The sequence below is a fragment of the Apium graveolens genome, chromosome 2 (assembly GCF_009905375.1).
Source record: "Apium graveolens cultivar Ventura chromosome 2, ASM990537v1, whole genome shotgun sequence".
NCBI classification, from domain to species: domain Eukaryota; kingdom Viridiplantae; phylum Streptophyta; class Magnoliopsida; order Apiales; family Apiaceae; genus Apium; species Apium graveolens.
The window spans coordinates 112,899,878-112,971,966 of record NC_133648.1 but is presented as its reverse complement, the minus strand read 5'-3'; the positions used below and the strand labels follow the sequence as shown (position 1 = coordinate 112,971,966).

The 72,089-nt window shown below is 35.0% G+C and overlaps 5 protein-coding genes, 1 long non-coding RNA gene and 1 other non-coding gene across 9 annotated transcripts; 4 read left to right on the top strand and 3 right to left on the bottom strand.

Annotated features, from left to right (window-relative positions):
* The first annotated feature begins 32,586 nt into the window (after positions 1-32,586).
* LOC141707758 (putative protein phosphatase 2C 25) lies at positions 32,587-36,380 on the top strand. Its single transcript, XM_074511101.1, has 4 exons — positions 32,587-33,325; positions 33,908-34,272; positions 35,285-35,521; positions 35,613-36,380. The coding sequence occupies exons 1-4, from the start codon at positions 32,977-32,979 to the stop codon at positions 35,877-35,879; spliced, it is 1,218 nt and encodes a 405-aa protein (XP_074367202.1). The 5' UTR covers positions 32,587-32,976; the 3' UTR covers positions 35,880-36,380.
* Positions 36,381-38,501: 2,121 nt separating this feature from the next.
* On the bottom strand, positions 38,502-39,044 carry LOC141692268 (protein VACUOLELESS GAMETOPHYTES-like). The gene has a single exon (XM_074497013.1). The coding sequence runs from the start codon at positions 39,042-39,044 to the stop codon at positions 38,502-38,504; it is 543 nt and encodes a 180-aa protein (XP_074353114.1).
* Positions 39,045-39,940: 896 nt separating this feature from the next.
* LOC141692258 (protein VACUOLELESS GAMETOPHYTES-like) lies at positions 39,941-40,651 on the bottom strand. Its single transcript, XM_074497002.1, has one exon. The coding sequence runs from the start codon at positions 40,649-40,651 to the stop codon at positions 39,941-39,943; it is 711 nt and encodes a 236-aa protein (XP_074353103.1).
* A 1,073-nt stretch (positions 40,652-41,724) lies between these two features.
* Positions 41,725-42,426, bottom strand: LOC141692250 (protein VACUOLELESS GAMETOPHYTES-like). The gene has a single exon (XM_074496992.1). The coding sequence runs from the start codon at positions 42,424-42,426 to the stop codon at positions 41,725-41,727; it is 702 nt and encodes a 233-aa protein (XP_074353093.1).
* Positions 42,427-49,131: 6,705 nt separating this feature from the next.
* LOC141706055 (uncharacterized) lies at positions 49,132-50,573 on the top strand. Its single transcript, XM_074508889.1, has 2 exons — positions 49,132-49,475; positions 49,798-50,573. Exons 1-2 carry the CDS (start codon positions 49,136-49,138, stop codon positions 50,310-50,312), a joined length of 855 nt encoding a protein of 284 aa, XP_074364990.1. The 5' UTR covers positions 49,132-49,135; the 3' UTR covers positions 50,313-50,573.
* Positions 50,574-52,552: 1,979 nt separating this feature from the next.
* On the top strand, positions 52,553-55,244 carry LOC141707757 (uncharacterized). 3 transcript variants are annotated; one of them, XR_012569150.1, is made up of 5 exons: positions 52,664-52,948; positions 53,048-53,103; positions 53,194-53,289; positions 53,689-53,788; positions 53,898-55,244. It is a non-coding gene; the product is annotated as an uncharacterized LOC141707757 (long non-coding RNA). The 3 variants fall into 3 exon arrangements; XR_012569148.1 differs by lacking the exons at positions 52,664-52,948; positions 53,048-53,103 and adding an exon at positions 52,553-52,651; XR_012569149.1 differs by lacking the exon at positions 53,048-53,103 and having other exon boundaries at positions 52,670-52,948.
* Positions 55,245-61,059: 5,815 nt separating this feature from the next.
* Positions 61,060-61,166, top strand: LOC141709598 (small nucleolar RNA R71). The gene has a single exon (XR_012570164.1). It is a non-coding gene; the product is annotated as a small nucleolar RNA R71 (small nucleolar RNA).
* The last annotated feature ends 10,923 nt before the right edge of the window (positions 61,167-72,089 follow it).

Sequence of the window (72,089 nt, the reverse complement as noted above, 5' to 3'; positions counted from 1 at the left end):
GATACTCAAGGTAATGGTGATGGAAACTTTGGCAACAATGGAGATACCACTGCTACTGACGGAGAATCTTCAAGTCAACATGGCAACAACTCAGGGGGAGATGCTGAAGGATCAACTAGTAGGATACAACATCCCAATGAATTTCAAGGTGAATCATCAAGATCAAATCTTCCAAGACACACTGTCTGGAATAAAGCTCATCCTTTTGAGTTGATTATTGGTGATCCAGATGTTGGAGTCAGAACTAGACGTGCTACTCAAAATGAGTGTCTGTTCTCAGGATTTCTTTCTGAGATGGAACCTAAGAAGATTGAGGAAGCACTGACTGATCCAGATTGGGTGATTGCTATGCAAGATGAACTCAATCAGTTTGAACATCAACAAGTCTGGAAACTGGTACCTAAACCTACACACAAGAAAGCTGTTGGTACTCGGTGGGTATTCAGGAATAAACTAGATGAAGATGGCATGGTTACAAGAAACAAAGCAAGACTGGTAGCTAAAGGGTATTCTCAAGCTGAATGCATTGATTATGATGAAACCTATGCTCCAGTGGCTAGACTAGAGGCCATCGGGATATTTCTGGCATTTGCAGCATTCTCTAACTTTAAAGTTTATCAAATGGATGTCAAGAGTGCCTTTCTGAATGGAAAGCTGGATGAAGAGGTATATGTAGAGCAACCTCCTGGTTTTGAAGATCCAGATCATTTGGATTTTGTCTACTTTCTTTTCAAGGCTATCTATGGACTCAAACAGTCTCCGAGAAAATGGTATGACACTCTCTCTGAATTTCTTATTGAAAATAGCTTTATTAGAGGTGTCATAGACAAAACTCTCTTTTCTAAAAAGCATAAGAATGATACTATATTAGTCCAAGTCTATGTGGAGGATATAATATTTGGGTCTACTAATGATAATCTCTGTAAGAGATTTGCTAAGTTAATGCACAGCAAAATTTAAATGAGCATGATGGGAGAGCTGAAGTTCTTTCTTGGATTACAAGTAAATCAAAGGTTAGATGGAACTTTTATTTTTCAATCCAAGTATCTCAAGGAACTCCTCAAAAAGTACAATCTAGAGGATTCTGCATCAGCAAGGACTCCGTCAACTACAGCTGTCAAGCTTGGACCATGTGAAAACTCCATTAAGGTAGATGTCACAAGCTACAGAGGTATGATTGGCTTGTTACTCTATCTTACTGCAAGTAGACCAGATATTATGTATGCTACATGCTTATGTGCAAGGTTCCAAGCGGATCCTAGAGATATTCATCTCGTTGTTGTTAAACGAATCTTAAGATATCTTAAGAGAACACCAAATCTAGGTATTTGGTACCATAAATAATCTGGTTTTAACCTTGTTGGATATACAGATTCAGATTACGCAGGAAGTGTTGTTGATAGGAAAAGCACCTCAGGGAGTTGTCAATTCCTAGGTAGCAGACTAGTCTCATGGTACAGCAAGAAGCAGCAAACAGTTTCAAATTCAACAGCCGAGGCTGAATATATTGCTGCTGGAAGTTGTTGTGCTCAGATCTTGTGGATTAGGAATCAGCTACGGGACTATGGCTCTGTATTGAACAAAATACCTATTCTATGTGACAATACAAGTGCAATAGCCATCACCAACAACCCTGTGCAGCATACAAGGACCAAGCACATTGACATCAGGTATCATTTTATTAGAGAGCACGTCATGAATGGTACTGTTGAACTATTTTTTGTTCCAACAGAAGAACAAATAGCAGATATTTTCACTAAACCTCTTGATGAATCCACATTTACCAAATTAGTTGGTAAATTGGGTATGTTTAATAGCTTTAGTGATTAAACTTGTGAATATCTGAAATCTGTTCTTGAGTGAATTTACAAATGAATTTTTCATAAATGAAAAATTCATTTGCAAATTTATTTTATCATTTTCCATAATTTCTTGCTTATTTCTATGTAAGTTTTTATTATCTTATCTTATTTATTTATTCAACTTGTTAATTTTAATGTCTCAGAATATTTTATTTTCTCTAAAAATATTTTTCTATGAATTTTATTTGCTAAAATTCAAAAGAAAACTATTTTTGGACTGAAAATATAATTATCTCTGAAATATTTTAATTGTGTAAATATTGTCTGCCATATCTATATTAGTATTTATTCTAGTTTTCTGTAAAAAAAATTTAATATGTTATGTTTTTGTTAAAAACTGTTTATATTTGGTTTATATAATATATATATATATATATATATATATTTGTTTGTGTTAATTTGATACTTGAATGACAATCGGCAAGACAATTGAAATTGTCTTGCTGAAAGTCATTTCAGTATATTTATATAAATATTTAATTTATTTTATACTAGAATGACAATCGGCAAGACAATTGAAATTGTCTTGCTGAAAGTCATTCCAGTACATATAAGTGTTTATTTTTAATTCAGTTTAATTTTATAACTGGCAAGACAATCTGTATGGCTATTGATTGTCATGCCAGTATTAAAATTAATATCAGATATTTTTTGTTTTATTTTGTACTGGTATGATAATCGGTATGACTATCAGATTGTCATACCAGTTATATTATTACTATTTTTTTTTGTTTGTTTTGTTTTCTCAATTTGCCTGGTATGACAATCGGGAAGACAATCGGTATGACTTTCCTCGATTGTCATACCAGTTGTCTACTTAACGTCTTTTTGTTTTGTAAAATCAAACAGTTCTTTTGTTTTTCAAAATTCCAACAGTTTCTTTTTTTCTCTCTTATTTCACTCTCTCTCTCTCTCTATTCGATCATAATCAACCTACATCGCAGCAACTGTCTTCCTTGCTCGAGTTTTTACTCAGCAAACAAAAACTTCAGTCCTGTTATATACATACACGTATATACATACAGAAGTGCTATCGATTTTGTGTTAAAACTATTTTACTTCGTTTTTTCTTTCTTTTTCTCTCTTCAAAATCAGTTTGTGTTTGTTTGATTTTGGGTATTTCTATTTAATTTTGTTTGGTGTCTTGTGCGTTTTTCAGATCTTGTGTTGAGAGTTAAGAACTTTAACGAGATACATTACCTTCTAAATTTTTCGGATATAATTGATTTAATTCGAATTATTAAATTAATTTAATTAATTCGAATTTTCTTAATATTACTCTTAAAATTCTGAAAGTGTGTGTCTTATTATTTTTTTTAAAAATGGCTCTCAATTTCCAAATTGTTTCGCATAATCTTGTTGGTTATTTTAATCCAGATAAATGTGATGTGGAAAAATTTAAGCAGTGGATTAGATTTTTAAATGACCATTCGATTGTTAGCTCTGCTATTAAATCAAATGTGATTTTATATGTTATTCTGCTCAGACTGATTTGCACAACCTCTACTGTGACCGATGATTTTAAATCTTTTTCATTCACCGTGGCAAACACACAGTATGTGGTTGATGAAACAGTCGTCAATCGAGCGTTAAATTTTCCATTGGACAATTTCTGTAATTTTCCATCTGAAAATGATATTTCAAACTTTTTCCATGCTATTCACTATCAAGGGGTGATTAATTTAACCAAATTGTCTAAATCCAATTTGGTTTCTGAATGGGACATTTTCTTCGATACACTTTCTAAAGTGTTTGCCAACTGCACTAAATCCAACTTTCACAACATCACTTCCACTCTGCAGTATATTGGTCTTGCGGTTGTTTTCAATCAAAGGATCAATTTTGGTAAACTACTTTTACCCATTCTTCTGAGACGTCTCACTACTGCTTTACGTGATCATTCTACAAATCGTAGGGTTCTTGCTACTACGCTCATTTTCTCATGCTCATAGCAGAACATCTTCTCTCACCTGAGCATAAAGCTCTTTTTGCTAACTCTTCAGTAACCGAACCCCCTCCAGTGAGCAAAACAATTTACACTCGCCAAGACACAACCTTCAAATTCATGCAAGTTCCAGTACTTGTATCTGCTTTCATGGCTACTTACATTCCTTTACCTATCTTCAATCTTCCCAGTCATGAACAGCAAGCTCAACCTCCATTGGTTCAAACCACCCAGGCTCAAACATCAGATGTTCTTCCTCTGCAGGTAATAATTCCTCAAACTCAAACTATTCCTACTTCTGTTGAAAGACCCCCAGTGGTTGATAGGATTGACCATGAAGTTGTAGAACCACGGCTTCAATCCCAGGTCATAGAGCCAAACACAGAGTCACAACCTATCTCAACCTCTCCCCCACTGTCTAAAATGTTTCCTAAAAGGTTAGTAGGAAGTAGTATGTTGTTGGATGTGAATGAACCCTCAGCTCTGCCTCCTCCCAAGAAAAGAAGAACATTTACTGAGGCATCTGAAAGCCCATCCTTGTCCTCCCAACAGGACATGGACTTTGATATGGCCAGTGAACAGTTACTAGAGACATTCTATCAACAGGATGAATCTATTGAAATTCGCCATAGGGCCATGGCATCCTGTACTGAGTCAAGCACAATTCCATTACTCACAATGGAAGCATACAGACCAGTAGATGATACTCAGGACACGGAGCGAGGAGTGCACATTGAGTCGGTTACAGTGCCTGCCATAGTTACGGCAGAAGAGCAGTCACATGCTTCTGAGGGAAAATCTGACTCTCAGCCACCTTTAATAGAGTCATTTTCTCCCCTCCCAGATCCAACACCTCTGGCTCCCTCACGGGATTCTCCACTCGCAGATTTATCTGGAGAAAATGGAGGGCAACTCGGTCAATCTATCCCTGAAGTAATTCAGACATCTATTTCACATGAAAAGATAGGTTTGACTGAGGATCGGGTATCGCGAATTCCCATTGCACCACCACTGACCTCTCTTGAAGAGGCTAGGGTGATTTTAAATGCAGGTACAGAAGATCAGCATCAGGAAGACTCCTCACGAGCAATTATATTGAGAGATACACAAGCACGTGAGTTGAGTGAATTAAACAGGAGAGATATTCAGGTGAGCGCACACACAGACACAAACACTGAAAATCTGTTAGCTCAAATTGCTGATCTCAAGGAACAACTTGCAAAAAGTCAGGCTGAAGCTAAATCATTCAAAGCACAAGTGGTTGAACGATCTTCTTCTTCCACCTCTGTCAATAATCAGCTGGCTCTCATCAGGACTGAAATATCATATTTGAAGACATATGTTGTATGAAAGCTTAACTCAATCCAGGCATCTCCAACGTTATCAGCTGAAGACATTTCAAACTTCTGCTCTCTCCATACAAGAATGACTTCTCTTGAAGACTTGGTTGAAATGAATCATTCACTGGATTCCTCCAGATTTCTGAAGATAGAGACGGGTATGGAACATCTAAATGAAGGGATGAAGCACTTGTACTTCATGATCAAAAATTCTCACTGCCCCAATGAAGAACAAAGGACTTTCTTTGAAGGGCCGTCTGGTGGAGGCTCAGGCTCTGGAGGTGATGGAGGTCATGGAGGATCTAAGGGAAAGTCTGTAGAGGATTCCTCAACTAAGGGGGAGAAGTAAAAAGGGAAAAGAAAAAGATTCGTTTGCGGGAGGCACAGGGAAGCCTGATGATATCTACTATAGTGGAGAACAGGATGACTTTGATATTTGTGACGTTCCTACTGAATCAGTCTTGGGAGATAAAGATGGTTTCTTTGAAGCTGAGGAAAGTGATTTTGGAGAATGGGAAGAGGAAGCTCCAGTGGATCCTCTGTTTGAGAAAGAGTTTCAGCAGCAGCAGTCAGAGTTGAAAAGAAAAGAAGCTGAACTCAAAAAGGTATCCCAGATCATTGACATGAGGAAAGACATCCAAAGAACAGAAACTCTTCAAAAGCAACGTCTTCATGACATTAAAGCTCAAGAAAGGAGAAGAGATGTCAGACTGAAGATTGGTGAAAAATGGGATGAAGCTAGGAGAGTACTTGATATGCCTCAGCTAAGCACAAACAATGATAGGCAGTTTCTACATCTTCTGGACAAGCTGGAGATCTCTAATCCAAACAATGACATGTACATGAATGCTATAAAGACTAAAGTCTCAAGGATCACAGCTGCTTTTGACAGATCTCTAAATGAAATGAGCATATTTGTATATTGTCAGAGCGAAGGATCTTTCAAGGTATCACTTCATCTGTTTGAGAATCGTTCTTTGTCAGAGATTTGGGTTCTTCTCAACAAAGTCAAAAGAAGCTCAGAATTGAATGAAGTTCTTCGAGAAAGGCTCAAAGAGTTTGCCAGCAGGGCTAGTCCTCAAGTGGTCAACAATCCTCATCAGGTAAGATTCTTTAAGTCTGACTGTCTTCAAATCTGCCAGCTCGATTCACAATCTCTTAAAGACTACTCAGCTAAGCATCTTGTCTGGATGGAACATCACTTAAGAACTGTTGGATATTCATCCATGTTGAAAACTCAAGCAGCTGATCTGATTCAAGCTTATTGTGAAAAGAATATTAAAAGGTACAATCAACTCAAGAATAAGCTAAAGACAGTTGGAGTTCAACCAGTCAAGCCAGACAGCTTCACTTCAGAAAAGGATCGTGTTTTTGACAAGGAGTTGCTTCAAGATTTGGAAGAAGGTGAAGATTTGGAAGAAGGTGAATTCGGAAAGAAAGACAACTGAATTCAATTAGCTCAAAACTCAATGTAATATGATTAGAGCTTCATGAATCAAGATAGACTAATGTAGTTATATGTTCAGACTAGAGGAACATCTATCTTGTATTCACTTGTAAATTTCTTTTGGAATCTGGAAAATGTTAAATATAATCCAGAACTTTTCTGCTATTTACTTTGCATTACTGTTTATATCTTTTTCTTATTTGTTAGCTGAGTTATCCTCTAGGTATTTGTTGTTATTGTCTAACAAACAAATAGGGGGAGATTGAAAGGCATATGTCATAGCCTATTTGTTTATTCAAGGATTTAACTCAACTCAAATAAGGATGTAACAAGTAAATAGTGGTCCTATCGTCCGAGAGATCTCTCATAGTAACATATGTCAAAGGATTAAGTTACATTGTTCTTCTACAGACTTGATGACTTAATTCACTGGAAGAAGCTCAAGAAATTGATTAAGCCTCAGTGATATAAATCAAGATTGTAGATTTAATCAAGTGACAGAGATCTCGTCAGGGTATCAATTAATTACAAGGATTTAGTCTGAAGAAAATCAAGAGTATCAAGGTCAAGGCATGAAGAAACGTCACGGAAGTTAGTCACTCATGAACCAGACAGTACATCGAGTGTCAGCATTGAAGTGGTGGAATTGATTCATAATTGACAGTGACTTTTAGAAGATTTTCAGAAGAAGAGTTGTTGTTCTAGAGTAGTATTAATTCTCTATTAATTAATTAAGTCGTATAATTTAATTAAAAAATAAATTAAATCTGCAAAGATTAATTTATTGATTAATTGAATTAATTGATTAATTAATTCTGAATTAATATTATGTATTTTCAGAATTGATTTTGAATTAACATTCTATATTAATTCAGCAAGACTATCTTTTGTATTAGCAAGACAATCGGTATGACAATCAATAGTCATACCGAAAGTCATGCCAGTTCATTTGATTGTCTTGCCAGTTCAGATGGATTGTCATGCCAAAAGTCTTTCTAGTTCAAATGAATTGTCTTGCCGAAAGTCTTTCTGGATCAAGTGGATTGTTTTGTTTACTTAACAACAGCAGCTGATTTTTCAACAGAGAGCAAGCATTGAATATCAAATTCAGAAGAACACAGAACAAAAGAAACCTGCAGAGAACTTATTGCAAATTCACAGATCATTTATTTCTAGTATTTATTGTTAAATCTAATCCACTAGAAATCATTTTCTTATTCTTGTGTAACTATCTAGCAGATCAAAATCCCTAGAACTTAATCTCAAATTGCAGTTAGCATTTGATCCTTTTATTACAAAAATAGAAAAAGTTCATGTCGAATTTATTCTAGATTTGGAATAATTTATTTGAGATTAATCCCTTGTAAACGATACCGTTGTTGTAACACCTTACAAGTTTAATAATAGTTTTATTTAACTTGAATTTTGTTTCACTTTTTTATTCCGCATTTTATTCGATTAAACGGTATTGTTTGTATTCAACCCCCCCTTCTACAAACATATTGAGACCTAACACACTATGATAAACTCTGATGTTGAAGGAGAAGTAGCACAAAAACTCAAAGAGCCAATTGCTGATGATGAGGCTTCTATTTATTCTGGTGATGAGGATGATATTGATCCCTCCAAGATCAAAGTTTCTCTGCAATCTGATGTAGATTTAAATGAAATCATCTTTTCAGATGATATGCCGTCAAGAGAGAGGAAAATTAAGATGGATGAAAGAGTTGCTACAATGTATAGGGAGTATATGGAAGGAGAGTGGAACTCCAAATGGAAAGATGCAAAATATCTCATTTCTACTCACAATGTTGCTCAACATTCGCAGACAGCTGAAAGATAAATTACTGATCCTAATATCATCAATCATCTCAAAGCTTCTTCATTAATGGTTAAATCCATTCATTCTACTTACTTCAAGACTCAAGATCAACTTGATGCTCTCAAAGATTCCATTCATGATGTTAGACCAGAAATAAATATGAACTTCAGAAGCAGATAAAGCCTCTTGCTTCCATACATGATAAACTGGAAGCAAATTAAGATAAGCTGGAAGCCAATATAGCTAGAATGTCTGATCAATTTGACGAGGTTCAGGAGTCCATAGAGTTGATAGTCTATCTACTTCTTGGTGATGATGCCAAAAAGGGGGAGATTATGTCTAAGTCTAAATGTAAGCAATTCAAGTCAAATATTGATGATAAGGATGATGCTCCTGATGGAGGGAATAAGGGAGGAAAAGCACTTGGAAGGTACAAGGGTGGAGAAATCGGTACTAGTGGTGCATCAACAAAAACCACCAACCCAGAAAAAGGAAGAGGAGGTGGAAGAAGTGGTGGAAGTGGAAAATAACAAATCATAAAAACTGTGCACTCAAGGGAATTGACTACTACAACTGTGACAACTTCTAAAAATCAAATAATGATAGTCACAGATGTTGATGATGAATAAGTTGAAATGATAGTGGAAGCTAGTGCTGAAGCAAGTCAATTTATGCAAACTCTAACGTTGAAAGGAAGAAAAATAACTCTATACTACAAGGATCCTAAAATTCAAGCTTTTGATTCTGAGGTATGTAAAAGGATGTTTGAGAGAGATAATCCTGGAGTTGACCTTGAGCAATTCAGACAGATGGAAGAAGAATTTACATTGTTAAAGTCTCAACCATCAAATACTGATGTTGTACCTTTAATTAAGAATGTTCCAAGAAGACATATGACTTAGAGGCCCAAGGAATAGTCCTTGAAGATCAAAGATATTAGTACTATTACATATGCCAAAAGGCCTAACACTAGGTCTCAAGCTATCTTATATGCTTATAGGAGGTATAAGGGGAAGGAGAAAGTTGGAGAAAAATTAGCAGTTATAAAATCTCAAATACTGATAGATCTGGTCTATACAGTAGATCAAGCTCATGATGAAGCTGATGAAGATATAATTCTCGAAGAAGAAGCTATTCATGACCACAAAAGAAGGAGAGTCGTTCCTATATCTGACTGGGCTGAAACGCTGAAAATCACTTCTGAAAGGAATATGTCCTAAGTCCAATCATGTATTAAGATTTATGAATAACTTCCTGTGTAATCTGTTTTGATTTCATTGATATTAATAAAAGACTTGTTTTGTTTTTATTATGGGCTCTATCTATTTAAGTGTTTAAATAAGATATACCATAGTTTAGAGTAAAGCTTTTTATGGATTATGATGAGATCATAATAGTGAGACCTAAAAAGATGATAACTCTAAACTTAAATAGTTCCTGGTCGTAGGATTACTAACTGGTAATTAATAATCCGCAGAGATTGGTACATACTATGCTTGCTTCATTATGAAGGATGTCTGTTCTCATAGATATTTGTGTGGTGACACTATAGCTAGTATGTAGGTGCTTATTATAGAATAAGTTCACGGAACATGACTCGCACAACTGAACAACTGATGGAGTTCACTCACGTGTCAGCAGTTGTTCACATAGTGATAGTTGTACAAGTATCCTTAGACTTGAGGTCATCATAGTCATCTTGTGTACACTGAACTATGCTTTGGTTTAGTTCTTAGTCTCCAGGGACAATTATTAAGGCTCTACTGGGTATAGGAATTTGTACACGAAGATAGTGTATGATCAATATAGGATCTACCCCTTCCAGTGAAGGAAGCGAATGTTCAAGGCTGATCCACTTATGCTAGTTCAGGAATCTCTGGCCAGAGTGAATGAAATTAGAAAGGAGTTTCTAATTTACATAGAACTACGCATAGTAAATGGTAAGCAAGTGATTAAATTAGATAGGCTTGACACGAGATCCATACCTTGTATTTAATCGGGATATTGTAGGGTAGAAGGAGTTTATTGTACGGTAACTATTCACTGAATAGGTTCTTGGTATTCTAAGCAGTGAATTCATATTATCCGGATAGTCGCGATATGCTGAGAAGTATCCCTCACGATGTAGAATAAATATGATTAATTAATCATATTTAATAAATTAGAGAATTTATATAAATAATGATAAAATAGTTTTATTATTATTTATTTCTACTACCGGCTTAATATTGAACCTACAGGGTCACACCATAAAAAGAGAATGATTTAAAGGTGGAGGAATTAATTAATAATGGCTAATAATTATTTATTTGTGAAATAAATAATTAATTGGAAAATTTAATAATTGATTAAATAAGATTTAATTGATTATAAATTAATTAAGAAAAGTTCTTAATATTATTAATTAAGGATTTAATTTTTGGAAATTAAATCAAGAGAGAGAATTATTTCTAAAGTGTTTAGAAAAAGGATTAATAATTAAAAGGTGTTTTAATTATTAATGAGAATAATAAATGGGATAATAATAATAATATTTATGGGAAAATTTCAGCTGAAAATTTTGCCTATAAATATACTATTATAGTCCCTATTTTTATTTGAACCCAAGAACCCCAAAAACCCAAAAAGTTTGGAAAACCCAATTCTCTCCACCTCCTTCCTCCTCCTTAACATCGTTTTCTTGGTGGATACCGGTGGAGTGCTTCACACTTGAGGAGCAACTGTTAAGCATCTCTGATCATTGTCTCCGAATTATTTTAAAGGTTAGATTCGATCCCTCGAATTTTTATTCATGATCTGTATGCTTTTATTTGGATTTTATGTGTGTAAAAGTGTTTTACCATGCCCCCGCTGCGATTAAAATCCAACATTGGTATCAGAGCATAGGTTGTATGCATACAGATCTGTGGTAAAAATTTCAGAATTTTATGTGCTTGTATGAATTAATTATGATTTTTACAAGTTATATCGTGGATTAATTTTGTCTAATGAGAAATCGTTTCTCAGAATAATTTTGAATGTTGATCTGGGTTCTACAAGTGTTGTAGATCGTCTAGGTATTTTTTTCATAATTTTAGGATGTATAGATTTTTTATTATGAATTCTTGAAGTTCTTACAATTAAATTCGTAATTAAATAAATCATATATATATATAAATTGATTGTTTGTAAGTATACATCTGTATATGTGCTGCTGTGCTGTTGTCTGTTAAAAGTCTACTGCACGGAAGACAGAGAAGACAGGTGAGTACAGCGCACGTTTTCCGAGTAAAGCAGGCGGCGGCTGCTGCGAGAATAAATAAATAAATAAAAAATAGGGTGTCACGCATTCCATGAATGCGTTACACACCTGTGGCGCATTCACGGAATGTGTTACAGGGCTTGTAACGCGTTCCTGTAATGCGTTATAGCCCGTTTGTTGATTTTAAAATTGATTTTCTGGGAGTTTCGTAACTCCGTTTTGGGCGTGCAATATACCGTTGGATTCGTTTTTCCGAGACGGATCTAATGGAGTGATCAATTTTAGTTTATATAAAAGTTTTTAACTGTTTATATTCCATGAAGTGTTTTAAAGCTGTTTTTTGATCGTTTGAATTGATTTTAAATGCTTCATGTGATACATAGGGATGTATAATGCTTAGACTAATGTGTTAGATGATATAACATGCCTACCTTGATGTTTATTCATGTTGATATATGTGATATATGCTTAGTTTATCATGCGATGATAGATTTAGGTGAACTTAAATGAACATAAGGCGTTTGTTAGAAAACCTAGTATAGTGAAATTGTTTCATAACCTTAAGAATAATATTATGAATACAATCATGAGATTCTTGTGTTTATGAAACACGTAATTGAATATGAATTTTCGATATGAGAGAAAGGATGATTCTGTCAACAACATATTTCTATCTGTAAAGGGTTATTAAGTGACGCCTCTTGACAATGCTCCACCCGATCTGGGAATCATCTGATTATTGATTATTGATTTGAAATATTTAATTTAAAAGGAAGAATTTCTTTATAATATGATTATGATTGTAACGTAATATAATCCCTCTAAAATTAAGTAATATCAAGTAGTAATTGGCCAATGATACAACGGGCTTGTGTCGGTCATAGCCTTCCAACATGATAGAAAGTAGTTCTTATTTTTAAATCATTGTCGTTTCGTGCCACAGCCATGACTCAATTATTCAAGAGGCTAAAGTTTGATTAGGGAATAACATTAGATGTAATTGACAAGAGTTGTCTGCCTATTGAACATTACATGGCGTTTCGTGCCACAGCCGGGGTTGTGTAATGGAATGTAGGATCCCTATTCCCGCTAGCATTATAAATGCTTATTTTTCACGTAGGGGGTTGAATAAATTAGATAAACTAGTGGGAGCCACTTATGAATAAAGACCCGATTCATATAGTGTTTTGAAATGAAATCGAATATTTGCTAAGTGTTGTTATGTGTTTATCATTTACAGATTTACTTTGTACGTTATGTCTTCTGCACTATCACTCAGGAGCATACTAGATGCTCACAAATTGACTGGTCCTAATTATGTTGACTGGCTTCGAAACTTGAGAATTGTTCTCAGGATTGAGAAGCTGGAATACGTGATTGACTCACCTAAGCCTACTGAACCTACTAGTGATGCACATAATGATGAACATGTTGTGTATCGTAAGTGGATAGATGATGCAAATGTTGCTCAATGCATCATGCTAGCTTCCATGAACATTGAGCTACAGAAGCAACATGAGCATATGGATGCTCACACTATCCTAATGCATCTACAAGAGTTGTATGATGTGGCGGGGAGGACAGCTCGATATGAGATATCGAAGGAGTTGTTCGGTTGTAGGATGTCTGAGGGATCATCTATGAATGACCATGTACTTAAGATGATCAATTTGATTGAACGTCTTGGACAACTTGTTTTGCCATGGATGGGAGCTAAGCCAAGACTTGGTCTTGCAATTGCTTCCGAGTTCGTTCTCGCAGTTTGTTGTGAACTTTCACATGAATAAGTTGGATGTCAGCCTGCCTGAACTCCACAACATGTTGAAGACTGCGGAATTAAATTTTCCCCCTAAGAAGAGTTCTGTTCTTCTAATTGGTGAAGGTTCCAATCCTAAGAAAAGGAAGAGGAACTCTTCCAAGAAGAAGAAAGTAGGTGAAGAAAAGCCGGTTCCACCAAAAGCTGAAGACCCCAAGAGCAAAGTTGTTTGCTTTCACTGTAACAAGGTGGGGCACTGGAAGAGGAACTGCAAGGTTTACCTTGCAGAATTGAAGAAGAAGAAGGATAGTGAGACTACCGCTTCTGATTCAGGTATGTTCATGATAGAAGTGAATATGTCATTAAATCAAATTTCTACTAAGGTATTAGATACCGCCTGTGGTTCTCATATCTGCAATTTGTTGCAGGGACCAAGGAGAAGTAGGACTCTTGAGGAAGAGGAGGTGATTCTACTGATGGGAAATGGAGCAAGAGTTGCTGCTGAAGATGTAGAATCATTTCATTTACATATACCTATGGGCAAGACTATTGTTTTAAATAATTGTTATTTTGTTCCCTCGATTGTGAGGAATATTATTCCCATGTTAGACTTGGCTGGATTTTCATTTATTATTGAGAATAATGAATGTTCTATTCATAGAGATAATATTCTTTATGGACGTGGTACTTTAAATAATGGTCTGTATAAATGTGACATAATTTACTTCAGATTGAACAAACTAATAAAAGAAAAGGGATGATGAAAATCTCACTTTATTGTGGCACTGCAGTCTCCATTTAGTAGACATGGAGAGAGGACTACAAATTTGCTAGGAATGGTACACACAGATGTATGTGGACCAATGTCTACGCAAGCCATGGGTGGATTTTCATACTTCATTACTTTCATAGATGATAGATCTGGATTCGGATATGTGTTTGATGAAACACAAGTCTGAGGCCTTTGAAAAGTTCAAAGAATATAAGTATGAAGTGGAGAAACAACCAAACATAGTATTATAACTCTTCGATCAGATCGAGGTGGTGAATACTTTAATGGAGTGTTTCTAGATTATCTCAAAGTAAATGGTATAGTCTCTCAGTGGACACCTCCAGATTGGTATCTGAAAGGGGAAATCGAACTTTGTTAGACATAGTTCGGTCCATGATGAGCTATGCAAATCTTCCAGTATTCCTATGGGGTTATGCATTGGAAACCTCAGCATATATACTGAATATGGTGCCTTCCAAAATCTGTTCCGCAAACTTCGTATGAGATATGGAAAGAAAGTAAACCGAGTCTTAAACACGTTAAGATTTGGGGATGTCCAGCTTATGTCAAGTAAGTTGACCCAGATAAGCTGGAATATCAATCCGTAAAATGTAGTTTTGTGGGATATGCTAAAGAGACTTTAGGGTATTACTTTTACACCGATCATCGGGTGTTTGTCTCCAGACATGCTACCTTCTTGGAAAAGGAGTTTATCCTTGAAGGAAACAGTGGGAGCAAAATTGAACTTGATGAAGTTCAAGAAGCACAAACTACTACGGATCAAGTGGAAACACCTGTTCTGACTGAACAACCTTTTGTGGAACAGCCCATTCATAGATCAGGGAGAGTGTCTCGCTAACCTGAGAGGTAATATGGCCTTGTCATTGAGAATGACAATGAGTTGTCGATCATTGATGATGACGACCCTGTAACCTATAATGAGGCTATGAGTAGTGTTGACTCAGAGAAATGGCATAGTGCCATGAAATCCAGAATGGAATCTATGTATACGGTATACAAAAGATAGATTATAGCAGATGGCCAGGTGGAGACCTATAAGGCCAGGCTTGTGGCAAAAGGATTCAAACAAAGGCAATGAATTGACTTTGATGAAACCTTTTACCTGTAGCCCTGTTAAAATCAGTTCGGATTTTGCTTGCGATTGCTGCTTACTACGACTATGAGATATGGCATATAGCCAGATGGTTTTCTTTCCAAGGGAAATGAAATCCTAGTATATAAGCTACTGCGAACCATATGTGGTTTAAAGCAAGCTTCTCGTAGATGGAATATTCGTTTTGATGAGACAATCAAAGAGTTTGATTTTATCAAAAACGTAGATGAACCATGCGTCTACAAAAGGGTTAGTGGGAGCGCGGTAACATTTCTTATATTATATTGAATTAGAGTTGACACACATAACAATGTAGCAGATCCACTCACAAAGCTACTTTATGAAAGTCACTTTGATCATCATAAAGACAAGATGGGTATTAGATACCAGAGTGATTGGCTTTAGTACAAGTGGGAGATTGAAAGAAATATGTCCTAAGTCCAATCATGTATTAGGATTTAGGAATAACTTCCTGTGTAATCTGTTTTAATTTCATTGATATTAATAAAAGACTTGTTTTGTTTTCATTACGGGCTCTATCTATTTAAGTGTTTAAATAAGATATACCATAGTTTAGAGTAAAGCTTTTTATGGATTATGATGAGATCATAATAGTGAGACCTAAAAAGATGATAACTCTAAACTTAAATAGTTCCTGGTCATAGGATTACTAACTGGTAATTAATAATCTGCAGAGATCGGTACATACTATGCTTGCTTCATTATGAAGGATGTCTGTTCTCATAGACATTTGTGTGGTGACACTGTAGCTAGTATGTAGGTGCTTATTATAGAATAAGTTCACTGAACATAACTCGCACAGCTGAACAACTGATGGAGTTCACTCACGTGTCAGCAGTTGTTCACATAGTGATAGTTGTACAAGTATCCTTAGACTTGAGGTTATCATAGTCATCTTGTGTACACTGAACTATGCTTTGGTTTAGTTCTTAGTCTCCAGGGACAATTATTAGGGCTCTACTGGGTATAGGAATTTGTACACGAAGATAGTGTATGATCAATATAGGATCTACCCCTTCCAGTGAAGGAAGCGAATGTTCAAGGCTGATCCACTTATGCTAGTTCAGGAATCTCTTGCCAGAGTGAATGAAATTAGAAAGGAGTTTCTAATTTGCATAGAACTACGCATAGTAAATGGTAAGCAAGTGATTAAATTAGATAGGCTTGACACGAGATCCATGCCTTGTATTTAATCGGGACATTGTAGGGTAGAAGGAGTTTATTGTACGGTAACTATTCACTGAATAGGTTCTTGGTATTCTAAGCAGTGAATTCATATTATCCGGATAGTCGCGATATGCTGAGAAGTATCCCTCACGATGTAGAATAAATATAATTAATTAATCATATTTAATAAATTAGAGAATTTATATAAATAATGATAAAATAGTTTTATTATTATTTATTTCTACTACCGGCTTAATATTGAACCTACAGGGTCACACCATAAAAAGAGAATGATTTAAAGGTGGAGGAATTAATTAATAATGGCTAATAATTATTTATTTGTGAAATAAATAATTAATTGGCAAATTTAATAATTGATTAAATGAGATTTAATTGATTATAAATTAATTAAGAAAAGTTCTTAATATTATTAATTAAGGATTTAATTTGTGGAAATTAAATCAAAAGAGAGAATTATTTCTAAAGTGTTTAGAAAAAGGATTAATAATTAAAAGGTGTTTTAATTATTAATGAGAATAATAAATGGGATAATAATAATAATATTTATGGGAAAATTTCAGCTGAAAATTTTGCCTATAAATATACTATTATAGACCCTATTTTTATTTGAACCCAAGAACCCCAAAAACCCAAAAAGTTTGAAAAACCCAATTATCTCCACCTCCTTCCTCCTCCTTAACATCGTTTTCTTGGTGGATACCGGTGGAGTGCTTCACACTTGAGGAGCAACTGCTAAGGATCTCTGATCGTTGTCTCCGAATTATTTTAAAGGTTAGATTCGATCCCTCGATTTTTTATTCATGATCTGTATGCTTTTATTTGGATTTTATGTGTGTAAAAGTGTTTTACCATGCCCCCGCTGTGATTAAAATCCAACAACTTCAACCACTAACTCTGCTCATTTTGAAGAAATAAATGTTGATACTCAACCAGTCTCAACCACTGATACTACTCATATTGAAGACAATACTATTCAAGGATTAAAAGTTGATCACTTAATTCCTGATGAAGATCTAAATTCTAATGAAGATGAACCTGTTTCTAAAACTTCTAAAAATCCTGATAACTCTCATATTTCACTGGCTGATAAGAAGAAGTTATTGTGAGTAGCAAAACACCAGCACTTAAGAGAGATTCTTCTGAAACTATCAATAAAATCTACAGTGGTACATCTCAAGCAAGGATAGCTGGTAGAACAGGTGATATGGGTCTACCTAATGTTGGTACATATCAAGGTGATGCCCTTATTCTTAGAGATCACAATAATTTAACATGAAATGGAGAGAATTTGAAACTTGAAGATCTACACAAGATAATATATGTCTAAATTATGCTTGATATGTTTTATACTAACAAACCAAAGGAGAAGATAATCTATTTCCTTGAGACATGCAAAAGATTGAGAATTTCTCAAGAATAGATGTAGGAGAAACCATGATAAGAGTTAGAGTATGTTGTATGTTTGCTTAAAATCATTAACTATACTACTGCTAGATGGTCTGAATTCTTGAAGAACTTGGTATATAGAAAATAAAGATGGATGCCAAACAAATCTAAGTACTTTCTAAAGTACATTACTGAAGATGGCTCAACTGTTGATATGCCTAAACGAGGAGCACAAATAGTTGAATCTCTTGGAATGGAAGTTCTTACTTTTAATCTTAATGGTAAGAAGATTGGATTTTTTGAGCTGGATGACTTATCACTGAGCTTATTCAAGCTTCAAGACCTTAGAGCAACTATCTTTTGAAATGATGAATCTACTCAAGAACTGAAGGATATCAAGCAGAGGATGACAATGTACTTGAGTGTAGTTGAAGAAAATTCTCAGAAAATTCTTTGATGAAGCTATAGGATATACCAAGGTTCAAGAATAAGTTGGTAAGGTCTGGTGCACTGGCTGAAAATTGTAAATAACTATATTTCTGTATTTAGATAGTTTTTGAAATCATCAATTATAAACTTATATATATTTCCATAATGCACAACTTGGGGAGATTATTAGATGAAATTGATGATATCAGAAGTTAACTTGTTAGGTCACACACACACTGTAGAGGGGGTGAATACAGTGTATAGTACACTCAAATCGAACTTTAAGAACTTAAGTAACAGAAAACAAACTTTATTGAAACAATAAACTCTGTTACAGTATGGAACTGTTATCTCTCAGTGATGAACAAATATCACGAGAGCTGCTAGGGTTACAATGAATAATCTTCTCTAATAATGATAACACTTATAGTGTAAACCCTATATCTGTGTTTATATACTACACAGTTACAAGATAATCGCTAATTGATAAGGAATATAATTCTACTTCCTAAAATATATCAATCAGATATCTTTTCTTCCAAGTATTCCATTCTTTACAGAATTCCTTCTTCATGCATATCTCTTCTTATGTTTATCTTGATCTTCTTTCCTTTAATCAGCTACTGTCCTTATCTGATTGTCCTTCAGCACTTAAGTTCTGATATCTATCTTCTGACGATTATCTCCTGATAACATATGTACTGATATCCTTAAGTCCTGACTTCCAGTATAAGTACTGATCAACAGTTAAGTACTGATTTATCCTGTTCAAGTAAGATCTGAAAGCTAAACATAAAACATATTAGCCATGACATTATCAAATATATCTAACAATCTCCCCCAACTTGTAAATTAACATAATATACAAGTTTAACAGATATTTGATGATGTCAAAAACATTAAGTACAAATGCATGAGAATTAGACTAGATAACTACAACTTACAGTCCTTAAAGCTTTTACCAATTTCAACTTCTGATAACAACTTCAGTCTGTATAAATATCAGAATTTAAGCAGTTGTAGATCTTCGACTTGGCTTCATCATTTTCTGATCTCTCTGATGTCAGGAGTTGTTCTGAGATAGTTCTTCAACAAACATTTCTCAGCATATCTGAGTTCATCAATCATTCTCCTTTTGACATTTTTAAGCTCTGCAGTATCTTCACCAGTTTGAAAGATTTCAGCTCTGAGATCATTGATCTTTGCTTTTCTCAACTCCTGATCTAGTCTTATGACATAAGTTTTGTCAGACTCTAGATTGAATTCAAGTCCCTTAATACCAAGATATGTTCTGATCTGTGCAGTATTAGGCTTCATATCAACAATATCACCATTGTGATCTCTGTACTTTAGAACATATATGCTGTCAGAATTAACAGAATAAAGCCTTTTCTGTCTCTGAATCTGTTCTTTTAAGTAGTTTGCAGCAGTCTCTGTTATTCTGTCATCCACTTGAAGTAAGAAAAGTACATGCTCCAATTCTTCAAAATACTTCAATGGAATGGCATTTTGTCTTATATGATAAACCCTACCATCTGTCATGAAATACAACATGATGTATTCTTTCAAGTAGGTATGGTAAACCATCTGTACAGATTCCAGTTGATTCAATCTCTCAGGAGTTGCTCCAATACCTGGTTCACTCAAGGAAGTAGGATCATTGGTAGTGTTGTGTACTCTTCTTTCATCAGCACTTCCCAATCCAGTTTTATCTCTAGCTTCCTTTCTAGTAACTACTCTTGCTTCAAAACCACTTGCAGTAGTCTTCAAAGATTGAGTCTGTTTTGCTTTAGTGAATCCTGGTAGGAGTGTCTTTGATCTATTTTCTGATATCAAGTTAACTTGAGCTCTGTCAGAGGTTACTTGCTTCTTCTGAATATCAGAACTTACAATTTCTTGACTCTGAACAACTTGAGCCATGTCAGAGGTTGTTTTAAGAACTTTTCTTGAAGTCAGAGCAAGATCATCTTTTTCATCAGTAATTTCTTCTTCCTCAGGAGGTACATAAACCTTGATAGGTTCACCAACCTTTTCTTTACCCTTGGATCTTGGATCTATCTGTGGTTGTGATCTAGCCAACGTTGCTTCAGTATGTGTCCTTTCTTTGATCACAAAGCCTTTGAGTTTTGGAAGTGACTTTTTACCAGAAGCTTCAGATTTAGATGTGACTTTCTCTGATTTAAGTCTGGCTTCTTCTTCCTTTAAACTTTCCAAGTCCATTCCTGGATTTTCTTGAAGAAATAACTGTCTTGACATTTCCTCATCAAGATCTAGAAGTTCATCAGAACTTATCCTTTTACCAGCAGCAGAACTTATTCTTTTCCCAGTATCAGAACTTGTCCTGTGACTAGCTTGTCTTGATGTAAACCTTCTACCTTGACTATGACCGCTACCCATTCCAGAGTATCCTTGATCATCATTTCCATCATCCTTTCCTTGCAGTGTCTTGTTAGTGTCGCATTTGGACTTAATTACCTTCTCCCCCTTTTTGGCATCAGCAGGTAGTAAAAGAGAGATAAGTAATTCCACTGAGGATTGGATTTCAGTAAGTTGCGATTGCTGAGAAGCTTGATTTGTCAGAATATCATCAATCTGAGCTTGTTGTTTCTCTTGAGTTTTCTCAATATAAGTAATCCTGTCAATGGTAGGTTGAAAGAACTTTTTCTTATCAATTTTCCAAACTTGTTCTTGTTAAATCATCAAAATTTAACATTTCATCAGCTTTAGTCAAGTGCTCAGCAAGATGTATTGCAGTTGGAACACATGAAACTGAGTTCCATTCCTTAGTCCACTCCTGACCTGCAGGAGTTTCACACCAAGGTACTGGTGCATCCCCGATAACAAACTCCTTTACCAGTTCAGACTTAGGAAGAGTCTGTTGAGGAGTATGTCCTGAAGGACCTGCTTCATCAGCATCTACAGTTGGAGCAGCATCACCAGTATCTCCAGCATTTGTAGCATCAGAACTTAAAGAATTAGTATCTTCTGATAAGACAACAGTGTGAGTAGCAATGGAGGCTTCAGAATCCTCTAATTGCTGATCTGATACTAAGTTCTGATCAACAGCCATAACCTGATGCTCACCTAAAGTCTGATCATCAGCATCTTGATGCAGAGAAGGTGTTGTTGATAACTCTGGAGTTTGAACAGCATCAGTAACAGGTGTTGTGGAAGGATTATTTGATGTTGGAGCTTCTAAGAGAAATACTTCAGACACAACCAAGTGTTGAACATCAATATCAGCACTTGTGCCTGGATCAACAAGAGACACAGATGGTGAGTTAGCCTTGTCAGATACAGCTTCCTGAGATGGAGTTGATGGAGAAGAATTGACTAGAGCAAATTCCTTGTCTTGTGAGATCAGAGATTCCTGATCCCCTTCCTTAGCTGCTTCCTCTTCATCATCTGAAACTGGCCTTTGTGCCCTCTGTTTCTTGTACTTCCTTGTTGATTTGGATTCCTTGGGAGTTTCAGGAACTATCATTCGTCTAAGCCTCTTGAGAAGCCTAGAACCCCCAATTTCAGAATCCTTCTGAGAAATCTCTTTCTCAGCTTCAGCAACAACAGGTTCTCTAGAAGAAACCTGTTCCTCAGAATCAGATTCATCTCTCAATACAATCCTCCTTCTCTTTTGAGATGTTTGAGGAACATTCTTTGTCCTCTTTGGCTTGGAAGATGAAGGCTTCACAGTAGGTGCTGAAGATGAAGGTTGAGCAGTCTGTGAAGTGGAGAGATAGGATTTGAGATATGTTCTGAGGGTAGGTTGAGTAGAATGAGAGGTAGGCACTGAGGTTGATGGATTTTGGGTGTTTGGAGTTGGTTGGACATCAGAGTAAACAGATCTATAAGTATCCGGATCAGCATTTACCAGGATCTGTTTTACAGACCAGAACTTAACAGTCATCAGAACATAATTTCTTAACTCGAAAAAGGAATGCCCATCTCAGTAAATCCTCATACAAGTTCTGAGTTATAGACTTCAGAACTTAATCATCAGAACGTGTAACTAGAACTTGTCCTCAGAATTTGTGCAATAATGACATAATGACTGTTTATCTAAAATAACATAGACCACCACATAAATTTTCATCATTCAGATGGAGTGATTAGTGTGTGCATTAAGCTAAATAACAGACAAAGAGTAAAGTCTGATTCACTTCAGTACATCTTAGAAATAAGGCATAACTAAAATTTTGCTAAAGAGCTGTCACTGTCCTAAAACCTACTGATGAATGAGTTCATGCTTAAGTTCACCTCAACTGTTTTGTACTAATTTTATGCATCTTTTGAAATTCTATTTTACAGTGGCTTCTCAGTGTAAGTGAGTCACGACTGTGTATCAGAATTTATGCTATTATCAGAGTATTTCTCCAGTAATCATAGACTGTGAAAAGTCACCAAGAAAATATTTTGCTTTTCTAATGCATATCTACTTAATACCAGCAATGCACTTGGGTCGTCCCTTCCATATTTTTACTCTAGATCTCAAAGGAGTACCTGATTTTATTCTTTGATCTTTTTGCTTTTTCTTTTGATAAGTGAGGTTTATCAGCACTTAGTACATTCAGCAGTTTTACAAGTATCAGAACTTAACAGATGAGTAGCATTATTCTAATTTGTGACTTAGTAATAAGATATACAAAGTAAACTTAACTAAGCTCAATTATCAGAATTTGCTAGTGTCATAGGATTTCCACTGAAATAATTACTTCTTACATGGAATCATTTGTTTATTGAAGACTACTAGGTCAGTATCTAGCACAGTTATCCTCATAGGATTGAATAGGTACTTGAACAGACATATCACTTATCAGAGTTTAGAAACATATATCAGACAACAGTCAGTACTTAAAGACATTTATCAATTAAGCACAGAATGCACAATGAGATTAATTATGTAAATACTGAGCATAAAGTCTGATAACACAGAACAAGACTAAGCAGATTTAAAGAAAGAACCTGAAACCATTCCAAGTTCATTTACCAATCTTGTAAAAGTAGCTTCACACAGTGGTTTTGTGAAGATATCTGCTAGTTGTTGATCTGTGGGAACAAAATGCAATTCCACTGTACCTTCATCCATATGTTCCCTGATGAAGTGGTACCTGATGCTGATGTGCTTTGTCATTGAGTGTTGAACTGGATTACCTGTCATAGCAATAGCACTTTGATTATCACAGTAAATAGGGATTTTGAAATATGTTAACCCATAATCCAGTAACTGATTCTTCATCCAAAGAATCTGTGCACAACAGCTTCCTGCAGCAATATACTCTGCTTCTGCAGTTGATGTGGAAATTGACTTTTGTTTCTTTCTGTACCAAGAAACCAATCTGCCTCCAAGAAATTGACAGCTTCCACTTGTGCTTTTTCTGTCAATTTTGCAACCTGCAAAATCTGCATCTGAGTAACCTATTAGTTTAAAATCTGATTCTCTAGGATACCATAATCCCAGAGCAGCTGTTCCTTTAAGATACTTAAAGATTCTTTTTACAGCTGTTAAGTGAGGTTCTCTTGGATCTGCTTGAAATCTTGCACAAAGACAGGTAGCATACATGATATCAGGTCTACTAGCAGTTAGATAGAGTAGAGAGCCAATCATACCTCTGTAGTCAGTAATATCTACTGATTTACCGGTATCCTTATCCAGTTTTGTTGCAGTGGCCATTGGAGTGGATGCACTTGAACAATCTTGCATTCCGAATTTCTTCAGCAAGTTTCTGGTGTACTTGGTTTGACAAATAAAAGTGCCTTCCTCATTCTGCTTGACTTGAAGGCCCAGAAAATAGCTAAGTTCCCCCATCATACTCATCTGATATCTTGACTGCATTAGTTTGACAAACTTTTTGCAAAGTTTGTCATTTGTAGATCCAAAAATGATATCATCAACATAAATCTGGACCAGAAGTAAGTCCTTTCCATGGTTGAGGTAGAACAGTGTTTTGTCTATTGTCCCTCGGTTGAATCCACTTTCCAGAAGAAACTGAGCTAAAGTCTCATACCATGCTCTAGGAGCTTGCTTAAGTCCATAAAGTGCTTTGTCAAGCCTGTAGACATAATCTGGATGTTTGGTATCTACAAAACCTGGAGGTTGTTCAACATATACCTCCTCCTCCAATTCTCCATTGAGAAAAGCACTTTTCACATCCATTTGAAAGACAGTAAACTTTTTTGTGAGCAGCATAAGCCAAGAATATCCTTATGGCTTCTAACCTAGCAACTGGTGCAAATGTTTCATCATAATCAATTCCCTCCTGTTGAGAATATCCTTTTGCAACCAGCCTTGCCTTATTCCTTGTAATTATGCCATCACTGTCAGTTTTGTTTCTGAATACCCACTTTGTACCAACAACAGATCTATTCTTTGGTCTTGGCACTAGGGTCCAGACTTTGTTTCTTTCAAATTCATTCAACTCTTCCTGCATTGCTTGCACCCAATCAGCATCTTGAAGAGTTTCTTCCACTTTCTTTAGCTCAGTCTGAGAGAGAAAAGAATTGTAAAGACATTCATTTGAAGTACTTGTTCTAGTTCTGACACCTGCATCAGGATTTCCAATTATCAAATCGGGTGTATGTGATTTTGTCCACTTCCTTGCAGATGGAAGGTTTTCTCTAGAACTGGATGCTCCCCCATGATCCATGCTATCTTCATTTTCATTTTCTGATGCTCCCCCTGAAACTATGCTCTCTGAGTTGGAGTCTTCAGTATTTAAATTTTCAGCACTATCAGAACTTGGCTTATCAGAACTTGACGAATCAGAATTTGAAGAGCCAGATGTATGTTCTGATGTTTCTTGAGCTGTGGTAGGATCTTGAGTATGCTCCCCCTGCATCGGTGCATCTTCCCTTGGCGTAGCCACCACAGTTTCAAAAATATCAGAGTTTATTCCATCAGAGTTTACAGTATCAGGACTTAGACTTTCAGGATTTTCAGTATCAGAATTTGAGTCTTCATTTTCAAATCTTAGCTGATCATGGTCAATGAAATCTTCAAGACCAGTAATCTTTTTGTCATCAAAAGAGACATTAATAGATTCCATGACCACTTTTGTTCTCAAATTATAGACTCTGAAGGCTTTTGTGGAAAGTGGATATCCAACAAAGATTCCTTCATCAGCTTTTAGATCAAACTTTGATAGCTGTTCAGGATGAGTCTTTAGAAACAAAACACTTGCATCCAAATACATGAAAATATTTCAGATTTGGCTTCTTTTTCTTCACCATCTCATATGGTGTTTTTCCATGCTTGTTAATGAGTGTTGCATTTTGAGTAAAACAAGCAGTCTGCACAGCTTCAGCCCAGAAATAGGTTGGAAGCTTTGCTTCTTCAAGCATTGTACGTGCAGCTTCAATGAGAGTTCTATTTTTCCTTTCAACAACTCCATTTTGCTGTGAAGTTCCAGGAGCAGAAAATTCCTGCTTTATTCCATGGCTTTTGCAGAACTCTTCCATTATCAAATTCTTGAACTCAGTGCCATTATCACTCCTTAAAACTTTCACAGAATCTTTGACCATTTTATCCAGATGTTTGATATGATCAATCAAGGTTGATGCAGTTTCACTTTTTGTATGCAAGAAATACACCCATGTGTATCTGGTGAACTCATCCACTATGACCAACGCATACTTCTTCTTTGCAATAGACATGACATTTACTGGACCAAATAGATCAACATGTATTAGATGATAAGGCTCAAGAATTGATGATTCAGTCTTGCTCTTGAATGAAGATTTTCTTTGTTTGGCTTTCTGACATGAATCACAAAGACCATCAGGAGCAAATACTGTGTTTGGAAATCCTCTCACAAGATCTTTCTTGACCAGTTCATTTATATTGTTGAAATTTAAATGAGAGAGTTTCTTATGCCAATTCCAGCTTTCTTCAATTGATGCTCTACTCATCAGACAGATTGTAGAACCATCAGTACTTGTTGAAAGCTTAGCTTCATAAATGTTACCACGCCTGTATCCTTTCAGAACAACTTTGCCTTTTGATTTACTCACAATTTCACAGTGTTCTTTAAAGAAATCAACATGATAACCTCTGTCACAGATTTGACTTATACTCAGTAGGTTGTGTTTAAGTCCTGAGACTAGAGCTACTTGTTTAATTATGACATTTCCAAGATTGATATTGCCATATCCCAATGTTTTTCCAATGTTGCCATCTCCATAAGAAACACTTGGGCCAGCTTTCTCCACAAAGTCTGATAGCAGGGCCTTATTTCCATTCATATGTCCTGAACATCCACTGTCCAGAACTAGAATATTTTTCCTGTTGCCCTGCAATCACAAAGACCACTAATTATTAATTTTAAGGACCCAGACTTGCTTGGATCCTTTGGCCTTATTAAGTTTGTTAACATTTGCAGTGGATTTAGCATCAGAGTTTATGTTAACATTTTTCTTATCAGAACTTACACTATCAGACTTTGAATCAGAATTTACACTAGAAGGAACAATGGAAACTTTCTTCAAAGAAGGTTTTATTTGATAATAATCATAGTACAAACTATGATATTCCTTACAAGTATAAATGGAATGCCATAAACTACCACAATGAAAGCAAGGATTTTGTGGTTTGTATCTAACAGACTGACTCTTAACTCCTGATTTTGAAGGTAAGGAGTTAATATTCTTATTCTTCCTGCAAAAATAAGCCAGATGGTTAGAACTTCCACAGTTATGACATGTTTTCCTAGGAGCATCAGGAACAGGTTTATAATCATTGCTTTTATTCACACCTTCCTTTCCATTCCTATTTTTCCTAGGTGATTTTACCTTGTTTGCATTCTTGACATCTTTCAGCTTATGCTTAAGCTGCTTCTTTGTCATTAAGCCTATGTTCACTTCAGCTGTCTTTTCCTGTTTTAGTTTATCAGAAGTTAATTTCTTTGTAACTTCTGATTTTTCATTTTCAGACTTTACAGTTACAAACTTAACAGGTTTTAACTTTGGCTTTTGTTTATCAACAGACTTAATTTCTTCAGTTCCTTTATCTTTCTTATCTTCTCCATAACCTAAGCCCTCTTTCCAGTTTCCACTACTTAGCAAATTTTGAGTTGTTTTGCCAGAGTTAGTCCAAGTCCTGATAATCTCTCTTTCCTTTTCTAACTCAGTTTTTAGAGATCCATTTAATTTTAGCACTTCATTCCTAACATAAAAATCATCATCTCTATCCTTCTGAGTTTGATGGAACATGACTAACTCTTTTTCTAAGAAATCATTTCTTTTCTTAAATGCAAGATTTTCAGAAGTTAATCTTTCACATGTTAAAGTTTGATCTCTATAGCTAACAAACATGGTTTTAAGATATCTTCTCAACTCATTAATATCATCAGTATGAAAAGCATAAGTAGTCTGAGGTACCTTTGTTTCAGCAGCTTCAGAACTGCTCTCAGCACTTTCTTTATCAGCATTTGCCATCAATGCATAGTTTTCCTCACTTTCAGAGTCTGAGGTGTCTGTCCAGCTTTTCTTCTTTGTGACAAGAGCCTTGCCTTTGTCACCCTTTACCTTCTTGCAGTCAGGAGATATGTGGCCTTTCTCACCACAATTATAGCATTTAACATTGGTATAATCTCCTCTATCAGACTTTCCTCCTCTGCCTTCAGATCTTCTGAAATTCTTCTTATCAGAACTTATGCCTTTCCTGGAAAACTTCTTTCCCTTCCTGAACTTCCTGTATGCAATCTTTGTGATTCCTTTCACCATAAGAGCACACAGCTTCATCATCTCCTCATCAGCATCAGTCTCAGGCAAGCTTTCAGAATCTGAGTCATCATCATTCTCAGAACTTGATGACTCGGTATCAGACTTTATGAAAAGAGCTTTTCCCTTGTCTTTCTTTGAGGAAGCTGCTTTGGGGAATTCTTCTTCAGCCTTAAGAGCAACTGTCCTTGACTTTCCTCCTTTCCTCTTGCTTCTTTGTTCCATCTCCAGCTCATGAGTCTTGAGCATTCCATAGATTTCGTCAAGAGTTGTTTCATCAAGATTGTAGTTGTCTCTTATTATCGTTGCCTTCAAATCCCAGCATTCAGGAAGAGCTAACAGGAACTTAAGGTTTGAATCTTCAAGTTCATACTCTTTATCAACCAATGACAAATCATTCAAAAGTTTGACAAATCTATCATATAAATCATTCAATGACTCATTAGTCTTTGAGTCAAAGTGTTCATACTCTTGAGTGAGTATTGTCTTCCTGTTCTTCTTAATTGTGTCAGTTCCCTGACACCTTGTTTCCAGAACATCCCATATCTCCTTAGCAGTCTTGCAGTTGATTACCCTGTTTGACATTACATTATCAATGGCACTATGCAGTAAGTGTCATACCTTAGCATCCTTAGCAATTGATGCTATGTCTTCAGCAGTATAATCACTCTTCTCCTTTGGTACGGTCTTTGCTGCTTCACCTGCAACTGCAACAGCGAGTTTGGTTGGTTTGTGAGGGCCTTCCTTGATTCTATCAAGGTATTCTGGATCTGTTGCTTCCAGGAACATGGTCATCTTTACCTTCCATATGGGATATTCAGATGGTCTCAGTATGAGAACTCTGATGGTCTCATACCGACTCTGAATTTGTGTCTTTGGTGGTTCCTCAGTTTTGGTAGGCTTAGTTGGAGTTTCTGTGTCCGACATGATTGTGTTTGGATCTTTAACTGTATGTATGTTAACAGATAGGCTCTGATACCAATTGTTAGGTCACACACACACTGTAGAGGGGGTGAATACAGTGTATAGTACACTCAAATCAAACTTTAAGAACTTAAGTAACAGAAAACAAACTTTATTGAAACAATAAACTCTGTTACAATATGGAACTGTTATCTCTCAGTGATGAACAAATATCACGAGAGCTGCTAGGGTTACAATGAATAATCTTCTCTAATAATGATAACACTTATAGTGTAAACCCTATATCTGTGTTTATATACTACACAGTTACAAGATAATCGCTAATTGATATGGAATATAATTCTGCTTCCTAAAATATATCAATCAGATATCTTTTCTTCCAAGTATTCCATTCTTTACAGAATTCCTTCTTCATGCATATCTCTTCTTATGTTTATCTTGATCTTCTTTCCTTTAATCAGCTACTGTCCTTATCTGATTGTCCTTCAGCACTTAAGTTCTGATATCTATCTTCTGACGATTATCTCCTGATAACATATGTACTGATATCCTTAAGTCCTGACTTCCAGTATAAGTACTGATCAACAGTTAAGTACTGATTTATCCTGTTCAAGTAAGATCTGAAAGCTAAACATAAAACATATTAGCCATGACATTATCAAATATATCTAACATAACTATCATAGTTTGCCATCATAGTTTGTCACAGAAGATATCAGAATTTATCAAATCAGTATTTGACAGAGGATGACATCATCATAGTTTACATCATTATCTGTCAAAAGCTGTATCACAGGAAGTAATTGATTCTTTGATAACTATTATAATTTACAGATATATGCCGGTGTAAGAATTTAGATAATTGTAACAATCAATAGTCGGATATGTATTAGGATTCCTTATTCATGTATATCATATGAACTAGATTGATTGTGTAACTGTGCAGTATATAAGCACATATTAAGTTAACACTAAAGTGTCGATTATTGTTATATCATTATTGTAACCTAGCAGCTCTCAAGGATATCTGTACATCTTTTGAGAGAGTTTTACAACAATTTTTATTCATAACATATAAACTGTTCTTTATCATTGAGTTACAATTCAATTTGATTGTAATATACTGTATTCACCCCCCTCTACAGTATACTTAAAGGCCTAATAGATGTAAATTCGGTAGTGACTTGGATATTTAAAATGGTTTTAGAGCTCTCCTGGCCAAAAATGCAGAATCACTGCCCAGGTTCCGTACATGTGATTGGGGGCTCTACGAGGACGTCCGCCCGGGTTTCGCTAGTGTGTTTATGGGCTCGATGAGGACGTCGACCTATAAAATAGTGGTGTTTGTAATATCCTAAATCTATAAGAATTAGAGCATTGGGGTCATTTATAAAGATATGTTTACAACCAATGTACAGAAAATTACTAGCTCTTTTAGACTGATTTGTGGTGGTTTGTTGGATCCTAGGGACCTAGGGATGGAAAAATAATCTGATTCGATGGATACGCGATCCGAATCCCGAAATTTTAGATTTATCGAACCCGATTTTTTGAATTTGGATTTGGATTTAATTTTAAAACCTGAAAATTTTTGAATTTAGATTTTAGGTATACCGATCCGAAACCCGATCCGAAATCAGAAACTCGATCCAAACCCGATCTGAATCCGAAAGTCAAAAACCCCCTAATATCACAAGTATATATATATTATCAATATATATATTACATATTATAATATATTATATTTAATTTAAATATATATTATACATTATACAATATACAGATATTATGTAATTATTAGAACTTATATTTTTTATACTTATGTTAAAAAATACTCCCTCCGTCCTTTTGATTTCTTATCAAAAGGATTGGACACGGAATTTAAGAAATATGTATAAAGTAGTGAAAAAAGTGAAAGAAAAGTGTGTGAAGTGGTGGGATCCATTGATTTTTAATGTATAAAAGGGAGATAGTAGGGTAAAAGTAGTGTGAAAAGGGAGGAAAAATGGGAAAATGTTGGGACCCATTGACTATTTTTGGTAAGTTTTGAAATGTAAAGAAATGAATGTGATATCCCAAAAAGGAAAATATAAAGAAATGAAAAGGACGGAGGGAGTAACTAATAATAAATTTAATGAAATTTAATTATTGAATAATTTAAAAAGGTGATAAGATGAAAATAATATCTCAGTGATAAATCTAATTAGTTGGCTATCAATTGAATTGATTATTAAAATATCAGTTGTACATGTAAGAACACAATTAATGTTGTGTTGCAATGGTTGAAAATCACACATTAAAATTCCCCGGCAAAATTGCGTGTTCGATCTCAAACACTTGCAATATTAATAATTATATAATTTTTTGGATTTCGGGTTCGAATTTTGGGTTCGGGGTTCAGATATTAATATCTAATCTAAAAAACCTGAATCTGATCCGAAATGTATTAGATCGGCTTCGGGTATTCATTTTCGGGTATTTTCCGGGCTCGAGTATGGATAAAAATTTCGGTTTTGGATATGAATACTGTCATACTCAACCGGGTCTGACCCGATTGTCATCCCTATTGGGTGCGATATGCATTCGGTTGATTCGGTTGTGGGATTAAATATTATATTATCAAAATAAAAAATTGTCTTGAAAATCATTTATAAAAAAATAAGAAAAATTTCAAATAGTACTCTTAACCATAATTTTAGTTATAAAATTATTTGGATATATATACAAGTTTGTGCAAGAAATTGTATAATTATATAAACAGGCTCGTGCCGTATACGGTTTTTTTAGGCTGGTATTATACAAGTAACCCTTGTAGCATTTTACCTGTTTTACAAAATTTGCCTCCACAATAAAAATTTGTTGTCATTCACGCTCCTCCCTAGGATTAGAACTATGCTGGTCCTTACACAAAGCAAAATGGGTCTAGATCCGAATAACTGAATCGAAATTCATGAAACCGAGATCCGATCTGAAATCCGAATCATACAATCCGATATTATCTGAAAATCGATTTAAACCGATCCGAAAAATATTCGAACCGAAAATTTAACCAAAAATGATCTGAAATACAAGATCCGATTATAACTTGGAACCGATTAAAACCGAATAATATATTACCCGAACCGAATATGACCCGAAATAAGCAAAATTTATACTTTAAACAATTTTATGTTTATGATATTATACTTATTTAATCATATTCTTTTTGTAAAAGTACATTATATTGCATTAAAAATACTAAATTAAATAAAAAGGATATTTTTTGAATCTCAAAAATTTAAAAAATAAATAAGTTATGATCCGAAAATATCCGAACCAAATTTGATCCGAACATAATTTTGTCCGATCTTAATCCGAATTTTATCCAATTTTAATCTGAATTAGATCCGAACCGAATCACATCCGATTCGATCCGAATGGTCTTCAAATATATCATAATCCGAAAGTAGATCCGATCCGAAATTGATCCGATCCGAAACCAAACCGGTTATCCGAATTGTCATGTCTACTGGTTGTAGGTTACCGTCACACACACAGTTTCCTACTTCCCTTCGAGTTTCTTCGTCTATATATATGAGTCTGCATCATCCCTATTTCTTCTAAATCCTCATTACATCTTATCTTTTCTTTCTTCTCTCTTGTATCTATCTAGTCCACATTTTTAATGATACTCCTATTTTCTAAGAAAATTTTATCTATGTTTTTTTGTTTCTACAGTCTCTAATTATGACTTTTTCTTATCAAACCAAGTTTGTTATATTCATCAAACTATTCTTGTAAACAGTTTCTGTGTTTCTGCATAACAACTTTTGTCTGCTTTTGCATGAGTTTTGTATTCTTGTTTGTAATTTTCTATTACAGTCCTTGAAATCTTGAACTCTGCAATTGAACTGCCTTTTGTCACTACAATCACCACACAGTACTCTGTGTCTTCGAATAGTAAAATCTAATATTTGAGAATATTTTTTTCTGTTGTGGTTGAGAGTTTGTATGGCCTAGTTGAGGTAGGAAATGAGGGATGTTTTCTTGGTTGGGAAGGATAGTAATGGCTTGTTGGCGTCCGGTGAGTCAATATGCCCGTATGAACAAGGATAGTAATGGTAGCGGTAACAGTAACAATAGTACTCATAACAATGATGATAATGATGATGGTAGTGTTTTGCCGGATCCTCTTCTATGGTGCAAAGACCTTGAAAAACACTTTTATGGGGAACTATCGTTCGCGATAGTACAGGCCAATGAGGTTATTGAGGATCACAGCCAGGTTGAGACAGGCCAAAGTGCCACTTTTGTTGGAGTTTATGATGGTCATGGCGGCCCTGAAGCATCCCGTTTCATTCGTGATCATCTGTTTCTTCATCTAATGAGTAAGACCTGTTTTCACTTTGTGTTTGTTAGTGTATTATTTACCATTGCTAGTAAAATTTTAAAGACTGATTTTATGTTTATTTACAGTTCAAATGTTGAAGCGATGGATTTTGAGTGTTTTTTTTTTGTTTTTCAATTATGTTGTTCTTTTATTGTAACAAGAGGTCGAGGTTTTAAGTCTCAGTAGATATGTCAAATGTACGTAAGTTCTCCTGGTTTAGACTACTATTGAAGCGTTTGAAGAGTGCAAGGGACTAAGATCCATGATAACTGTATCTTACAGGGTTTAAATACCTCTTTCTATTCATGGGTCATTAATATGTTCTATTGCTTTCTTTTTTGGCCTTGGACTAATTATTTGTTTAGCTGTTTCTTAAGGGCTTACAATAAAAAATTGGAAGCACCTTCTTTTCTTTGAATACAAATGGTGATCATTTTTCGTTGAACATCCTAGTCCTTCCACTGTTTTTATCAAATGGTATCAACAGTTGTATAATACACACTTCAAGTCTAAAATACTAATTTTTGAAGTGCGTTATTGACCCTGAACTCGTTTGTGAAGCCTTTATATATCGTTTCAGGAATTGCACGAGAAAATGGAACAATATCAGAGGACCACCTTAAGAATGCGTTTTCCGCCACTGAAGATGGATTTCTCTCTCTTGTGCGAAGGACAATTGAAATAAAACCTTTAATGGCATCAATTGGTTCTTGCTGTTTGGTTGGAGTAATTTGGAGAGGCATATTATACATCGCTAATCTGGGTGATTCCAGAGCTGTTATTGGTTCTGTATGTAGATCTAATAAAATTGTTGCAGAGCAGTTGACTAGGGATCATAATGCTAGCACTGAGGAGGTTAGGAATGAACTCATCTCAGCACATCCCGAGGATTCACATATATTAGTTATGAAGCATGGTGTGTGGCGCATAAAGGGAATCATTCAGGTTTATTTGGATATTTATTTTTAGCTGATTTTGAGTTTACTTGCAGTAAATATTCTTGTATAATGTGAACATGTTGATAAATCCGTAAATGTATGCCTCTATCTCCTAATAAAATGTTGTTTTGTCCATCCTTTCACTTTCCTCTATCTTACAATTGACATTCAAAAAGTTTCAAGAAATATAATGTATGTGGGAGAGAAACTCTGAGTTGCAAGTCTATTAGCTTTATTACAATCATGGTGAAGTTGGTGTTTCTTCAGAATTCGACCATCAATTTCATTATCATCTTGAAGTACTATATTTTTCTTCTTACTACACCTTCTTGGTTTTTCCCTTTCATACCCGTGTCCAAACTAGGGACAGGTTTCTCATGTCAGCCAAATGTTGAATACTGAGTTTGACACTTGGATCCTTGTCGTTTCCAAAACTTCAGACCTGAGTCCACACAACATAGGTTAAAACTACCCGGCCATAATTTTTGCATGGTTGTGGCAATTGTTTTTCCTGGAGTAATGCTGGTTGTGGCATTGTATCGGTTTTAACATGTTTGGTGTTTGCACTCTAGATCTATCGCTTTTAAGCTATTGACCTGTTGTACAACTTCTTAGCCTGTAGTTCTGTTCTGTTCTATACCATAACTAAATCTAAAACTTAATTTCAATGCAAAATTGGCAAGAACTCAAGGCTATTCTCATAGACTGCCAAAAGCTAAGTGTAAAAATAATTTTTTTCAAAGTTCCAGATACCCTACTTTAGCTTGTTTCGACTTGTAATCAGATTTTTGGATGCTTCTCTTGTAATTCTATCCACTTGAAATATAGGCATTATATGTTTTGGTGCACAAACTCTCTTTTTTTCCTTCTACTTGCCAGTTAATAGCTACTATAACAGTTTTTCATTTCAGTTCATACTTTCTTATATCATATTCACGATTTTAACTATGTATACTTTTCCCCCCTTCATTTTGGCATCTTACACCTGCTATTTTTGTATGTTGGATAACTGGTATCAGGTATCTAGATCCATAGGCGATGCATACTTAAAAAGACCAGAGTTCTCCCTGGATCCATCATTTCCGCGATTTCACCTTCCAGAGCCTATTCACAGCCCAGTACTAAGATCTGACCCATCTATATGTACACGAGAGTTACAACCCAATGACAAATTTCTTATATTTGCATCTGATGGACTTTGGGAACACATGACAAATCAAGAGGCAGCTGAGATTGTGCACAATAATCCCAGAGCAGTATGTTTTACTCTCTCATGCTGTTTATACGAACATTGCACTACATATGCTTAGTAATCATCGTAAATTCTTCTGACTTATATAAATTCAGGGTATTGCAAGTAGACTTCTTACGACAGCTTTGCATGAAGCAGCTCGAAAAAGACAGATGAGGTATGATGATCTTAAAAAGTTACAGAAAGGGGTCAGGCGTTTCTTTCATGATGACATTACTGTTGTTGTGATCTTCATGGACAATGGGTCGATGGAGACAAGTACAGATGCGCCTCAACTCTCTGTACGAGGAGGCATTGACACTATTGGGCCGTCAAGGTTCAACATTGTAGGAGAGACTGATGGAAATGCTAAGTCTGCTTAAAGAAGAGCACATGATCGCCATGATTTTATCTCCAGAACCTCTTCAAAAGTTATGGGATTTTTTTTCCTTTTTATCTATGTTGATATTTAATGGGAAGGGGGTTATGAGTTGGGTTGTTGCACATAACTTGCGGAAAGGACATACTGATGATCAATAACTGTGAAGGAAGCCATCACCTAGTTTTTTAGGTCGAGATAGACCCACAATAGCACCTAATGGTGGCATGATACAACTCAAGTTTCAAAGACATCTGGTATAACCCGAATCAGTTTAGAGAAGCTCATCCACATGTTGAGGGGATTATTCTTGGCAGGTTGTCTCACAAACAAAATGTACAATATGTTTCTTTGCCCCTAGATTCTGACCTGCAGCTGTCTTATATTTTTGGCATCTTTCTGTTTCTCCTGCCCTCCTGTGGCACATTAAAGCTGTGCAGTTTGTGTATGAAACTCTGTGCATAATCAACTGATCAAGTTATGCAATTTTTCCTTGCAACTGAAAGCACGGTATCTATTTAAATTTACATGTTTCTCTCACTTGAAAAATGTTGGGATATATCAAAATTGCCAAAAAGTATTTATAAAAATATTAATTTCAACCATTAGATTGCCTTCAATTTGTACAAAACCTTGTCCAAACCAAACTTTTCTTGAACAGACCGAATGCTGAACTGTGCATAGCATATCGATTCATTTACAACCCTAGACATCACTTAAACTAGCTTCAAGGAGTTGGTATCAGGTCTACTTTTAATATTTTATTACATATACCAGTATGTAACATACGGGCTGAGCAAGCCTAACTCCACATTAGTATGATATTGTCCCAAAACCTCCCAAAAGGCCTCATACTAATTGGAGTTGTCTGACTGCTTATATTCTAGCAAACTGCCCTTCCCACAAGCGATGTGGGACAACTCCTAACAATCTCCCCTTTCACACATCGGGCCCGACACCTGTCGATTCTACCTCCTGACTGTGAATCTGGCTCCCCCTTGACCCATACTGGAAGTCCATCTGGCTATCTGCTCCCCCTAGGCCCATACTAGAAGGACCACCTGCCTTTTCCTTGAGCCCATTCCGGAGCAATCCCATCTGGCTCTTCCTAGGTCCATTCTGGAGCCCACGTGAGATTGTTATGTACCATCACAACCATAGCTCTGATACCCCGCTTTGGGCCGAGCCCGCACGAGTTTGTTTTTGGGCACCTTCCAAAAGGCCTCGTACTAATTGAAGTTAGCTGGCTGCTTATATTATAGCAAACTGCCCCTCCCACAAACGATGTGGGACAACTCCTAACAATCTCCCCCTTCACAAATCGGGCTGCTTCCCCTAGGCCCATACTGGAAGGCCCGTCTGCCTTTTCCTTGAGCACATTCTGGGGCAAGCCCATCTGGCTCTTCCTATGTCACTTCTGGAGCCCATCTGAGATTGTTATGGACCGTTTATAACCTGAAGCTCTGATACCACTTGTTGGGCTTGCTGAACAGGCCTAACTCCACATTAGTATGATATTGTCCGCTTTGGGCCGAGCCCGCACGGGTTTGTTTTTGGGCACCTCCCAAAAAACTTTATACTAATTGGAGTTGTCTGGCTGCTTATATTCTAGCAAACTGCCCTTCCCACAAACGATTCACACATCGCCCGTACGAGTTTGTTTTTGGGCACCTCCCAAAAGACCTCATACTAATTGGAGTTAGCTGGCTGCTTATATTCTAGCAAATTGCCCTCCCACAAACGATGTGGGACAACTCGTAACATTATTTGTACCATAATTTATTTGTTCAGGACTTGACAGTTTCAATATTAGAAATATAGAGAGAGGGGGAGAGAGAGCCAGAAGGTAGACGTCAGATAACGTAATTTTGGTGATTTAGAATTCTAGAAAAACTATTGCAAACACAGTCTGCAAAATGTAAATTATAGTTTACGGTCATTTGTTGTTGTGGATGCTTGATATTCAGTGGTTGATGAGTCTGCAAGTGCTCTTTTCATAGTTGATTCTGGATCTTTTTTAAATACACACACAGATTTGCTCTCGTTCTGTTTTATTTGTTATTGCGGATGCTCTAAATTTAACTATTATTTGGTACTGCTGATTTTAAAGTTCAGTGTTTAACAATTCTGCAAGTTTTTGAAACACAAACACAGTTCTGCTATCAGAATGTGTGTACTTGAAAGCACAGTTCACTATTTCTAAGCCATACGAAAGATTCTTTATGAGGATTGAAGACTGTTTTGCAGTTTCTTACAGGGGAGGCCATCAGGCCTTCAGAAACTATGGATAGGTCTAGCAGGTGACCAGACTTTCCTTTAAAAACAATACTAAGCAGTGGAATAGAAATAATTAATCGCCTGTATATATATAGGAACTAGTTCATGAATTTATTAGAAGAAATTCCCTTAGTTTGTGCAGTGTTCACTGATTGTATTTTATAAGGTGGCTTGAACCACAAAATCGATCACAGATCTCCATTGCTGACACTATTAACAGTAGAAACATGTTCGACAAATCATAATATGGAAGCCTTAAAATTGTAAACAGAAGTCAATATATTCACCTGCATATAGGTGGTATATCATCATCATCCTCTTCCTTGTTCGTAATTAACCTCCCCATATCCTATGAGGCATCCACAAACAGGACAGGCTTCACCTCGTTTGTGCCACAAAAAGTGTGCACACCGAAGTCACATTCAGCACAATAGTAGCTCCAGTGCTTGGAGTCCAACGACGTGGTACAAATATTACAAATTTCCCGTCCATCTCTATCAGGGTTTCCAGTAGAGAGTTTAAGCTCATGTCGATGGCACCTGTGAGTTATCTTCAATGGCATAAATGCACACTGTACATGAAGATCTACTTGGCACACTGCGCAACAATAAGAAAACGCACTTCCCGGTTTGCCACAGGCATCACATAAAAATGAACCTGATTCGTATGTTGGGGATGGAAAAAGAATGAGCGGGTGTGTGACATCTGCAGGGTGCATAATATGGCGATTAGCATTGCCACAGTGCTCGTGGAGGTAAAAACTGCACTGAAAGCAAGCATATACGAATCCCGAGCTGCAGTCTAATTCGCAACCAGAGCATCGTATGTTCTGACCTTGCTGAACTTGATGAAATACTAGATTATGATTGTGGCTAAAGTGTTTATACTCCATTAATCTCTCAACAAGTTTTTTAGTTTTCTTGTGTGTGATCTTTAGGTGTGGATAGGGAACCCCTAAATACAAATACATGTCAGATAAGAACTCTTATTATTAAATGAAGTCAAATGTAAAGATTCTTATGGCTGTGTAGACAATTGGAAGAATTAGTTGTACAGAACCAACAAGTGGGTTAATCAAACACTTGACAAAGAGGCAACTTCGAGGATGGATCTTGGAAGAAACCAATAGTTGACTTGTAAACTTAATAGGGAAAAGTCAACCAATCCATATGGTGGCCAAGTGATGCACCATAGTCAAAATCAACCGGTGATGCTTCTTTTTGAGTATGATTATCTTATTAATCTTCCCGGTAATCCCGACTCTGTAAAAGTTTGACCAGCAACTTAGAAAGCTCAAAACAAGTGATCTGCTTACTTTGATTGTTTAATTAACTTGTAAGAAGTGATCTATTGTTTAGATGAATATCATGTTAATGAGTTATTGGGTTAAAATCTAATTATCCAAACGACTACTACTATTCTACTCTGTGTGTGATGCATGCCAATGAAATAGATGATTGCGATTAGTGAGCAAATCTATGTAATTTGTTTTAACCAGGATGAAACTCAGACATTTGCGAATTTTATAGTATATGTATTACTATGCCGCATTATAACATAAGGTACCAAACTTTTAAAAGTTAAAATTTGATTTTATAGTTTTATCCTTATTTGTTCTTGAAAAACGATTAACCATGATCCAGTCTAGAAAAGATGAGCCAACAATTCTGGAAAGAAAAAAATTCTTTTATTCCATTTAAAGCAAGCTCGAAATATGCTCTGATCAACCGTAGTGTAGACAAATGAACGTTATTGATCATTGCAGGAATAAATTTACAAGAAATAAAATCAATTTAAACTTGGATTGAATGAGGCCATCAATTGAGCAAGTCCCTGAGCCATTTGCATCTGAAGTTGAAGATTATATGTCTCTGCGATCACCTCTTCTGCAGTCAATCCATTCACCACAGCAGGTTCAGATGACGTTGTTCCAGGGTTAGCTGACGAAACAGCATCAACATACAACTCTGGTTTCACCACATTGGTTGCACAAGATGTGTGCGCACCAAATTCACATTTAATACAAAGATAACAAAATTGCCTTGTGCTCAACGGCTTGGTACAAATCTTACAACAGAACTCGTCAGAAAGTTCGTCCTTTTTATTTGGATCGCCAATATACAACTTGAGCTCATGTTGGTGCAACTTGTGGCTGACCTCAAGAGGCAAGAAAGCGCAGTGAATATGAAGATCAATATCACAAACCACGCAGCAGTAAGAAAAGGAACTGCCAGTTTGTCCACAAGCGTTACAGATGAAGGATCCACTGCAGTAGGTTGGTTTAGGAATGAGAACCAGAGGGTGTTTGGCGTCCGATGGATGTTTTTTTATGTAACGGACAGCATTGGCGCAATAGTCGTGGAGAAAGTAGTTGCACTGCAAACATGCGTATGTGTTGTTGAGACAGAGCCTTTCGCAGCGGGAACAGTGGACTGTTTGGCCTTGTATCACTTGGTGGTTCTTCAAGTTGTGCTTGTGGCTGAAGTCCTTGTACTCCATTGTCTTTGAAAATGGAAATGCAAGGCACAGTGGAGACTTGCAAACTTCGGGGTGTATATATATAAATGAATGCATTAACTTAATATATTATTCAGAAATGTAAAAGAAAGTAGATTGATTGAGACCAAAGAGACGAGGACTACTTGTAGCGTCAGACTCAGTGTAATGCGCTGTAGATTCTTTTAGTAATAGATATTACTAGTTCCTTAGCTTCGAAAGTCGGTCCACTAGACATGTGCTCACAGTTAAATCTTTTGAGCAGCTTGCAAACCTTAATATATAAATCTTTAGTCAAACATAATTTTTGAGCTGAACCATGTCCGACTTCCTCTAATTCTTAACGAAGCAAAGTTGATTAGCGCAGAATCCGAATCAACACGCCAAGTTTTTGGCTCTGCTATAAGAAAAAGTCAATGAATACTTACAGTGACCAATATGGATATGCACGTCTTAAGTCGCCAGCCAACGCATTCAACTCCAACTAAAGAGTTCAAAACAACTAAGCCGCTTACTTAATTTGCTTGATTAAGTTGTTAATGTTCCTAATATAATTTTTAATAATGCATTAATAGCTTTACTACTCCATGACCAGCAAAGCTTGCGCTTGAGACGTAATGCCCATGATTGATAAATGAATAAAAGGTACATGTAACTTGTATACCTTGTCCGTATTTGTTACAGCTACTACTAAGTCTACTACTGAGTCTACAAGGCAGAGCAAACCACTCTCATCTAAGCCAGCTTCAACCAAGTCTCTCACAAGTTAGTCATGAGCTGAGCTGGAAAAAGTTAGTTAGAATCCAGCTGTCCATCAGCTGTATATTCAGTTACTTCCTTACTGTATATATACACTAGTCTAAACTCTATTGTAAAGTTGAGAAGATTGAATAAAAGTTTAAGTTTATCTTCTTCATTTCTGTTACATTCAGCTATATCACTCTGCAATTTGTAAAACTGACAGTATTTTACCCAAAAATATTATTTAATTAAAGCAGACGGATGAATTGAACAACCAAGCAAGGTACAGCAGTTTTTCAATTATTACAGAAACTAATTGATTCACTAGAATTCAATCAACTTAGACTTGGATTGAATGAAGCCATCATCTGAGCAAGTCCCTGAGCCATCTGCATCTGGAGTTGAAGATTATACAACTCTACTATCACCTCTTCAGCAGTCGGTTCATTCACTGAATTCGATGATGCTGCTTCAGTATTAGCCGACGAATCATCAACGACGTACAACTCTGGTTTGACCTCATTGGTTGCACAAAATGTGTGCACACCAAATTCACAATCAAGACAATAATAACAAAAATTCCTAGTGTTCAACACCTTGCTACAAATCCTACAAAACTCATCAGGAATTTCATCCTTTTGATTAATAATACCAAGGTACAATTTCAGCTCATGCTGGTGCGACTTATGACTCACCCTAAGAGGCAAGAAAGCGCAATGAACATGAAGATCAATCTCACAAAGCGCGCAACAATAAGAAAACGAACTGCCAGTATCTCCGCAAGCGTTACAGATGAATGATCCGCTGCAGTAAGTTGGTTTGGGGATGAGAACAAGAGGGTGTTGTGCATCTGATGGATGTTTTTTTATGTAACGAGCAGCGCTAGCACAATGGTCATGGAGAAAGTAGTTGCACTGCCAGCACGCGTAGACCGTGTTGTGGCAGAGTCTTTCGCAGCCGGAGCAACGGATGGTTTGGCCTTCTGTTACTTGGTGGATCTTTAAGTTGTGATGGTGGCTGAAGTGCCTGTATTCCATTGTCTGTCTAGGAACCAGATGATAATAATGCAAGGCCACAATTGAGACTTGGAAACTTTGTTATGTATGCAAAGTCAATCGTGTACACTTCTACATAATTGACTGGGCGGGTTTTATTTGATTAATAAGAGTATATGGATGAATATCTGCATTTAACGTTGACATCTTAAGTTTGATGTGAAAATACACGCCGCAGATTGGAATTTACAAGTTTTTACCGGTCTAAACAACTTATTCCGTAACATTATAATTCACAAGTTATTGAACATTTTAAAAAAATTGAAAACATTCTAGTAGTTTTTTTTACAAGAAACATGTTCTAGTAGTTAAACGTGAATATAATAAAAGTATCCATGTTTTCAATAACATTGGCCTATCAACAGAATTATTTGATTGAATTATTTGGATGCTCTAACTTCCTAGACGGATGATTATGATAGTAAACCTGCACAAGCAGCATTGGATTTTGTAAAAAAAACATGTACCACAAACGGAAGTGGTAATATGTTTTTCTATATTGAAACAACCTAGTCATCAGAAATCAGCTCTGAAAGGTTAAAAAGGTTATAAATTGACTTTTTACACTACAGTTATAAATTATTACTGTCCTTTACAAGTTAAAAAGGTTAAAATTGGGTTGCATATATATAGCCATATTGGTGACTGTTGGACAAACTTAGTATTTTAGACTAAGTTGTGAATCATTTTGAGACTCTATATGAGTGAGACACATTATGTGTTAGTGATGTGTATTTATTGGAACGTATTCTTCTCTTCGAGGGGATTCCAACGCATATTAACACGCTCAAAATGAGTAAAAGGTGAATGAGAACTGATATTCCAAAATTTTACCTTTTAATATGAAAAGTGGTTTTGTACCACATCGAGAGTAGCACAAACCTATTCCTTAGTTTTTCTTATAAATACCATGTACCACATCGAAAAGAAAAACAAGTCCTTTCAAGCCTCTTTTTATAAATAGAGTCTTAGGGCACCAGTTTTATTAAGTCAAGGAAATAAGAGTCATCTCTTTCATTCTTGGTCTCTTTAGTCTTAAATTTTTCCAATATTTCGGTGATAGTTCTCGGGCTCAGTTCAAGTTCGCTGAGAGTATATTCGATCTATCGATTATACTAGTATCTCGTTTTATCCTGGGAAGCAGGTCGCTAAACACGGATGGTGCGGGGCGAAACTGCTTTAAGGAGACAGTTTTCTGGACTCGAGATTAAATCCAATCTCTGTTTGTTTTCTCAAACCCTTCTCCTAATTTAATTGTTAATTCTTATATGCTTATGTGATTTAAGAATTAGCAATGTTCTTATGAATTAGTTATATATTCAATATATATATAATAATGTCTTTATCGTACATGATTGATAACAATCTTAAAGCAGTTTTCTTCAATTTTCATACTTTCTTGTGAGTAGACGCAAAGGTCAATTTGATTGTTTAAATTAAATTTATTTATGGGTATATGAGTGGCCATTATTTGCCTCATTAATTAAATTAAATTTAGTGCGTTAATTTCTTTGATCACTTGTTGCCATGTGCTTGAAATTAATATAAATTTGATTTTAAGTGGTGCTTTGTTTAAGCATAACAGGTACGAGGCAAAAGTAAGCACAAAGTTGTTGGATAATTGGTTTCTTATAAGGCTATTGATGCTTTAATGGTTATTGATTTATGATCAACTTATATTCAAGTGGACATATTTGGTGACATCTCTCTCAGGTTGATCATTATAAATTGGTAGATTAAACCCAAATTTATAATTCGTCCATGTTTTCGCTATTAATGGATAGCTTATTATGTTTTGTTAACATGGTGATTGATTTCTTAATTCTGAATTGATTTTGGAATTATTAGTACACTGATACAAGAATCGTATATGCTATAGTTTACATGCGTGTTTGCAAGTTCATAACATGATATTGCTATGCAATTAAATGATATGGCTACATAAATGTGACCCTTCATGATGGAACTTGATTATTTGGTGATTAATTTTTTAATCATTGTTGAGTGATGATAAGGCATCAATTATTATTGTTTAATCTTTAATAATGGAGTTATATCACAAATTTGTAATACTGGATAGAATGCAGTAACATGTTTGTTGTTAAATAATGTGACGAGGTGGGCAGCTGAAGTGAACCAGATTTACAATTGCTCAGGATTCTCCACATTAAAAAAACCTAATGGGCCTGGAGTACAGGTTATGGGTCGGCACATAAATTATATTTTTCTGGTTGGATTTTTCCTCCAGTTAAATAGTAATTTCACGTGTTGGTGTCGGTCTGCTGCGGCAGTGACACACGAGCCTATTATAGTGATCCATATGATACTTAATACGGCGAATATTGATCTCAGTAGTTACGCTGAACTTCGGAGAGAATCCGAAAAGTTGTTAACCCTAACGCATCAGTTGATCAAGGATCACTGAATGTGGGGTTATTGAAGATTTATATTCTTCCTTGGGCCTTTTATGGTTGTACCAGTAGGTGAGCCAGAAATGTAGGTTCGTGTGAACCATGTAAATATTTTAGAGAAATTCGGTAATTGAATTTTTAATGATAAGAACCACGGGAAGTTCTTTAAACATGATATTAAAATCTTATAGGTTTTAATGAATGACGTAAAACCTGCTCAGATGAGAGGTAGTGACACGATACGTGTTTACTGTCTGGTTTGATAGTAAAACATTTATCACTCGTACTCGTAGTCGAGTCAATATTGAAGCTAAATAGAGAGATGTGTGCTCTATAAACTCAAGGGCAAATCCAACTTAATACAGATAATTAAGATGGTAGTGAATAAATTTGATGATGAATAATCACCGGGCAAATTCTGTTTGCAACGTGAATATTCATGAGGTCGTTGCACCTTACTCGCATTAAATAAATGGAGTAGATGCAGGCTTGAGTTGCGCTCTGAGAAAGATGCAAAACGATTGTGATCAGCTCAGACTATCACTGAATTTGAGGATATTAGTTACGAAGGGCTAATCGTTCCTTAAACATGATACCACAGAAGGAAATAATTAAATTTCCTATTAGTTTTGGAATATTTTCTGACATTCTGTAAAATATTAAAATTGTGGGGGTATCTAAAATAGAAAATTATTGAATTTTCTATGAATAGTGGAATGTAATGAAACATTCTTGAAAATAATTGAAATGTGGGGGTATCTCGAAACTTGATACCAATACCTCTGTTGGTAGCATGAGATCCAAAATCAATTGAGATATTTTGGATGGATACATAGACAATGGTTGAGTCTAATAATATCCGATATATGAATCTAATTTTTGAGATTCGTAAGAATACTATTACAGAGTTTAGGAATGCTTATGCGATAAGCTAGTAGATCCTAGTAGATCTGTAATTAAAAGTCATCTAAATGAACTTACGAGTTATTGGATGAATGTGATGATGAACCTGCAGAGAGCAAAAGACTTGGATAATTGCTAGTCCCGATTGTCTTGATAATTTGCTTGAAGGTGAACTCGTAAATTTAATAGAAGCAATGCGCTTCTCGTATAATTTCTTGATAAGTGAATATATCAAGAGAAAATTTGACTATTACTAAGAGTCAATAAATCAAGATTTTCTAGCACGTGTACTAGAAAATGGATTGTGCATGTTCTCTCTATGTCCTTTGTGGGGGAAAGGATATTAAGAAATAGAGAGAGTGGTTCTGTTTGACAGAATCTTGTTTAAAAAATATATAGATCTTCTTACGAGATAGAAGCATTAGGACCCAAATGAATTTTTAAATTGGAAAAATATATCTGGGTCTGAAGGAAGTATAAGGTCAGACTGATACAAAAATATTACAGTCGAAAGTGATGACCTTATATAATTTATGAAATATTCTCGAGTTTTGAGAATAATGTTCATTAAGATGATACTAAAATTATCGTATTGTGAAATTTAAAAGTGCATCAATGAACATTGAGATGGTCTTTCTAAATAGATATTTGGAGAAATATCTATTTACGTGAACCCGAGAGTTGCTCTAGATAAAGCAAGAGTAGAAAATCTGTATTTTCGGTGATCATGTTGAGTGAAACAACATTGACACGAAATAATGGCATATTAAATTTGATATTGCTATGATAAGCAATGGCTTCAAATAAATGACATGGTTGCCATTTTGAGGACGCTCAAAATTGGTTGCTATGTGAATAAGGATTGCCAGTTTAAGGACGCTTAAACTCGGTAATGATGCAAACTGAAATTGCTGGTTTTTTGGGACGCTAAAAGCTGGTAATATCAATAACAAGTGAAGCCTTAAGTAATAACTAGTAAAGTTATTTCATAAATGTGAAATATGTCAATATGAGATGTCAAACTGATTCAAAATCAGAGAATTGACAAGCGTGCATGTGTTATTTACACATGATATGCAAGTCATAATTGATTGCATGTGAGTGATCTGATCATTACGAGAAGTAATGACAAGAGGATCATCTCTGAAAATCTTGATGAGATTGAAAAGTTTTATTTGAAGATTACAATCTTCGTGACTTTAAAAGTTTTAGATGATACATGTCACATGTTGGTGATGTGAATTTTGAAGAGATCAACGAAGCTAAAGTTGTCATAGCTGGAATGGATTTATATTTATCCAAGCGTAGATGAACAAGGATCTCTCAAGAAGGATTGCAAGTCTGTTGTACTTTTTAAAATTGTACAAAATTAGACATAGGCTATACAGTTGGTAAACTGGGTAGATGCACGAGTACAATGGAAATTGGTCACTTGGAAGTGATTGCAATGAGATTTAAGGTGTATGATATGTGCTCGTGAGCTTGGACTGCAATACGAAAGATATCTAATTGTACTATGTGAATATAGTATGTAAATTAGATATTTGACTTTAAGAACTTAAAAGTCATTCGAGAATACATTTCACACTTAGCAGTCGTGTCATGGAAATCCTAAACTTAGCTCGATTCATGATGGAATACGAGTCTGGTGCATAAAATAAATGCAGTTAAAAGGCTGAGTAGCCACTTTGTAAGGATATTCCTAAATGACAAGGAAAATGTGTCTTCAATATGCATATATCGTGTAATCAATATGCAAATTGGGAGATCACATTATTGTGTATGAAATGGTATGTCTCACATCTATGATGAGGACATAATACCATTAAACAACTATTCTCAACGAGAATTATCATGATTGACTATGTAAAGTCAAATGATAATGTTTGGATCCACTGACCAGATGGTTAAACTGAGTGAATCTGTTTAAGACAAGGGAATCTAGTTAGACCGAGAGATAGTTGTCAAATCATCGAGAGGAATGAGCCTTGCCTATTGCTTAACGGCGTCATGGTGGACACCCAACCTTGCTGACTGGAGATCCCAAGAACTTGGTTCAATGGGACAACTAAATCATGATGACTAAATCACTGTGGGGGTAACCCCTGGCCTATTTCTATGATGATGAAACAGTGAGACCCGTAAGGTACGAGGTTAAGCTTTATGCTTTTAATGATCTTTGACGAATACAAGGATTTCAAGTTTGAATACATAATATTCGGTTGAGTAAACGCGGGTTACTCTATAAGATAAAGATCACCTATGTAAGAGAGAAGTATGGCCGCTTCAAAGGAGAATTGCGAGGCACAATTCTTTAGAAACTCTTGCAGAACCAGGACGATGTTCCAGGGCCAAAATGGACATAATCATGAGAACTAAATGAGTCAGGAAAGATATAGTGATGAGTATGTCATCGTTTACACAAACGGTCGAACAGTTCAAGGACATCGCGTCATACTGTCTACCAGTAAAGTCGATATACTTATTCGAGCGAAGGTTCAAGGAGCATTCTCTACCTATCGTATGCTATATCTGACCGCCGGAACTATCACCAAGTCAAGCTCCGCGTCTGTCTGTCTATGTGGTGTCTATGTGGTGCGTGCTACTGGACCATCAATCTCATTTGTGGGGGATTGTTGGACAAACTTAGTATTTTAGACTAAGTTGTGAATCATTTTGAGACTCTATATGAGTGAGACACATTATGTGTTAGTGGTGTGTATTTATTGGAACGTATTCTTCTCTTCGAGGGGATTTCAACGCATATTAACACGCTCAAAATGAGTAAAAGGTGAATGAGAACTGATATTCCAAAATTTTACCTTTTAATATGAAAAGTGGTTTTGTACCACATCGAGAGTAACACAAACCTATTCCTTAGTTTTTCTTATAAATACCATGTACCACATCGAAAAGAAAAACAAGTCCTTTCAAGCCTCTTTTTATAAATAGAGTCTTAGGGCACCAGTTTTATTAAGTCAAGGAAATAAGAGTCATCTCTTTCATTCTTGGTCTCTTTAGTCTTAAATTTTTCCAATATTTCGGTGATAGTTCTCGGGCTCAGTTCAAGTTCGCTGAGAGTATATTCGATCTATCGATTATACTAGTATCTCGTTTTATCCTGGGAAGCAGGTCGCTAAACACGGATGGTGCGGGGCGAAACTGCTTTAAGGAGACAGTTTTCTGGACTCGAGATTAAATCCAATCTCTGTTTGTTTTCTCAAACCCTTCTCCTAATTTAATTGTTAATTCTTATATGCTTATGTGATTTAAGAATTAGCAATGTTCTTATAAATTAGTTATATATTCAATATATATATAATAATGTCTTTATCGTACATGATTGATAACAGTGACTGTCATCCATAAAAGAAACAATGGCCAATAAGTCAAACAAGGTCTCTGACCACTTGGTGACATGGTCTGAACTGGAAGGGAAAGTGGTACTTATAACCGGTGCATCATCAGGTTTTGGCTGGGACTTCAGCGTTAACCTGGCTAAGGCTGGCTGCAAGATCATCGCAGCTGCTCGACGACTGGATCGACTCGAAACCCTTTGCAACCTCATCAATAAATCCAGCTCCTCAAATACTCCTCTAGCTGTGCCTCTAGAACTTGATATCAGTGCTGACCCATTAGTCATTGAAGCAGCTGTACAGAAAGCTTGGACAGTCTTTGGCTATATTGATGTTTTAATTAACAATGCAGGAATCCGAGGTAACACACACGTAATTAATTAAGCAACAATTAGACCTACTATTTGATGGATCTTTCTAATGTATGCTTAAGAGCACATATTAATCACTAACTGATATGAGTTTGACTTATCTTTATTGGTGAAATTGATGTGCATGCGGGGTCAATCAACATTTTATGATAAGAAAATTAATCAAAATTTGACAACTAAACTTTTAATGTGTGTCATTGGGTACAAACTAGAAAAACCTTTATTTGATTTCATTACATAAATATATGGCCGAATAAGATCAGCTGGTACACATAAAGTACAATCAACTTTGTTGAATGTAATAAACTGCAGGTACCACGAGTAGAACACTAAAATTAAGCAACGAAGAATGGAACAAAGTGTTGAAGATAAATCTAGAAGGAACTTGGTTATGTTCAAAATATGTAGGTACACGTATGAGAGACGCTGGTAGAGGAGGATCCATTATCAACATTTCAAGCATATATGGACTAAACAGGGTTCAAGGCATTGGAAGTGTTGCCTACAGTTCGTCTAAAGCAGCCATGCACAGCTTGACCACGGTTATGGCACTTGAATTTGGGATACACAATATCAAGGTGAATGCAATAGTGCCATCAGTATTCAGATCAGAAATTACTTGGGGACTTTACCAAAAAGCATGGCTCCGACGTGTTTTAGACAAACTCACTCCGCAACCATTTTTTTACGATGCTACAGTGGACCCATCATTGACAGAATTGATCCGGTACTTGATCCACGACTCAACAAAATATGTTACCGGCAATATCTTTATTGTTGACGGTGGCACTAGTCTTGCTGGTGTTCCTATCTGGTCTTCACTCTAATTAATCTTTCGGTTTCTTTCGTCTTGCCACTATTTAAATTTATAGTTGATGTACTATTTCTATTTCATTGTAATATATCGCATGTGTGCCTTCAAAGTTTTCACAAGTGCTTCAGAACTCATAAAAACACTCTTTTTCTTTGTACCGTGCTCTCACAGACGGACACCCTCAAATTCTGAAGCTTTGTGTAACTTGCATTCAAATAAAAAGGTTTCTTACTGCTATGTCAGTCCCGGTACAATAACTGATTTATGAATATAATATCCCATTTGTAATTATATTTACTAATATATATGTCATTTTTTAATTTTTGTATAATTTTAGATTAACTACGATTAATTTCACAATTTTACACTTTTCAGTGACATGTATGACCTTGGATTATTGTTGTGCAATGGGCATTATACCTGATTCCTTGCTAACCGATGACAACACCGTATTAATTTTTCTATTCAATTAACAAACTTGTTGGCGAAAGAGAAGAAGTCTATGTTTTTAACAAACTTCAACTTCCATATTATTCTTCACCTATCGACCTCTTATTAGCATTATTTATTATCAAAAAATTGTTAAAACAAATAACCATGTTAACAAATGTTGTACATGAAGTTAGAAGACAAAAACTTTGTAGAAAGGAAGTCACCGGATAAAATGATTTGTATTGATCAATACAATCTAATCTTTAATCAAAGTTAGTCCGTGAACTCTATAAACATAATTCTTTTTTGACTATTATCATCAAATCAATTAAAAAGAGAATAGAATTAATAAATTAAAAATATTATTTCCTTAGAATGAAAAATATAGAATATATTTATATATTTTTCTCGAAAAGAACACACGTGATATAAATATTTGGATAAGTGATTTCAGGTGATGTTTTAAAACCTAACTTTCATAGGGATATTCTGGTCATATATACTAGATAAATTTATTTTTTATAATTTAAAAATATTAATATGAGTTAAACGTGAGTTAAAAACTAATCATAAAATATATTTATAATTATTAAAATAAAAGAGACATAATAATATTTAATTTGGGACATATTATATAAATTATCATAAAAATTTGTCCCCTAACAAATCAATATATATGATAAATCATGAATCCACATTTGAATATACCTTTTACAACAACTATCTTAGTATTTGTTATCTAATTAAAAAATGCCACTGAAATATTCCAAAACAGAATTACAGGTTTTTTAATTCTCTTAGAGCAACTCCAAAAGTTTGGTCCAAATTTGGACCGAACCTCGGTTCAAATTTGGACCAAATTTCGGTTCAAATTTGGACCAAACCGCTCTCCAACTCCAATAATTTAATCTAAATTTCGGTCCAAATCTCAAAATGTTTATTTAATTATTTTAAGGTCTTATAATAATAAATATATTATTTTTGTATGATGTAAGATATTATCTTTATATTTTTTTATTATTATTAATTACTTGTTTTATTTTAAAATTGTTAATAAATGAATAATAGAATTCTAATTAAACTTCAAATATATATGAAAAATAGTAAACACATTTAGTTATAATTTTTACAATAAAACCGTTAATAAAACATTACATTCAAATAAGAAAAATACAAATATTAATTAAAGCTTAAAATATCGTTAACTAATACTAATTCTTGGAATTAGTATATTCTTCCCACAAATGCTCAATTAGTGCATCTCGAAGCGCAATATGAGCCTCCTTATTTCTAATTTGAATTCAAGAAATGCAATGATATTTATTTCTCGAAGCGCAATATTAAAATATCATAATTTGAATTCAAGAAATGCAATGATATTTATTTAATTACGTTTAAATATTTTTTATTTAAATTATTATTTAAATAAATAATAATAATATCATAATATCGGTTAATTACATTTATAAATGCCCGAAATCAAAACTTTATGTAATAAATTAAAAGAAATACATTAAAAACTATTATTTTAATCTCGGTCCAAATTTGGACCGATGAATAGCCGACGACACTATTTATCGGTCCAAATTTGGACCGAGATTTAGGTCAGTATTGGGTGAATTTGGACCGAAGTTTGTCCAAATTTGGATCTTTAGGTCACTCTTGGAGTTGGCAGAGAAATTTAGGCCGGTACTATTTATCAGTCCAAATTTGGATCGAGATTTAGGCCACTGTTGGGTGAATTTGGACCGAAATCGGTCCAAATTTGGACCTTTAGGTCACTCTTGGAGTTAGCCTTCCAGAGTTCACTACTCAAATATGATTGGGTCAACAGTCGTCTCTTTCAGACAGCATATGTGTATATGGCTTTACTCCATTTTTGTTAATATTTTTTTCTTCTGGTATGACCAATATACTCGAGTAAGCACAAACATACACACCTTTCTCTGTACATACATACAGCACTTTCATAATTAAGCTAAACACTCTCCATGTACTCAAAATTCAAAATTGAAGATAAGATTAATTCAAATTTGAATTCTATGCTTATCATATAGATTGAAATATATTGGGTCCATTTTATATTCTACTTATTACATCATCTATATCTAACAATAGTGTTATTTTGAATTTGGAGATTTAGAGACATATAGATAGAGATACGTATTTGACCTTTGTTGTTTTGATTCAACATCACAGATAGATCTAATGAAAGAGGTATTTTATTGCATCAAATTTTTGTGATATTTTAAGTCTGCAAGTGTTTTTCCATTTCTTATAGATGTTTGTAATTAATTAATTGTTATTTGAATTTAGGCTACTTATCATCATCTAAGACTTTGATAATTTTAGCTCATTTCGCTTCAATTTGGGTACAATTACTCACTAAATTAAATTTGAATGTTTTGATAAATTTTTCTTTTATGTTTGTATTTTAAAGTTATATGTGTTTATTAATGCAGATTCCAATTGTAAGAAAAAACCTAGGACTGAATCTTCTAACAAAGGGAATGATGTTTCTTGCAACGAGACAATTATGTCTCCTTCCTCTTCTTTTGGTATGTTTTATAATGTGTTCCTGTGTTGTTATTTTCTTTAGATGATTATGACTCTTCTGTAGTATCGCAATATCTTGGAGCGTGTTTTTGTTTTAGAGATAGATTTGTTTGTTAATGCAGTAACTAATGACAATAAAAAATATAGGTCCGAATCTTTTAACAAAGAGAATGATGTTTGTTGCAATCAGACAATTAGGTACTGACATATGCTGAAATTTCTTCGATATGATTAATGTAACTGTTTGATGAAATTTCTGAGAGACTTTTAGGATGATTATTCTATGATACTCTGAAAATCTCATGTATTTGACATTTGTGTTTGATATGATATGTTGTTGGCTCATAGATTTAACCAGCATTCAATTTTTTATAAGTAATTAATCATCGTGATCATTTCAGGAGCAATTACATTATTGGTCATGATTCTGAAAGATTTTCATCCACGGCTAACAAGCAACCAAATGACTAGATGCACTTTCCTTTTTGCATTTGATTGGATGTAAGAGTTTGTTAACTTGTGGGATTTGGATATATGCATAAATTTTTGAGCCATTGTTGACTCAAAAGAGTAGAGTTTTCTCTGAACATAATTAACATTGACATTGTAGGTATGACGATACTTACCCAGAAGCTGACAAGAAAGAGTACATTAATCATATCGAAGAAATTGTAAATTGGATGGGATGTTAACCGTTTAAGGTTACTCTTTGATACACCTATATTGTAAGGTCCCGTAAGAGGGTTATATTAAGTTAGAAGGGGGATTGAATAACTTAATTACCAATTTAAAAATTATCATGGCATTTTAAAATAATTTATCACTTTTTAAAACTTTACTGAGTAGTTATGCACTTTATATGTGCGGAAAATAAAGTACAATGAAAGAAAATACCAAACGACGATTTTATCTTGGTTCGCAATGGCGCAACCTCTTATAGATTCGCTCACCCTTACGTTCAGTCCTCGAGCTCCTCTCCGGACTCGGGATTTTCCCTTATAATAAACTCGCTTCTTTAGTAGGCGGAGAAGCCTTTACACCCTTACAAATATTTGTCTTGGTGCGTAACACACGGGTTACCACCTCAAAATAAATGTAATACCTATACAAACTCCCCGCTATTTTTCAAAGTTGATCTAGAACCCTTGTATAGACTTGGCTTCCTTAATTTTTGTCGATCTTGGATCTTAGTGATCCGGTCTTGGGTCTTTTCTCTTCTTCACGGTGCAAATACTACTAACTCCCCATTAGTACGTATAGGATTTGGGTCTTAGAACGAGAATCAGCTCACGTCACTTTACCTCAATATAAAACTAATAAGACAATCCACAAAATAAAACGTATAGAGAAAAGATGGGTGGAACTAGTATGTTACGGTATTAGCCCACAAGATAATATAATATTCAAATAAGAATATTAAATATTAACTATGTATACTTGACTTGAGATATAGAATAATATATCAAGTATGCTTTCGATTATTCCGTCTTTGTAGAATATATGTTTATCGAAGTAATATAAGAAGTCTTTTATATATATAAGCAATATATCTTATGATTTCTTTAGTATTCTTCTTATTTCGATTATGTATTTATAGATCGAAGAATACTTTAGTTACAATCTCGGAATTATAACTATTGTTAGGAATACGTTGTGAACTTGATGATAAGTTAAGCAAAACACCTTAGTAGATTTAACTTAGTGAAAATTTGTAGCTCTCGACGGATGATCTAACATAGTCCCGACGAATGAACTTTATAGTCCCGACGGATGACAATTTGACATCCATCGAGAGTGTAGCTTATTTAAAAAATAAGTATTGTAGCTCATTTCTGCAAACAACATGTTTTAGTCTGGTAGATTATGTAGGGTCCTCTAAGTCATGTTGACAACTAGATTGATATGCAGAATAGGTTGACTAATTGTAAATATGAGATGTCTTGTAATTCTGTATAAGTGAAATAGAGTCAAGTGGCAGATAGACTCCTGACGGATGATCTACAAGACTCCCGACGGATGATCAACAAAGCTCCCGACGGATGACCAACATAGTCCCGACGGATGATCAAATTCAAAATAGCTGTTGACAGTGACAACACAGTCACATGCGTTGGGTGTTTGTAAAAGGAATATGGCAGCCTGTTAAGCAGGATTTTGAGAACAAAGAAGCATTACCATTTTCATGCAAATATGAAGATATTCAAAGATGCTGGAATAGAGTAGTGAAGCAGCATGAAGTTAGACTAGATATATTTTGTTTTATTATCTTGTCTTACTATCATGTAACTTGGTGATATATAAACTAAGAGTAGCAAGTAGAACATTTTTAACTAAGCAAATACATTTTTCAGAGAAACAGATAAGGCTATACTTGTAAGAATTTCTCTGTAGTTTTTTGTTCAACTTGTAAATCAGCTGTGAGCTATTCAAAGCTTCACAGAGTTCTCAAACTGATATATATATAGGAAATTTCTATGGAGACCACTTTTTCATCGGAGACCTTGGAGACCACATATGTTCTGCAATCAAAATACTTTAAAATATATTATTTTATGAAGTATGTTTCACAAGTATCACTAATTCATTAAAATTGTTGAAGATCATTTAAGTTTAATAAGTAAAATTTGAATGTTCTGCAAGTTAAACAAATGTTCTGCAAACTTAACATGTTTTGTAGAATAAAATTTTTTTGTAATGTTTTACATGCGGTACATATATGATATTCAAGATTTTGAATAAAATAAGGATCTTTATAAAGCATGATTCGCAAAATAATATGTTTTGCAATGTTTTTTTGCAATATTTTGCTTGTAGAACATAAGTGGTCTCCAAGGTCTCCAAAAAAAAAGTGGTCTTCATAGAACTTAACTCTATATATATATATATATATGGTGGATACATTCAAATCCACCATAAAGTTTTAAAGCTTGTGTTTTATTACCTAGTGCTTTGATTTCAATTATCTTTCTATTTCGCACTTTAGCAAATCAAACACTGTTATATGTATTAAGTTAGAACATTTTTAAAATCAAGAAAAGGAGCCAGAATTACATTCAACCCCCCTTCTGTAATTCTTGTTGTATTGTTAGGGAATAATAATTGGTATCAGAGCAAGCTCTTGAATTACAAAGAGTTTAAATATCACAACAAACAACAAGATGAACAAAAAGGATGTTGGAGTTAAAATTCCATTTCTGGACAAAGACAACTATCACCACTGGAAGGTGAAGATGCACTTACATCTTCTTTCTCAAGATGAGGCTTATGTGGACTGCATAGAGAGAGTTCCTCATGTACCAAGAAGAGCTATAACTGGCAATGAACCATCTATTCCAAAATCTAGGCATGAATGGTCAGATCCTGACAATGAGCAAGTCAGGAAGGATAAGAAAGCCATGAACATATTATTCAATTGAGTTGATGGTGACATATTTGATAACATCATTAACTATAAAATAGCCAAAGAGGTTTGGGACACAATCCAGATTATTTGTAATGGTACTGAGCAAGTAAGGGAGAACAAGATGCAGCTCATAATTCAGCAATATGAGCATTTCCACTGTGAAGATAGTGAGTCACTCACTGATATATTTAGTAGTTTTCAAAAGCTACTAAATGCTCTAAAGACTCTAACCTCAAGTTCCTTAGATCTCTCCCAAAGGAGTGGAAGCCAATGATAGTCTCATTGAGAAATTCACAAGATTACAAGGAGTTTACCTTGGAGAGATTGTATGGCATCCGAAAAACCTATGAGCTTAAAATAGAGCAAGATGAAAGAATGGAGAAAGGAAGGAAGAAAGGAGGCTCCATAACACTGGTTGCTGAGTTAGAAAAGGAGAAAGAGATGAAGGTAGAAGCTGTTGAGTCTACTTCAAAGGTCTGTGAAAGCAAGGGTAAAGGGCTGGTAGCTGAAAATGAAGATCAGTTGATCCAAGATGACATGGATGAAATTGATAAATATCTAGCATTCTTATCCAGGAGATTTTCCAAGCTCAAATTCAAGAAGAATTTTGGAGTAGCCAAGCCAAATAGAAACATGGTTGATAAATCAAAATTTAAGTATTTCAAATGTGGCTTGGCGGGTCATTTTGCCAGTGAATGTAGAAAGTCTGATTCCATAAAAAGAAGTTTGAGCCTATTGATTATAAATAGAAATACTTTGAGTTACTCAAACAAAAGGAAAGTTCTTTAATCACACAGGAGAATGACTGGGCTGCAGATGAACAGGATGAAGATGAAGAAACAAGCTATGTCAATCTAGCCCTAATGGTCAAATCTGATGAAATAGAGACAAGTTCTTCAAGCAATCAGGGAAACAGAAAGAATCTTTGGTATCTGGATAGTGGTTGCTCAAGGCACATGACTGGAGATTCTACCCTACTCACTAAGTTCAAGGAAAGAGCTGGACCAAGTATTACTTTTTGAGATGACAGCAAGGGTTATACTGTAGGATATGGCTTGATTTCAAAAGAAAATGTCATCATTGAAGAGGTTGCCCTAGTGGATGGACTCAAACATAATCTCTTGAGTATCAGCCAGCTTTATGATAAGGACAATTCAATCACTTTCAATTCAGAAGCCTGTGTTGTAACAAACAAAAAGAGTAATAAAGTGGTTCTCAATGGAGTGAGAAAAAGAAATGTGTACCTAGCTGACTTCAACTCATCAAATGCAGAATCAGTAACTTGTCTTCTCAGTAAAGCAAGTCAAGATGAAAGTTGGATATGGCACAAGAAGCTGTCCCATCTAAACTTCAAGACCATGAATGAGCTTGTCAAGAAAGAATTGGTTAGTGGTATTCCTCAAGTGGAGTTTACTAAGGATGGATTGTGTGATGCCTGCCAAAAAGGAAAGCAGATTAAAGCATCATTCAGAAAGAAGCTTGATTCAACAATTGAAGAACTTTTACAACTGTTGCACATAGATTTGTTTGGACCAGTTAATTTATTGTCTATCTCAAGGAAAAGATTTTGCCTAGTAATTGTAGATGATTTCTCAAAGTTCTCTTGGACATATTTTCTGAAATCCAAAGATGAAGCTAGTGAAATCATCATCAATCACATAAGGCAAGTCAATAATCATCCTGACTTCAAAGTGAGAAGAATCAGGACTGACAATGGAACTGAGTTCAAGAACTCTGTGATGAGATCATTTTGTGAAGAGAATGGAATTATGCATGAATTTTATGCAGCTAGAACTCCTCAACAAAATGGAGTAGTGGAAAGGAAAAACAGATCTCTAATTGAAGCTGCAAGGACAATGCTTGAAGAATCAAAGTTACCAATATATTTTTGGCTGAAGCTGTGAATATTGCATGCTACACTTAGAATATTTCTTTGGTTAATCAAGCCAAATGCATGACTCCTTATCAGTTGTTCAAGAATAGGAAGCCAACTCTAAATTTCTTACATGTCTTTGGCTGTAAATGCTACATTCTAAGAAATCAAACTGACCAACATGGAAAGTTTGATGCCAAAGTAGATGAAGGAATCTTTGTTGGATATGCTGTTGGAAAAGCATATAGAGTCTACAATCTAAGAACCAACATTGTTATGGAATCAGTACATGTTGTGTTTGATGATAAAGAGATTAAAGGACTGCAAGATGGAGATTTCCATGAAAGTCTCAAATTTAATAATGTTGAGATGGTTAGTGATGACAGTGATGATGAAAGTGATCAAGAAACAGTGGCTAAGGATAATATAGAAAAATCTACAACTACTGAAGCACGTAATTCAACATCTGTCGAGTTACAGAATGCCTCATCCGTCTGTAGACAATCAGCTTCATCCGTCGAGATACAAAGTGCATCATCTGTCCGAACAATGAGAGAAACTGAGAGTCAAAACAGATCACCTACAGATAGTACCCCTTCCTAAAATCAAAGATTCACAAACTCAGGGTGAGTTTCTCAAAATCAAAACCCAGTCACACATCAAGATAACAATGAGGCCTCTTCATCTAGAGCTAGCTAATCTACCACAACAGAGAAAATGGACTAAAGATCACCCTTTTGAGCTTATTATTGGTGATGCATCTTCTAGAGTTCAAACAAGGAAAATAACTCAAGAAGAGTGTCTATATAGCAGCTTCCTTTCTAAGGACGAACCAAAGAAGGTAGAAGAAGCTTTGTTGGATCCTGATTGGATTTTATCTATACAGGAGGAGCTAAACCAATTTGAAAGGAACAAGGTGTGGAAGCTGGTACCCAAACCTAAAGAAAAGAATCCAATTGACACCAAGTTGGTATTCAGAAATAAGATGGATGAAAATGGCATAGTAATCAGGAAAAACCTAGACTAGTTGCTAAAGGATACTATCAACAAGAAGGAATAGATTTTTGATGAAACTTTTGCTCCTGTTGCAAGACTTGAGGCCATCAGAATTTTCTTAGCCTATGCAGCCCATGCCAACTTCAAAGTCTATTAAATGGATGTCAAAAATGCCTTTTTGAATGGAGATTTGGAGGAGGAAGTCTATGTCAGTCAGCCTCCTGGTTTTGAAGATCCAAATTTTCCAAAATATGTCTACTATCTTCTGAAAGCACTTTATGGATTGAAGCAAGCACCTAGAGCCTGGTATGACACTTTATCAAAGTTTCTTTTAGAAAATCATCTCACAAGAGGTACTGTTGATAAACTTTATTCTTTAGAAATGTTAATGGCTCTAGTATACTTGTTCAAATTTATGTAGACGATATTATATTTGGCTCTACAGATGAAAAACTTTGTAAAAAGTTTGCTAAATTGATGCAAAGTAAGTATGAAATGAGCATGATGAGAGAACTAACTTATTTTCTTGGTTTACAAGTTAAGCAAGTTAGTGATGGAATATTTATTAGTCAAACCAAATATATTTATGATCTTTTAAAGAAGTTTTATCTAATGGATTGCACATCTGCAAAAACTCCCATGGCCACTGCAACTAAACTTGAATTAAACACTACTGAAAAGTCTGTGGATATTTCAAGCTATAGGGGCATGGTTGGCTCACTTCTGTACTTAACAACTATTAAGCCAGATATAATGTTTGCTACCTGTCTTTGTGCTATATTTCAGGCTGATCCTAGGGAATCTCATTTAGTAGCTATTAAGAGAATTTTCAGATTTCTCAAGGGAACACCAAAACTTGGCATTTGGTACCCTAGATATTCTAGTTTTGATCTAACTGGTTATTCAGATGCAGATTATGCAGGTTGTAAAATTGATAGAAAAAGTACAACATGAACCTGTCAATTTTTAGGAAACAAGCTTATGTCCTGGTTCAGTAAAAAGCAGAATTCAGTTTATACTTCTACAGCTGAAGCTGAATATATTGTTGCTGGTAGTTGCTGTGCACAGATTTTATGGATGAAAACCAATTGTTGGACTACGTCTGGAACTGGTTGCTACGATCTTTGAAAGTTTCTCACAAAATGAGCTGATTCACTAGATATAGCGAATTGTTCCGTCGTATGTGAACCTGCACACAGCTCACAAACTCTGGTTATCTGATTAACACCATAGTTAGCCAAAGACTCAATCTTCATAGACAACTGCTTTAGTTGAGCAGTGATAGTCGTAGTTGTATCCACTTGGAGAACTCCTGCTACCTTGCCATGTGGCAATCTCTGAGTTGGATACTGATATTCATTAGCAACCATCAGTTCAATTAGATCATAAGCTTCCTCAGAGCTCTTTGCCCATAATGCTCCACATGATGCCGAATCGAGCATGGGTCTTGACTATGCTCCCAAACCATTATAGAAGTAATTGATGATCATCCAATCAGGCATTCCATTATGAGGACACTTCCTAAATATCTCCTTGTAGCGCTCCCAAGCTTCACATAGAGATTCTTTCGTTTGCTGCGCAAATTAAGTAATAGCAATTCTGATTGTAGTTGTCTTGGCCATAGGGAAGAATTTAGTGAGAAAATTTTGAACAAGATCTTCGCAAGTAGCAATTGAACTAGCTGGTAGAGAGTGTAACCAACTCTTATACTTTTCCATCAGGGAGAATGGGAACCGTCTCAGTTTCACCGCATCCTCAGACACACCATTGAACCTGAAGGTGTCGCATATCTCTATGAAATCCCTAATGTGCGTATTGGGATCTTCCGTTGGAGAACCCCCAAACTGGACTGAATTCTGTACCATCTGAATTATGCCAGGCTTGATCTCAAAGGTACTAGCTGTGATAGCTGACCTAACAATGCTAGATTGAATGTCATTGATCTTGGGTTGAGAAAAATCCATCAAGACTTTCGTTGGTGCTGCTGGATCTCCCATTATAATGAGTACCTGAAACACAACAAGTAAACTGTGAAAGTAAAAGAGTCTGAGTCAGTGAACTTTAACGATCATTGATGATAAGAACATTAACTAAAATTTAACATCGAGTCCCCAGCAGCGGCGCCAAAAACTTGTTAGGGCGAAAACACGCGCTAAAATTACACACAAGTATACGCGTTTGCAAGTAGTATAAGATATAAATCAGATTCGTACCCACGGAGACTATTTTTAGTTAACTTAAGATTATGCACCTATGCAACAATGGTATGACTATTGATCAATGCTAAGACAATAACAAGTTGAGATGTTTATAACTAAGATTAAACTAACATGCAATTAACTAAGAGATTAAAAGTGATTGAATTAACTATATGAGACAAACATGGGATTCTAACTTCATTACTACTTTATTCAAAGTCATTATTCTTAACCTTAGCATGTGATGGTGATGACAACTAATCAGATAACACGAAACTAGTAAATGCCAACTTTCGTTGCACGAATACCCTACAACCAGACATCCACAAAAGAGATAGAAGCTGAATAGACACCAATTATGTTGAGACCCTATATGTCTATAGAATTTGACAACATAAAGGTTTAATGTGCAAGTTATCTATCTTGATTACACAGGGAAATAAGATGGTTAAAATTACCTACGAACCATGCATAATAAATATATTAACCTATGGTAGCATGGCAAGTTCTAAATCTCTATATTCACTGTCGCTTCAATAGAGATTAACACGATATCTTATATGTTAGCTATGCACATAAGTCGAATAAGCACAACCAATTCTAGGATATCGATCAATCACCACACACCAAGATACTGAAAAAAATTAACTATAGAAATCCATAAGTAAATCCGTTAGAACCCCACAATAACGATTAGTTCATAATCGAACTCATCATCATCATGGGTTCCAATGAAAACATGATATTAAACAATATAAGAGTACTAGGGTTCAAGAACAAATCAAAAATACGCATCTGAAGTACAACTATAATGAAGAATATAAAAGTCTTCTTCTCCGTAGCCGTCTTATGCTCTCTAGGTCTTCTTATTGTTCTCTCTGGTCTCCTTATTCTTAAAACGTCTTTTTATTGATATATATAGGCTCCAGGATGACCAGACCCTTAATATCTTCAATTTATACTAAAATCAGGATTCTGGGGAAAAAATCGGGGCGGGGCGGCCGCGCTGATTGCGGGGCGGCCACACTGTTTTGGCAGAAAGTCAACGCGGGCGCAATGGTTTTGGGGGCGGCCGCGCCTGACTTCTGGACTTTTCTGCAGTTTCTTCTTTTGGCCGTATCTTGAGTTATACTCGTCAAAATTAGGCGATTCAACTACCCACGCGAAGCTAACGAGATTTTCTACAACTTTAGAATGGCTTTGACTTCAGTTTCTTGGATCTTTTTAGTATATTTCCTTGAAAAGCTCCTTTCTTCATTTAATTGATGTCTGAAATGTAATAACACAAAAACATATAAAAAATACCAACAACTTGAGTCCAAAACACCAACTTAAGCTTATAATGAAGTGTTCAAAGTAGATATAAAATCCACTTATCAGCAACCTCGTTGCGAATATAAAAACATATCACGGAGCCGGATCCCTCAGATTTTTGAGTGAGTCTTTTAGTCCCCATCGAAAGGAGGATCTTAAATTTGAAAGTGGGTTTTGAGATCCGCACTAACTTTTAAAATCATTTTGAAGACTTGAAAACGTTTGAAGTAAGGATGATTTAATAAATTAAATCAGTTCCAAAATATTAAAAAAATATCTGAATATTATTCTTTAAATAATTCCAATAAAGAATAACTTTTATAAAATAAATGAAGTAAAAGGTTTGAAACTAATACTTCAAATGAATAATAATTAACAAAAAATATACTTACAGGAAAATTTTTATTTGAATAATCGAAAATAATATTTGATTATTACTCAAAAGTATCGAATAAACCTTATCTGATTAATAGTTATAGAAAATTATACATATATATATATACCCGAGGACATCATCTTCTGGTTTAGGAAAGTTATTCAATTTTGAGTCCCTATACTAAGGGTATACGCAAATTGTTACAACCGGCATTTCTGCGTGATATTAATTGTAAATTTAGTACAACTTTAAAAGCCGAATGCCAATATATGCAACTATTGTATGCTTGTGTGAATGAGAACTCTGCGTCTTAAATTTTCGTTATGTGGTATATGAATTTTCAAAGCAAAAGTTTATTTATTTCTTTCATTTTTGATTTATAAGGAATATTTTAAACCTTGAATAAATTTCTCTTTAAAAGTTTTTTTGTTCACAAATTTCAAAAGTAGTTTTATAAAATTTCTAAAAATCCAAATTATTTTATGGTATAAATTTTATAATTTTTGAACTTGTGTTTTATTTTACAAAAATAAATCTTTATAAATTTTAATTGTTATAATTAGCAAATTACATAGTTGTCCTTGCATGCAAATCCTTTCTATTCAATCCAAAAGGGCTAAAGAGACAATTACCACCCCACTAACTCTTATTTTTCTAGCCAAATTCCTCATTTACCCTTGCATGCAAAATGATCCAAGTATAAGTGGAAGGGTAGTCATGTCAATTCCTATTCCCACTCACATTTGTCAAAACAAAAACCATAAAACAAGTAAAAGATATGATCATTTCACACATCACCCACACCACACTCTTTCTTCTCTCCCTCCTCTCTCTCACTCTCGGCTCCTACCCCCTCACTCTCGGCTTTTCAGCCGAAACCACCCCCTCCCCATTTTCTTTCTTTCTCAATCAAGTTCCCACCTCCTACACAAGTAAATTTTACTTCCCATACCATGATCACATATATTTCAAAGAGTTTTGAGTAGAAAGTTTAAGTTTTAAGGTTGCATGTTAAGGTTTTAGTTGAAACTCAAAGTACAACCTTGATTCTAGTGAGTTTAAGGTTATTTTTGAGAGGACTACAAGGAATGGTAAAGTGCCAAGTCTTGAGAAGGAAACTCTTGATGTTAAATGGCCATTCCCTTCCATTTCATTCGGTCATGACCATAGGGGAGCCGAATGAATGGTTCTTGAGACCATTTTTGTTGCTTTGTTCAATTTTTGCATGTTTATGTGATAATGGCTTGAATTTTGTAGTAAAAATTTGATGAAACTCCTTGCATGCTAAGTGATCATCTAGATATAGCTCATGCTAGGCTTGAATGTAAATTTCTTGGTAAAACATATTTAGAAAATATGTTATTTGGCTTGCAAAACTCGAAGACATGCATGCATATGGATTTCACTTAGAATGTTATAAGATTTTGATCATTTGGAAAGATTTTATTAGTAAGCTTTAATTTCAGTAGGAATAATGTGTTAATATTGATTAATGCTTCTTGATGCATGGTAATAAGTCGTGTATATCTTTTATAAAATGCATAACTTGTTGTTTCAAAAACTTGATGATTTGTGAGTTGTGAAATGTGGTTTCTTTTGTTTTTCCATGATTGCACCTTAGGTAAGGATGATCTCCACCAAGATTATTTTGAGCATAAGGGAGTTATTTTAGTAGATCACCATGTTTAAGTCTTGGTTTGGGTATTGGGTTGTTGGTGGTTGAGTTTGTCAAGTCAAAACCTTGGAGAAAGGAGAGTTATAATTTCTGCAGAAAATCAGTTTAGTACCCTGAGGTTTAGAGTGAGTTTTGATCATGTCATTGATGTGCACTTTGAGGTCCAAGCCACCAGAAGTTAGTATTGGGAGTATATAAAAGGTTTTAGGTGTTGGTTGGAGGATTGCATGTCATTTGGTTAGGTGCACAAGTAGAATAACAAAATCTGTCCAGCAGGGGACAGTTTTGTTGCAACTTAGAAATATGGAGATTTGACCATGTCATGGGTAGGCCCTCATTAGGCCCTGTTGGGCCTTAGTTAGAGGGAGTGTCAGAGAAGTTTTTCCAACCATAGTTCATAGGATATGAGTTAGAACCATGTGTCACAAGTTAATTCAAGTTAGGGTGTTTTCTGCCCAGGAAAACAGGGGAACCATGGACTTTGAGCTTAGGCCCAAGAAGGCCCAAGCCAGGCCCTTGATCCACATCAAGTTTGGGAGATGCCCTTAGGTCAGGAGAGTCTTGTGTAAGAGTTTTTAAGGAAAACCTATAGTTTAAGGGTGTCAAATGCACTCAAGAAACCATAGATGTCATTCTGAAATTTGCACCAGTGAACACTTTCACTCATCGCATAGTTTTAGAACACTTAGGAGTGAGGTCTTGGTTAACCACCATAGTTGTAAGATAGTATAAGGTCAGTAGAATAAAAGGCACAAGTGAGGGTCAATAGGTCTTGGATAGTTTAGTAAAGGCACATCGAGTTAGGAAGCCAAAATTAGAAGACTTTGTCTAGTTTAGCGACCAAGTGACTTAAGTTGGGGGATCGAGATCATCCAAGCCTAGTGTTGCATTATGGTGTATATGGTGTTATTTGGTATTAATATATGATATGTGATTATGTGGCTATGTGTGTGCAATTATAAATTAAAGGTGAATATAAATTAAGTGCATATAGGCCTAAGTGCCATCCGTGTTTAAATTCGGGTTGTAAATAGGTTAAGTTGGTGCGAATATATTATAATGAGGATTATTATTATTTATGTAGGATCTCGAGACGAGGGAAAACTTGCCATAAAGGTCGAGTGAAGCTCCAGTTGCTCCTACCAGTCAGACCAGACCAGCCTTTCTCAAGGCAAGTGATTCAACTTGTCCTTCATATTTACTGCTAATAGTTCATACATTGCTGCAAATATCCTGTGTCATTTGATATATTAAATCAAGCGTATCTTATGTTTATCTTTGAATTATATAAAAATGCCATGAACCCTCGAGTACGTATTGCAAAGTGGTCTTATCATGATAGTATATTAAAGTAATTCGAATGCCAGGATAAAAGAAAGGGTAGTTATAACTCTTGGTTGATTCTCTTGATTAACATGCTGATGATTCTTAAGTATTGAAATCTCATCCTGATACTTGAACCCCTATAGAACATTACCTTGAATCCTAAAAGCCAGATACTTATCAAAGTGATTCCTCATTGATTGATACCCCTCTTTCTTATCCTGAAGCTTGACAATTCTGATATATCCTGAGTTAAAGATCATTTCTGCATACCTTAACACCCTTAGTATTCATGAAGCTTATCTTCTTGATGATCCAGCACTTGAACCTTGATGAGAAACCATTGCTTTAAGCCCAATTTGGCATTACCCTTTATAATATCCAATAGCCTCACTAAATTCCCTTGTCCAATTTTGATATATGAAAACCATTCAGTTACTTTAATAGAGTATAGTTTTGTGAATCATGGCCCTGAGATTCAGTATCATATTTCCCGTGTTTCGAGTTGATCTATAATCCCTTGATAAAAAAAAATATTTACTGTAAAAAAGATTTTGTTATAAATCGGCATCAGTTTTTGAAATAAATAAAATGTGGGTTTTCATTCCCAAAGGGGGATAAATGTTTTCTTTGAATAGTGGATCTGGACTGAGACGCGAGTCCTTTCCACACTTATATTAGGCTTAAAAGTTGCCTAGGGATTCCCATTAATGTTTTAGAACCCAGCGAGGTTCGGGATTACTTCGCGGCTGATCACTGGCTCTAATCCGTAGCGTCATAAAATAATTTTGATTAAGATATGATTTTTTTTTAAATTTGTTTTGATACCAACAAAATGATGCCATCACCCAAAGTTTTATCTCTCATTATCATTGGTCATGTCCTCCCATTGACATTCTTTAATATATATCTCTCGATTTATGTTTTGTATCGTTTAGCACTTGTTGAGAATTTGGCTCACTCCTTGCTTTACCCTGATATTACAGCTAGCAGTTATGGTTAGATTCAAGCAGACTGCCCGTAAGACCTGTGATGCTGATGCCTATGTTCGAGCTCAGGTAGAATAAGTGATAGTAGTTTGTGTGAGGACTCGATATTTAAAATCAGTTGTAATAGATGGTAGTGTTGGGCTGTTCCAAACCCTAAACCGCAAGATCTTGGATTTGGGTATGTTTATTTATTATTAAATGTTGTAATAGTTATATTTAATTTGCTGTTTAAGTTGGGGTGTGACACAAATAATGCCTATCTCTAGTATAGGTATTATGCAACTTATACGCAATTGGATTGATAATGAAATAACAAGATTTCAAAACAGGCATGTATATATATATATTATATTGACATGTTTCCCAACATATACATGCAATAATATATCGCAAAATTTGCTAATAACAATCATGTACTTATTACAAGATAATGCATATATATAACATCACAACAGTTATACGGGTATAAAATTTGCCAGAGCGATATGGGGTGGAAATGGGTCTGGGATGAGTTCGGTAACTTATATATAACACATAATCTGAAATTAATCCCCGGTCGCTTAAGAAACTAGACTTTATCCATTTATACCCTAACGCTCGCTTCTACGCTTAGGGATTTACATTAGTCACTCGAGTACCCTCGGCTCCACCATATTTATAAAATTAATCATTAAATATTTTAAGGAGACACTTTCGCGAGGGCTTTATCAACTGTCCAATATACTTTACATAATTGTTTTGTATTCTAATTAGTCTTTTAAGGGCCTTAAATAAGGTCTCAAAGTTATGCAAGCGGTTAGGGTTCATTCGCAAAATGTCATTACTTAAAATGGTCGTTTCTTCTAAATCGTAAATTGGATCTAAGCGAACCACATATCAAAAAGAAGCTTACAACATGATCTATCTAAACATGGAAATAGTGAAGTTTTTATAATGAGTTTTATGTTCTGAAAGTTATGCACAAACAATTTAAAGGAAAATGGGCATTATGACGGCTACGTTTACGTGATTTCCAAATTTTACCAATCAATCCACAACTTCAAGATCTTACTTAATCAATACTAACCAAGTCAAAACTTTCAAGATCATCACTTATTCCAATCACTAATAATAGATCAATCAACAACATCACTTAAACAACCATAACTAACCATATAAACATGAATCATGCTTCTCATCACTAATTGTAACACCCCCAATTCCGGGGTCAGGAATCTGGGTCGTCACACCATCCTTCAATCATGTATAACCTGTATTAATTCAATAATCTAACAGACCCGAATCTCACGTACACACACACAAGTTATAGCCTTAGAAACGATGTACACAATGTAATCTTCTTTTATTGCAACTCAAATGTACTTTACAGGATCTTAACAATTATTCATAACCTCTACATGAAGTTATAATAATTACTACTAACATCTTATACCTATCTGAATACTCTGGTCCACCTGAGACAGAGCTGTAAGGGATTCTCCCCATAATATCAATTGACTAAGTCCCACACTGGTATACGGGTAACCTATTGTATTGTGACATTTAAAAGAAAGCAAGAATGAACAATAATGCTCAGCCATAATAATCAAAAGTATGAAAAGACTGTTAAAGAAATTATATTAATCCATATAAGGATATATATATTTATTCAAAAGTAGTTTTCCTGGTGAACCACACCTTTTCGAAACCATGTCTTTATTTGACTTATTAGTCTACAAATCCTTAATGATAAACCCAGCACATAGGCTTGGGTTACAGTATTGCATCATAATTCCAATTGAAAGAATTTAGGATATTCACTGGAGCCACCGCATATGATGATCAGTCGTAATAAGGAAAATAGTAACCTTTTCTATTAGTAGGAGGATGACTTCCAAACTCCTTGTTATCACCCTGGCCGCATTCGGACTATGTGTCCCATTTTGGGTATACACACATTTCGCAGGTTCTTAGGTACATATAGTACCGTCTCCCACGGTACTGGAAGTCTCCCCAATACACGAAGTACTGGATCTCTACCCCTCCCTTGTCCTTTAAGAAATCCTATCATATCTCAAGAACTCGAACCACATCGAAGTTCTCCAAGCATTTTGCTTGTTGATAGGCACAATTCATCTCATATATATATATATATGTACTTCCGAGAATTTTTGGGGGAAGTACTAAGATATTGTGAGTTGACCGTTGTCAACAGATAAATAATTAAGGGGGAGTTTCTTTTGAAACTATAGTCAAAATATATAAGGTATATCCAGATAATATTCTTCGACGGTCTGAAAGTATTAGTATGATTTTCTGAAACTCAGAAAATATTTTAAAATAGGTTTTATGATTTTTAAATGATATTAAATTATTTAATAAATATTGAATAATTAAATAATAATTATTAAATAATTAAACCTCGAATAGTACTTCTTTAAAAGAATATTTGAAATAATATTCCTCAACTAATTTATGTTTAAGTAATTATATTAAACTTTAATATATATAAAATAATTGGTTTTAAAATAAAATAAATATTAGAGAATACTTCTCCCTTTTTAAATGAATATCTGAAATAAAATTCATTTCTCGGGTAATTAAATAGAGTTGAAGGAATACGATCTTTAGAAATTATTTTTAAATAAAATTCGAGGTACTTTGATATTTCGCAAGACGACATTGAGTCCCTTGGAATAAAATAATTACGGACTTTTAATCGTCAAGAATATCTCCGGGATAATTTCGGGGTTTGTACTTTATAAAACTGACCAACTCTCGATTTTACAACTTTTACATCACGCTCTACTGTAGCATTAATATCCTTAAATAAAACAGCTCCAGAATACTTCCGAGTTTTCATCAAATTATACTAACTGATCCTCGGTCTAAAATATACTCCCCATATATACAACGCTACTCTCTAGCGTTATTGATTGAAATTCGGTAATATTCATATACCAAAATCATTAACATTCGTATGATATTAATAATCACAATTCGTAAAACATCATAAATATAACATCATGTATATATATAATTTATTTAAAACAAACACAACACAACAGTTTTAAAAGGTAGGGTTTGAAAATTTGCCTGGAGTCCAAGATACATTTTCCGACTTCCTCTTGTTCCAGGTATTCTAATAAACAAATATCATAATCTTAATAAGTATTCCTAATCCCATCACCGACTTATATTTTTAATAAGTACAATACTTCATAATTTTCAATATCCGACTGACTCGAAATAAGTATCAATCATTGGTCGAAACGGACGGTCAAAGTGGTCTTCTAGAGTTGACTTTACCAAATGTTACTATTACGCGACTCGTACTCTAACATTTTTAATAAATCGTAAAATTAATATTTTAATACGAAACCCCCTCGAGGAGCTTTTTCAGTGATTTTAATATTTATCATAATAGTTTCATTTTGATAAAATGAATTTAATTAGGTGAAAAGCATTTCAAAAGTTCGGTCAACTACGGAGTTTTACTATTCAAACCGCTTTAACTAAAACGTTGATATCTCTCAAACCGTTAACTCAATTGATGCACCATTTTCTCATGTGCAATTTAGACAAAATTTAGAACACATTATTTGAAAATGGTTTTCTGGTAACAGGGGTGAAAATCCCGAAGTGGCAGTTTAATGGCAGTAGGTGTTCTTGGCGATGACTCCTTGCGCGACCTCGACTCCGACATTTTTATAAAATCGAAAAATTAACATATTTAGCTGAAATTTGAAAGAGGTCCTTTTCACTCTATAATTAAGTTACTGACCAAGTTTCATGATTTTAAAAAATGTTTAAGAGTCTCAATTATACCCTCAAAGTCAGCACTAGGTAGCAGTTTTATTTTCTCGACTATGTTCACTAAAACGAGCTTTTCTCATAATCCTTAATCGTCTCGGAACGATCTTTATATGGTTGAAAACTAGAAAACAAGACATTTGCATCCATATATAGTGGTGTGTAAAAATATAATAAATTTACAGTTCATATTTATTACTTAAAACAGTCCTAAATATAAACGGATATTACGACGGCTATACGCGTAACGATTCTCGGTTTTAACTACGTTAATTCCATTGACAACGGCTCAAACACCAATTCCTTCATATTTATTGAAATATCAGTCCCTAAAATATATTAAATCATCACCAATATCAATCCATAACAATCAACCATCCAAAACCAATTTTTTACAATCCAAACTCAATGAACCAACATGTACTTAAACATAACTCAAACTCAATATTATAACTCAAGTAAATCAAAGGGTGGATGATGTTTATACCTTCATTGAAGCTTGTTAATACTTAATAAAGTGCTAAGATCCTTGATAAATCCTTGGTCTAGCTTTAGGAGCCTTAAACTTTCATGAAAAAACAAGAAAACAAGTTAGTGATTTTCGAAGTTACTATTCACCCTCAACTTCAAACATTTTTATAAAACTGAAAACTTCATGGATGAACTTGAAATTTGGTGCGTGACGTACCAATGATATGAAAGAGGTTTGGTAAAATTTGGTGATTATTGAATGGGTAGAATGTAAGTTTTGAATTTTTCTTTTCTCCTTATTCTTGAAAATCAGCATTGTTCTTGAAGAGAGAGAGAGAGAGAGAGAGAGAGAGAGAGAGTTGATTGGCTTGGATTCCTTTGAAATTATTGGA

Bases quoted from the DNA above. Each gene is read 5' to 3' on its own strand.
- LOC141692268 (XM_074497013.1), bottom strand. From the start codon at position 39,044: ATGGAGTATAAACACTTTAGCCACAATCATAATCTAGTATTTCATCAA.
- LOC141692258 (XM_074497002.1), bottom strand. From the start codon at position 40,651: ATGGAGTACAAGGACTTCAGCCACAAGCACAACTTGAAGAACCACCAA.
- LOC141707758 (XM_074511101.1), top strand. From the start codon at position 32,977: ATGTTTTCTTGGTTGGGAAGGATAGTAATGGCTTGTTGGCGTCCGGTG. The intron at 33,326-33,907 runs GTAAGACCTGTT...ATATCGTTTCAG, and splicing joins TCTGTTTCTTCATCTAATGA to GAATTGCACGAGAAAATGGA. The intron at 35,522-35,612 runs GTATGTTTTACT...ATATAAATTCAG, and splicing joins TGCACAATAATCCCAGAGCA to GGTATTGCAAGTAGACTTCT.
- LOC141706055 (XM_074508889.1), top strand. From the start codon at position 49,136: ATGGCCAATAAGTCAAACAAGGTCTCTGACCACTTGGTGACATGGTCT. The intron at 49,476-49,797 runs GTAACACACACG...AATAAACTGCAG, and splicing joins TAACAATGCAGGAATCCGAG to GTACCACGAGTAGAACACTA.
- LOC141692250 (XM_074496992.1), bottom strand. From the start codon at position 42,426: ATGGAATACAGGCACTTCAGCCACCATCACAACTTAAAGATCCACCAA.